The sequence below is a fragment of the Pipistrellus hanaki genome (assembly GCF_964339955.1).
Source record: "Pipistrellus hanaki genome assembly, chromosome: 10".
Taxonomy (NCBI): Eukaryota; Metazoa; Chordata; class Mammalia; order Chiroptera; family Vespertilionidae; genus Pipistrellus; species Pipistrellus hanaki.
The window spans coordinates 45,613,459-45,674,406 of NC_140512.1; the positions used below are offsets into that span (position 1 = coordinate 45,613,459).

At 44.6% G+C, this 60,948-nt stretch overlaps 3 protein-coding genes across 10 annotated transcripts; 2 read left to right on the forward strand and 1 right to left on the reverse strand.

The window, feature by feature from the left end:
• Positions 1–1,503: 1,503 nt before the first annotated feature.
• Positions 1,504–21,439, forward strand: KEL (Kell metallo-endopeptidase (Kell blood group)). 8 transcript variants are annotated; one of them, XM_084896993.1, is made up of 19 exons: positions 1,544–1,797; positions 2,055–2,160; positions 2,436–2,577; positions 2,807–2,983; positions 5,198–5,322; positions 5,620–5,766; positions 8,658–8,720; positions 8,816–9,004; positions 9,246–9,394; positions 10,481–10,610; positions 16,956–17,066; positions 18,161–18,259; positions 18,510–18,587; positions 19,016–19,116; positions 19,299–19,409; positions 19,580–19,647; positions 19,837–20,006; positions 20,361–20,456; positions 21,159–21,439. In XM_084896993.1, the coding sequence occupies exons 2-19, from the start codon at positions 2,137–2,139 to the stop codon at positions 21,318–21,320; spliced, it is 2,142 nt and encodes a 713-aa protein (XP_084753119.1). In that variant the 5' UTR covers positions 1,544–1,797; positions 2,055–2,136; the 3' UTR covers positions 21,321–21,439. The 8 variants fall into 8 exon arrangements, with proteins under 8 accessions (XP_084753121.1, XP_084753115.1, XP_084753117.1 ...); XM_084896995.1 differs by lacking the exon at positions 5,620–5,766 and having other exon boundaries at positions 1,504–1,797; XM_084896989.1 differs by lacking the exon at positions 2,055–2,160 and having other exon boundaries at positions 1,510–1,797.
• A 508-nt stretch (positions 21,440–21,947) lies between these two features.
• LLCFC1 (LLLL and CFNLAS motif containing 1) lies at positions 21,948–22,988 on the reverse strand (the record flags this gene model as incomplete). Its single annotated transcript, XM_084897319.1, has 2 exons — positions 21,948–22,132; positions 22,847–22,988. 2 exons carry the CDS (start codon positions 22,986–22,988, stop codon positions 21,948–21,950), a joined length of 327 nt encoding a protein of 108 aa, XP_084753445.1.
• A 5,683-nt stretch (positions 22,989–28,671) lies between these two features.
• On the forward strand, positions 28,672–51,300 carry TRPV5 (transient receptor potential cation channel subfamily V member 5; the record flags this gene model as incomplete). Its single annotated transcript, XM_084896564.1, has 15 exons — positions 28,672–28,799; positions 31,274–31,371; positions 31,473–31,595; positions 32,004–32,141; positions 32,411–32,509; positions 32,659–32,834; positions 33,204–33,350; positions 35,196–35,408; positions 42,929–43,015; positions 43,114–43,190; positions 43,406–43,571; positions 43,765–43,831; positions 45,944–46,212; positions 49,372–49,478; positions 50,204–51,300. The coding sequence occupies 15 exons, from the start codon at positions 28,672–28,674 to the stop codon at positions 50,490–50,492; spliced, it is 2,184 nt and encodes a 727-aa protein (XP_084752690.1). The 3' UTR covers positions 50,493–51,300.
• Positions 51,301–60,948: the final 9,648 nt, after the last annotated feature.

Below are 60,948 nucleotides of genomic sequence, written 5' to 3' on the forward strand. Positions count from 1 at the left end.
TTCTTTATTTTCAAATGTTTGCCTTACCCTGGGACTTTAAGACAGACTGTTTTGGGCTTTTCTCCCTTTCCTCTTCTAAGCGACATGTCAGCTAGAGGCATTCACATCTCAATAGGCCATTTCTTCCCTGTGATCTCACCTTCCCCAGCCCTCTATATGAGTCATCGTTCTACCATTCTTCACCTGATAGACTCAGCAAGTATAATCAGTCTATTTTACAGATAGAAATGATATGTAAAGCAGGAATTCCAGATCTAGTCGGCCTGGAGTTGATTTCGATCTGGGTTCTTCTAGTCACTAATCATGTGATCTTGGGAAAATTTCTTAATCAAGCTGTACCTCTGATTTCCTCATCTATAAAACAAAGTAACCATAACTTATTTGACAGATTAGCATAGGACTAAGGAAGTAATGTATGATTAGTATATTGCCTTACATATTGTAAACCAACAACAAATGATAGCTATCATAATTTGCATGTGTTTATTTATGTTGCTCTAGAGTTTCTAAAAGCAATACAATAGTATCAGACCATTTATGCAATAAAGGATAAGAGATAGTGAATCTGGTTTTTCCACTTTTGGTTTCTCTCACATCTCAATGGAATATAAGAAAAGACTAAGATGCCGAAACCGGTGTGACTCGATGGATAGAGCGTCGGCCTGCCAACTGAGAGGTCCCAGGTTCGATTCTGGTCAAGGGCATGTACCTTGGTTGCCGGCACATCCCCAGGAGGGGTGTGCAGGAGGCAGCTGATGGATGTTTTTCTCTCATTGATGTTCCTGGCTCTCTATCCCTCTCTCTTCCTCTCTGTAAAAAATCAATAAAATATATTTTTTAAAAAAGAAAGAAAGAAAGAAAGAAAGAAAGAAAGAAAGAAAGAAAGAAAGAAAGAAAGAAAGAAAGAAAGAAAGAAAGAAAGAAAGAAAGAAAGAAAAGGCTAAGAGCCCTAGCTGGTTTGGCTCAATAGATAGAGCATCAGCCTGAGGACTAAAGGGTCCTAGGTTTGATTCCTGCCAAGGGCACATGCCTGGGTTATGAGCTTGATCCCCCAGTAGGGGGCATGCAGGAGCAGCCAATCAATGATTCTCTCTCATCATTGATGTTTATATATCTCTCTCCCTCTTCCTTCCTCTCTAAAATCAATAAAATACATTAAAAAAAAAAAGAAAAGAAAAGGCTAAGAATTTGCTAAGATGTTGGAGAATGGAGACTCTTTAAAAAGAGTTTGGGCAAACTGTGGTTTTCTTTTTCCTCACCGTGAATCATGTTTACCACTCACTTTGAGGTGAAAGACTCTAATTTGGAGAACTGACATATCAGGAAGTAGCACATGACTTATTTCTGAACATTATAAAGACAAGAGACTCTGGCAAAGGAGCCTCCCAAGGGTAAGATTGCTTGGGGAGTGAGGAACCCCCCTCCCCCCTTTGCCTACCCTGAGAAGCTAAGATAAAGGAGGAGAGGCCAGGGTGTCTCCTGACTGATAACCAGGCTCCACCCAGAGGCCAATGGTGTGTGTATGGGGACAGGGGCATCCAGTGGCAGAAGTGCCCCTTCTCCAGGACCAAAGAACGGATGGGAGAAGGAGGGGGCCATTTCCTGAATCCTACTCCTCAGACTCAACATCCAGACCAGAACCAGGAAGGAGGTGGGGAGCCAGAGAGGACAGAGAGAAGGACAGAGAGACGGACAAGCAGACAGACGGCAAGTCTCCTGAAAAAGAAAAAGAAAAAACACACCCACATTTCATTTTGGAGTCAAAGGCCTCAGCTGAAGAGTGAAGGCAGCTGCTATGTGAGAATGCCCTGCTTGCCACTGGAGGGGAGGATGTGGGAGGCTTGGAAAGTAGAAAGGAGAAGGGATAGAAGATGATAGGGGTAGGGGACTAATAGGGGATAATAGGGGTAGGGGACTAGTGGTACATCCTTGGGACAGTTTCATTCTGAAGCCCATCTGGGAACACTGCCCTGGGATGAAAATATGCATGGAGGAGATGTGAAAATGACCTGATATAACTCTCTTTAATGTACCCCCTTCCTTAATGTACCCAGCTTCCCTCTCCTCCTGCTCACTCAGTTAAGGAGGGTGGGGACAAGTGTAAGGAGACCACGGGGACTGAACCTGTTGAGTGGAATGGGGACTCTCTGGAGCCAGGAGGTAAGTGATGTCCTTGACCTGCACTGGGCAGATTTATGACACCCTTCCAGCTTTAGCATCCCACCCCTCCTGGCCTGCTTTGCCCTTACCTAAGAGAGGCAGCATCTCTTGTCTATGCATCCTCCAGGGGTGCCCATATAAGCCCAGCTAGGGAGAATAATCTTGAAACAAGGGGACCCTAACACTAACTTATTTATTCTCTCCCCTCTCCCTGTACCTTTCCTCCACTCTCCCCTTCCTTTTGTATTTTTCATCACTTGGTTTCCTGCATGCAGAGACCTCCAGAAGAGGAGCAACCCACTGAACAGAGCAGATGGTGGCCCAGGGCCAGGCGGCTGCTACTGGCTGTCCTGCTTTTAGGTCTGCTCCTTGGTTCTTCCGTCATTTTGTTCTACATCTTCCGGAGCTGTGGACCTCGTAAGCAGGATCCTGGAACCCCTAACCCCTAACCCCATCAATCCTCACTCAGTCATCTGTCCATCACCCTGAGACTCCATGCCCACTGACTTAACTCACTACTCATCCTGACCCTTCCATTAACCCCCTTCCAGGTCTCTCCTTGGTCCTCACCAGGTCTTCCTTTGCCCAAGCCCTTGGGGGAGCCCTTATCTCTCTTTTCTCCTAGCTCTGAGCTTTTCCCTCACAGGCTCCTGTGAGATGCCCATGTGTTTGCATCTCCTGGATCATTACCTGGCCTCTGGGAACACCAGAGCGGCACCCTGCACTGACTTCTTCAGCTTTGCCTGTGGAAAGGCCGAGGAAACCAGTAGTTCTTTTCAGGCCCTTGCTGAGGAGAACAAAAGCCGACTTCGGAGAATACTGGGTAAGGAATGCAGGGCAAAGATTCTCTGTGAAAATGGGTGACTGAACCTAGAACCATCATGACTCCCAAACCTGTGTGGTTGTGGATCAGCTGGTCTGCACCATCCCTAGTGGGCTTTCAGAACACTACCCAGGTTTGCATCTCTCTCACGGTACCTTTCACCTCGTTACCACCTCTGATCCATCTCTTCCAGTCCTATACTTGGTCTTTATCTAAATCCCATCCTTTTTTTCCTTCCAATTTATCTGTGATTACTCGACTGTCTCAAAGTCCTCCCTTTTACCCAGCTCCATATCCTTTGTTATCTCCCTTACATTTTCAATTTCTGTCCCATGCATGGTATCTTCCCCACCAGCACCTCCTCAGGAGCTTTTGCACTTTAATTCTTCTCTCCATCACTCTCAGTCTCTAGCCTTCAAATCCTTCTTGTATATAATGCCCCCTTGTCATGTTATCCTCTCCGTCCCATAAACTCCCCATTTCCTAACAATCATCTGTTCTCTGCTGAAACCTGGGACCATGGAGTACAAGCTGAACTTGAAGAAGTGGGATAATGGGAATGGATGATGGGAGATGAAGGTGAGAAAGAAGTGGCATAGTGAGGTATGAAGTGGCATAGGGGACTTTTGGCTGTGTGTAAGGAATGAGTTAAGATAGGCATGAATAACTGAATGAAATTAAAAACCCAGGGGGTGCCAATTGGAATTTAGGAGAAAGAAATGCATCCCTGTGCTCTCTTTATAATGCAAAATGTAGAAGTAGGCTAGCCCTTGGTGGGGGGCATGCTTTCATTTAAGGTACAAAGATTAAAAAAAACAAAAACAATAAGTTTAGGATAAATTCCTCTTTTTTTTTTTTTTAATCTCTTTTTTTATTTATTTATTTATTAGAGGCCCAGTGCACAAAATTTGTGTACTGGGGTGGGGGGTGGGGTGGTGAGAAGAGTGTCTCTCAGCCCAGCCTGCACCCTCTCTAATCTGGGACCCCTCAAGGGATGTCCAACTGCCGGTTTAGGCCTGATGTCTATGCAATCAAGCCTAAACTAGCAGTCATACATCCCTCTCACATTCTGGGACTACTGGCTCCCAACTGCTCGCCTGCCTATCTGTCTGGTTGCTCCTAACTGCTTCTGCCTGCTAGTCTGATCACCCCCTAACCACTCCCCTGCCAGCCTGATCGACACTTGACTGCTCCCTTACTGGCCTGGTTGCCCCCAACTGCCCTCCATTGTAGGCCTGGTTGCCCCCAACTGCCCTCCCCTGCAGGCCTGGTCACCCCCAACCGCCCTCTCCTGCCAGGCATCTTGTGGTGGCCATCTTATGCCAGGGTGTGACAGTCAATTTGCATATTACAGCTTTATTATATAGGGTTTATTTATTTATTTATTTATTTATTTATTTATTTAATTGATTTCAGAGAGAAAGGGAGAAGGATAGAGAGATAGAAACATCAATGATGACAGAGTACTATTGATCAGCTGCCTCCTGCATGCCCCCCACCAGGAATCAAGCCCATAACCCAGGCAGGTGCTCTTGGCCAGAATTGAACCTTTATCCTTCCATCCACAGGCTGACTCTCTTTCCACTGAGCCATACCAGCTAGAGCAGCTTAGGATAAATTCTGTTGCCTACAATGGAATGAAAAGATATCAGAAGGACTGAGGGAGAGGTGTTCGATATTAGAGGGTGGATGATTCTAGTGGATATGTGTTTGGGTTATTGTCATGTGTTTGTTTATTTTCGGGAGATCAAAGAGTGAGTAGTCTGAACTAGGGGAGCCCACCCTGTTACTTCTCTTTGTAAACCAATCATTATGAGCTTTCCTCTCTTCAATCCCTCAAAGTTCTTTGAAGTCCTAAATTTTTCTAATTTATTTATTCCCTCCTGTCTTCGATTTCTACCCTTTCTCCTTTATTCATATTTCACTCTTCCTTTTGTTCCTGTATTTTCCTCCTAATTTTATTTCTTACCTTCCCTTTATTTTCCTCATTGTCGACTCCACACTCTTTTACCCTGCTGTTATTCTTCCATCTAAGTGATCCAGTGCAAATTGGACAGTCTTCCCATATCCCCAAATTTCTTCACTTCTCCTTTCCTCTCTTTTTCTTTCCCCATGAAGCTTTCCTTTCTTTTCTATAAGCTCCTTAACTCATACCTTTACTGCTTGTCTCTGTACTGGCCCTACTTCTTTAATTAATCCATGCTTCTTTTCCAGAGGCCCCAGGATCCTGGCATCTGGGGTCTGGGGAGGAGAAAGCCTTCCAGTTCTACAACTCCTGCATGGACACAAGTACCATTGAGACTGCAGGGGCTGGTCCCCTCAGACAAGTGATTGAGGAGGTGAGACATGGGGCATGACTCTTATGGATACATGTTATGTAGGATCAATGTATGCTCAGGGTTGCCATTTTATTTTCTTAGAGGGTGGATCCCCAGGTTCTAGGAGAAAGATGGAAATAGAAATGCCCTAAGGAAGTCTTAGGACCTTGGGTGAAGCTGGAGAAAGAAGAATAGAGGTGGAGCCCTAGAGAGTAAAGAGCTCAGAGTAAAAGTCAGGAAGTAGTAGCTATCTGAGGAATGGGATACCAGTGTCAGAGATGAGACCCCTTTGCTGAGACTTATCTCTCTTCTTCCCAGCTTGGAGGCTGGCCAATCTCCGGTAATTGGACTTCCTTAGACTTTAACCGAACTCTGAGACTTCTGATGAGTCAGTATAATCACTTCCCCTTCTTCAGAGCTTATCTGGGACCTCATCCCGCCCCTCCACACACACCAGTCATCCAGGTGAGAGATGTACTGGCAAAAACACAGTGAGACCTGGGCTTGCCTAGAGTTCTAGCCTCTTGTTTCTTAGAGGAAGATTGCAGATTTGGGGAGAAAGGATAAATGTGCAATGTAGAGAAAAGACCTATCTTTATAGCAAATTATTCTTTGTGAGAGTTAGGGACTCTAGGCAAGATTAGGGGAAAGGGTAGCAAGGTCAGCCCAAGGAAGACATAAGTAGTTGTGGTCTTCCTTATTGCTTATCTGATTACCCAGAGCCTCTTACTTAGACCCCTATCTCCATTATCATCCTTTTCTTATTTACATCAAGAGCTAATTATGCTATTATCTCTGCTTAAATGCCTTCCCTGAATCATGAGGTCATCTAGTTCTTAATCTTTAGCAAAACCTTGCAAGCCTTTTTAGTCTGATCCTTACAGACTTTGCCAGCTTTATCTCCTGCCACATTCTTTCTGCCCCTTAAATTCCAAGCCATGCTCACTCACAGCTTCTCAGTCCACTGTATATATGACTTCCTTTGCCTACAACACTACTCCCCAATTCCGCATGCTCAGCCTAGAAAATGTACATATTTGTCAAATTTTGGCTTACATTATTATCTCTTCACTGACATCCTGACTTGAAATAGAGAATCAATCCTCTCTCCCCTTTTCCATGCCCTTAGTATTTAACACTGTGTTGAAGGGTGTGAGCCTTTTAAAAACCAGGCCACACCTTATTCACCTTTGATTCTCAGGACCTACACCAGGTGTTTGGTGAGCAATAAATAAATAAAAACACGGGTGTGGGGTTTGGGGGAGAGGCATAGGTATTATGGCAGGCAATGTGATGCTATATATTTGACTCCATTCTCAAAAACTTCACAGGTTTATATTATAAAAGACAAACATACAAAAAGAACTGATAATCAGTATATGGTATTCTGACTTCAGTTCCAAAGGGTGTGCTCAGAAGTTTAATGAATTTGGGGGATTAGTTAAATTCTGAAATAATTAAGGAAAGCTCGGAGAGGGGAGAATATGAGCTGAACCCTGGAGTGTGGTTGATTCATAAAGGTAAAGGCAAAGCTAAAGAACATGAAGAGTCCTTTAGCTTCACCTAAGGGGTTTTTAGGGGAAATCCTGAACTAAGAGAAAAGCCTGGGATGATGTGACTCCTCTGTGGCTTGGGATGGGATGCCATCAGAGGTAAAAATAAGCCTTAAGACATGAGGTTGAGCTGATTATTCCATACCTAAGAAGCCAGATCAAGGTGATAACTTTTGACATAATAGGAAAAAATTGCAACTGAAGTCTTTCAAATACAATGGATGTGCACTGAACTTAAGTAGAGTCAGCAGTTTGGAAGGTCAACCTAGAAGTGCTAAGGAATTGAGATGAGCAATTTTGACGTTCCAAGCTAAGATGCTTATGGTATAAATGAAAAGGAAAGGCCAGATGTGAGGGTTTAGGTGACTTTATCCTTGTGATCATGGTCCAGAGGACTTGATGACTGATTGAATGTACATAAAGGAAACAGAGAAGTTGCAAAGCGGTCCTCCCAGTTTTGATTTTGTATAAATGGGAAGAGGGTGGTTACTAACTTGAGCCTGGCTGGACTCTGGGGAGTAGAATGAGTAGAAAGAATAGACTGCTGGGGGAGCACTGCAGTGAGGAGGTGGGGGCAGAGAGGAGCAAGAATAGGCAACGAGGTAAGAGTCAGACTAGCCACAAAGTGAGCCAAACAGGACATAGGAGGAGAGCTCATTTCTGATTCTAAGAATTCTGAGCTCAGAGAATAAGAAATGAGAAGGCAGCCTTGGAAACCTACTAGAAATAACATCAGAAAGGGTTATGACAATGTCCAAGGTCATACAGAGTTTAGGAGGAAGATAAGGAAGCTGAAACAGGGATATAGATGACTTAGTTCTTTAGCTTGGACATAAAATATGACAAGGGAGTCAGGTAAATGTTTTTTTTCAAGGTCAGGGAAATGTAAATAGCTCAAGGTAGGAGTGGAATATTGAAGTTAAAAACAAACAGACAAAAAAAAAACAAAACACACCAAAAAGCAAGGAAAGTGTAGGAGAAACAATACAGAATAGAATCAAGGACATGCCAATGCAACCAAGATGAGGCAAGGAAAGTGAGCAAGCCACTTGGCTAGTATGCAAAATTTTAAAAAAATCCCTAAAACTCAGTAATCATAATAAATTGTTGTTAATGAAATTTTTAAAAAATGAAAGTCAATGGAAAAATCCATGATAAACAAAATATCAAATTTTTGTATATTGTGGATTTTTTTGGGGGGAAAAAACAACACATTTTCCCCCCAAAAATGGATTAAAACTCTATTGTAGACTTTTTTGAAAATACCTACAATTTTTTAAAAAGTGAATAAAAAAATACATTTGAATCAACCACACTTCAGGGCTCAGCTCATATTCTTTCTTTTTTTGGGGGGGTGGGGGGAATCTATGGTGAACAAAGCTTTGCTAATTTTACTCAGCATGGATTTTTAGCATTCATTTTAATTTTTAAAAATATCAATTAGGATATTAGTTAGCTTGATTACTGAATTTTATTACCTCTTAAAGTTTGCATCTGAGATGGTATCTCACTACTATACCCTAGGCCTGGCCCGAGCACAGACATGATTTCCTTCAGAACATGATTATCATGCTTCTTTCCCTGAGCACCCCCAAAACTGATTGAAATACCCACTTTCTCTTCACATTTCCCTCATCCCCTTTGTACCCAGTCCTTTCCTTTTTTTTGTACTCTCACTTCTTCTCTATGCCCTCTTCATTCCATCCCCTGAGGCTGTCTTTCATGGCACAGTCCCCATCTCCCCACACCTGTCCTCTCCTTCCTCCACACTACCCCTTTCTCTCCAGTCTCTCTTGTGTCCAGATAGACCAACCAGAGCTTGACATCCCCCTCAAGAAAGAGCAGGAACAGAAGATCTATGCCCAGGTAAGATGGAGTGGTGGACAAAAGTTTTGACCTTTGACTCTAGAAAAAAGACAGGGGCCACTAGTGCCTGTGACTGAGTGTTACTCCTCCCCCAGATCGTGCGGGAATACCTGACTTACCTGAATCAGCTGGGAACCTTGCTGGGAGGAGACCCAGTCAAGGTGCAAGAACATGCCTCCATGTCCATCTCCTTTACCTCACGGCTGTTCCAGTTCATGAGGCCCCTGGGGCTGCAGCAGGCACAGGGGAAGCTCTTCCAGATTGTCACTATAGACAAACTGCAGGTGCCTTGAACTGGGGACTGGAGGAGGATGTGTATAGGTCCTCTCTTTCAAACTTCTTTGACCTCCTTGTCTTCTTTCTCCTCATTCCCTGTAATTCCTTTCCATCCCTAACATTTTTGGCTCCATCCTTTCCCCTAACCATCCCTCTCCCCAAACCCCCTAAAACCTTGAAGGTGGGGAAACCCTTCTTCCTTCTCTCCTCCTTTTGTGTTCTTCTCAGCCTTTGTGTCTCTCTTCTAAGGAAATGGCCCCTGCCATCGACTGGTTATCCTGCCTCCAAGCGACATTCACACCGATGTCCCTGAGCCCCTCCCAGACCGTCATGGTACATGACCTGGATTATTTGAAAAACATGTCACAACTGGTGGAAAAAGAGGTGTTGAGCCACAGGTTTGTTCCAGGTGGGATCGGGGAGGTACAGGGCAGAGGAAAGAGTCTGAAGACCCAGAGGTCTCAGGAACACAGGTGACTTGTAGAATGAAGGCTGGTATGGGCCTCCCAGGAAAATGGGAGGGATTCACAGACACATGGGACAGAAAAGGTTGGGGTTGACAACACAAGAGGGAATGGAGGAAAGATGAGAGGCTTGAGGAAGGAAAATCACACATGAAATGAGGGGTACTGGTGTCTGGCAAGACAGGATTTGCTGGAATAGAACCACGCCAGTAAAATGCCTCTGAGTTGTAGGAAATTTTGGAAGGTAAGTCATGGGACTAGCTTGGCCATGTGTGTCTCATCAGCTGTGGAAGAGTGTGGGTGAGAGGAGGAGGCATATGAGAGGAATAGATGGAGGAGATAATGGTTGGGGTGCTCTGGGGGAAAAGCTGAGGCAGAGGCCATTTCTCATATGTAGAGGCCTTGTGGGAAGGATCAGGAAGCCAAAGAAGGTGGGGGACAGGAGGGTGAAGCTCTGTGTTGGGCCTTCTTCCATCCCTGATATGTGTGTGGTCACCACCTAAAGGGGCTTCTTCCAAGGACTTGGGCCCTTTTTCATAGTAACTCAGTGGCAGCAACATCTAAAGATGCTTTCTGAGGGAAACAGACAAGCATTCATGTGCATGAGCATATTTATGTAAAGGCACAAGTCAAATGTATAAAAGAGTTGCCAGCAGGGCAGACAAAGGTCCCTGATCCCAGCTTTGTTTAGAAAATACATCTTAAGACGAGAGAGATCTAGGTTATAGAAGTAGATAAATCAGTTTTGTGAAATCTTAATCCAGTCTTCATCTAGTCCAGATCTTTCTCTCCCTGTGACTTGAGAAGTCTGCTTCTTCGTCTAGTTCTTTGTTTCATCATTCTTCAACCTCACTCCAACCCAAACCAAGAAAAGCTCTCCTTTGCTTTTTCACAAACAGTTCTCTATAAATACAGAGGGAAGGGGCTTCTCCCAGGAATCCAGGTAACTTATGAGAGGGGTGACTTTGCATGAGGGATCATCAGAGCCATGAGGTGTGTGGGTCTCTTTTCTCTCCACAGCGACATTCTGCAGAGCCAAATGATCTTTGGGCTGGTGGGGACCCTTTCTCCAGCCCTGGACAGTAAATTCCAGGAGGCACGCAGATCCCTGAACCAGAAACTGCGGGAGCTGACTGAACTGCCACCCGTGGTGAGGACAGGAGGGCATGAATTGTCCCAGATTGGGGGCTAAAGGAGCATCTGTCATTTTGAGGGGTAAATTTTGGCCTATTCCTCTCAGGTAGGGGACACGAGAGTAGATGCCTCTCAATGTCTGGGCTTTCCATGGAAGCAGACAGGTTTGGCATGCAATGTTTACCTTGAGAATTGGGGTACCAAGTTCCAGACCTTTTAGACACACATCTGGCTATGTCTAGCCTATGGCCTTTTGCTGAGTGTTAAAGTTTGAATATAGAGCTCTAAAATTATTAAGAACTGCTTTTCCTTTGTCATCTCCCTTAAACTATTTTCCTAGCTATCCTGAACTCTGTGACTTGAGGACAGGATGAGAGACAGTTGTAGCTAGCAATGGCTTTTCCTTTGTCTGGTGATTCCAGTGTTTTTTTCTCATATTCTTCACAAAGAATTCATCTCTGACATCCAGTGGTATCTGTTGAGTCACACTATAAGCTTCGTGGTGTAAATACTGATGTATCTGAAGAAGAGGCTGCATAGCAAACACACTTCACTAATCAAAGTCTACAGTGTTAGATAAGATGTGGAGACACTTCTTTACTGAGCACTTTGAAATCTGGATTGGACACATCCAAATGCAATTAGAGGTATCTAGTATGTTAGAGACACCCCAACCTCTACAAAGGCCTCGGTTTAGTCTTAAAAATCACTGCATTTTTGTGGTTTTTTTTTTCTCCTTAGTAATTTATGAACCATTTCTCTGCCTTGAAGAAACTCACTGCTTTGGCAACCAGAAATATCTGTGGAATACAAAGAGGAAAGATGTATGCACAGGGTACTGGAGTATATTTATTGCTTATTGAGAATTTATAATGTGCTAGACATTTTTGTAAGTCCTTTAGATAGATGAGCTGGTTTAATCTTCTCAAGTTTTCCCTGAGTTAGACACACCATTTCGTCTCTGTTTTATAGACAGGGAAATTTAGGCACAAAAGAAACTTGATCAAGGTAGTACACTGAGTAAGTTGATAGAGCTAAGTAAGATTTGAACTCCATCAGTCTGACTCCAGAGTTTCTGTGATTAATCATTGTGATAAAAACAAAACGAAACAAAAAAACTCTTCTTAGTACTTTCACTTAAGACCCCAAGTAGGTTCCTTCTGCTCAGGCTTCTCTTGACTCAGATGAAGAAGAACAGAGTCCTAACTCCTATTAGTTGGGGTTGCTACAAATCCCTGGCAACAGATTCCTGTAAATTCCAGAACGGTGTCCTGATGGCACGTCTTGAATGGTGAAAGAGTGCCAACATTGAAACTCACACTTGAACTCAGAAGGCTTACAAATGGCTAAAATTAGTATCTATCTATCTATCTATCTATCTATCTAAAATCTATCTATCTCCTATATGGTATATAGTTATTTGTGGATTGAAAAGCTGAATGAAGCTCTACTAACAAATGGTTGTGGTTGGGGAAGCCACTTCACCTCTTTGAAGCAACAGTACCAAATATGACACATAATAATAACAGCTGATACACAGTGTGTACCTACTGTTTTTTAGTTTCATTGCATGCAACTTTTAGCATAAATTGTTTTATTTAATCCTCCTAGAAATACTCAGAGGACCTCAGGAAAAACAAATATCTTTTACAAGACATCACAGCTCATAAATAAAGAAACAGACACCAAAACAATGTGCCTGGCTCACAGGGCCATGTTTTTAATCACATACTGTGCAAAATTGAGAAATAAGTGGGTGGTACAGAAATGGGTTCTTTCTATAAAGGTCAAGAGAGTAAAATGTTTGGCCTTATGGTCTATATGGTCTGTGTTGCAACCACCTAACTCTGTTCTTGTACAACAAATAAATGAAAGGGCATAGTTGCATTCCAAGGAAACTCTGGTTAGACAACAGATACTCTTGGAGTTCCCAACAGGGAGAGACTTGGGTTTGTTTGACAGAACAGCGGGATCTCCACAAAAGAGGAAGGATAGAAATAGGTTCTAGAGAATTGAAGTTTTCTGACAAGAAAAGGCTATTATTTCATTGAGACAGGGCATGGGATAGGCTGGCGAAAATGTAGTGTAATATGACAGATCCTCTTGGTAGCTCTGGTTGAGAAGAGCAGGATGGATTATGCCTGCTGCTTGGGGAGTATGCCCAAAAACTTGAGGATCAGCAAGGAGCCAGTGCAACTGGAACAGAGAATGGAAATGAGATAACAATAGGGACAAGTTCAGAGAGCATAAAGGGCCTGAAAGGTCACTGTTGAGACTTTGGCTTTTCTCTGCATGAAAAGGGGTATATAGGATTTTTTTGTTTTATGTTTTAAAACAGGTGAGGAACCATTTTTTTCTTTTTTCTTTTTTATTAAATTATTATCTGTGTACATATCTTACCATTGCCCCTCCCTCCCATACATACCCTCCCTCCCCAGAGTTTTGTGTCGATTGGTTGTACTTATATGCATGAATACAAGTCCTTTGGTTGATCTCTTATCTCCCCCAGATCTCCCTACCCTCCCCGCTGTAATTTGACAATCTGCTTGTTGCTTTACTGTCTCTATATCTATATTTTGGTTCATCAGTTTATAATGTTCTTTATTATCCATAAATGAGTGAGGTCATGTGGTGTTTCTCTTTCATTGACTGGCTTATTTCACTCAGCAAGATGTTCTCCAATTCCATCCAGATTGCTGCAAATGATAAGAATTCCTTCTTTTTTATGGCAGCATAGTATTCCATTGTATAGATGTACCATAGTTTTTTGATCCAATCATCTGCTGATGGGCACCATTTTTGTCTGCCCAGGGCCATTTGGATGCTTATAACATCATTCATGGGCCATAAAAATTATCAACTTAAAAATTAGCCTTATTTTTTTTAAATTAAAAAGGAAGGGGGAAAAAGTAGCCTTCTATATTTGGTCAAACATTTAATTAACTTGTCCCTAATGCCTTGCCAGGGCCAGACCAAATGATTTCACTTGCCAGATGTTTCTCACCCCTCATTTTTTTAAAAAGTAAGTTCAAAGTAAGCAACAGGGTTTCCTGACAGATGCATGGTATAAGTCAGACACTACCAAGGTTTAAGCCTTAATTTGATCTGATTTATGATTTTTAAAAAAATGTGTTTTATTGATTTTTACAGAGAGAAAAGGAGAGGGATAGATAGTTAGAAACATCAATGAAAGAGGAACATCAATCAGCTGCCTCCTGCACACCTCCTACTGGAGATGTGTCCACAACTAAGGTATATGCCCTTGACCAGAATTAAACCTGGGACTTTTTAGTTTGCAGTCTGATGCTCTATCCACTGAGCCAAACCGGTTAGGAAAGATTTATGATTCTGTTCTATGGTTATTAAGTACATATTTCTGGCCATATTCTTATGAATGCATTCTATTTTATTGTGTCCTTAATATATAGTCAATAAAATGGCTATTAATCCAGGTTTTATTATATTTGAGAAGCTGAATTTGAGGAAGTAAAAGTAGGACTTTACATTTGTACCTGTTAAATGTGAACCATTTATGTTCAGCCCAGCTTCCCAATGTATTCAGGTAATTTCATCCTTCTCCCTCCCCACCCCCCCAATCACCCATTACATTGCCTTTTTTTCACCCACCTTGGGTCATTTGCATTCTATAGTATATCTTCATCTAGACTACTGTTAAGATCTTGAAAAAGGAAGAGCATCGGGTCAGGCTTTTGAAGACCTGGCTATAGGTCCATCCATTCATTTATGTAGCAAATATTTATTGAGCACCTGTTGGATACAAGACCCTTCTCTAGGAACTTTAGACTGCAGTGAACAAAAGAGACAAGAATCTCTGTCCTCAGACACTTATAATGGATAAAGAAAGATTTTTCAGTAGTCCTGGTCAGGGAAGTTCATACAAACTTGGAGTCATTAATTTTTAATGTTTTGTTATAGTTCAGCCAGTTGAGAATCCACTAAAATTATACTATCATCCAACATAGATTTCTCCAATCTAATTCTCAAGAATTTAATTTGTGGTTTTACCAAATGCCTCCTTGAAATAAAATTAATGCCAGTGGGGTAACAGCTTAGAATTCAGTGTTTTCAATGGATTCTTTTACTTCATCTTTTAAACAACTCTATAATGAAGTTGGAACAGATATCTGTCTCACTTTTGTAGCTGTGTATCTGAAGTACCAATGTTTAAGTTAAACATCAATATTTAGTAAATGCTGAATTCTCTGTTTGGAGGAGGTATTGAGGTGATCCTAGAGGATGCATCTAACCTATTGATGTGTTTTGTTGGTCTTTAAAGTTTTTATAGATGTTTAATTCATCACCAGCATTCAAAAATTAGGAGATGGCATGCCAGTAATCTGATTTTCAGCCCTTTATTGTAAATGTGAAGCTTGTGTATTGCTGGGCTCGCCTTCTCTAGGGCAACGGCTGACTACAATTCAGCCCAGACTGGACATGTTCTCTCCCATTTGCCAATACCCCTCCATGTCCTGTGGTTCTGATGTTGGATAGCTTCTCTCAGTATGTCACCTCATGACTCCTATTTGAGTTTGTGACTCCTGGCTTGAATTATGTCCTCAGGTGATGAACCTGTTAACGACAGAAATCCCTATTATTTTGACCTTGTTTGTGCTCAGTGATCCTACGTTAGACCTTAGTCATTGCACATAATTTTCCAAGTGTTAAAAAATAGTCAGTTTAATGATTTCCAGAGTTGCACAGGGGTGAGCAAAGGGTAGTCTGAGATGGCATCTATACTCTCCAGGAATCAGGTCAAGACCTGCCATGGTCCAGACTATGGAGACAGGCATGGAGCAGGCAAAGGCTGTTGGGGAAAGGGGCAGAAGCCAGAGAAAGAGATCAGGGAACAAGTCAAGAACCAGGAGGTATGAAAAGGGGAGGCACCATCAAGCACAAGTCCAATGCTGTTGGCTGCTGTGCCAGCAGCCACCCAAGCTTGACAGAGGGAGGCCTGTGGAAGATGGACCTTGAAGATGGTCAGAAGAGCCTGCACTTCACCCAGTCATTTCACTATCAGACCCGGGTTTCCTTTCTACTTGTGTTTGCTTTTCAAATTTGTGTTTCAGCACTCCAACTAATATACTAGAGAAAGTGTCTTTGTGCCTTCTCCTCACAAAGTCCTTAGCTGGCCTCATAGTGAGGGGACAAGAACACACAATGTGGGCAACCAAAAAAATGATAGATGTTCTAATAGACAGACTCTTTCTTCACGGAAGACAATGCTGGCCTTCTCTTTCTGGTCCCTCTTTTGTGGGAGCCCCATAAACTCTCTCTCTTCAGTCTTAAGGCCAGAGAGCTTAGTGGCAGCCTAAGAGGAGATCTAAGTGGAGTACATAAGTTATAGGAATGAATTCTTGTGACTTCACCCCACAATTTATTAGCATATTATCTGGTTTTTCAAAGTCTCAGCCCAGCTTTCCCGTAGGCCAGCTCTCATATTCCTACTGTGGTCCATTGGCCATGTTTCGCAGTCTGCTGTGTGTCATCTCTGGGCCTTCCTCTTAGTCAACTTTTCAAAACCATCCAAGTCCATAATCAAAACATCCCCAGCATCCTTTTTTTTCTTTTTCTTTTTTTTCTTATTCTTTCTGTCCTACTGTTAAAAATTACTCCAGCTGCCAAGGGCCTCTTGAGTTTTCATCTAACCATCTCTCTGGATTTAAGGTTGAAGATGTCTCTCTATTCATCCTATTTTCTCTTCATTTCATCTGGCTTTGGCTGCAAGTTTCTTAGCTTTCTGAATTCACATTTTTAGTTTTATCTTTAGTATTATTTTTCTATCAAGGTTCTCTTATCTGAACCTCAATAATTTTACTCTGATAATTTTCTTCTTTATAAGACAAGATCTTGCCATATGATCCATAATAACCATTTTGAAAGTGGGGAGGGTGGTAGAAGGGAGAAATGACATTCTCTAATTTGCATTTTAAGCAAAAAAAAAAAATGTGGGAAGGGAAGTCATTGTTGGGTTACCAAAGCAGTGCCTGTGATAGGTGGGGACAGGGTGGCCAAGGACCTGAGAGGTTTCCAGGAGCCTTTCTATCCTTCATAAGGATACTTCCCAGAGACCTTGCTTTCAAATTCAGTAGGCAATAAACAAGTATGATTTGCCCAACCCATGCTTCTGAGATTAATCTTGGAGAACTAAGCCTGAGTTACCTAAGTAGCAATGAATCCGTGTATACCACCGAAAGGGATAAGAGAATAAAGTGAGACAAACCCAGAATGTCCAGAAAAGAGTACAGTCTCTGTTGGGAGGAGAACTAGTTAGGATTGGCCTGGGAAAACAGATGAGGAAGACCCTTGATGGGAACATCTTATTCCAACTTTGTCCCTGTAGCCCGACCACCCTCGATGGATGAAGTGCGTGGAGGATACTGGAGACTTCTTCGAGCCTACCCTGGCAGCCTTGTTTGTTCATGAGGCCTTCAGCCCAAGCACCCAAAGTGCTGTATGTGAGGGCTCTTCCCCAGCCCATGCCCCTCTACCCCTCCCTACCCCAAATACCCTCTCCTAATTCTATTGACTGTGTCCTTCTCAATTGTTTGTGTATTTAAGGAGTCAGGCAGTCACAGAGAGAGAGCCCAAAGAAGGACATGTTGTGTCCCCAGGGTTTATACAGTTTAGCTATGAGACATAAAGGGTACATAACATGCACTAACTTGAACAAGTTACCCAATTTTCCTGCTCTTGTGTTTCCTCAACCAGAAAATGAGAACACTGAACTCCATGACCTCTAAGGCTACTCTCTGTTTATGATTTTTTAACAGCACATGAAACATTAGGATGGATTGATATAATCTTAAGAAGTGAAAATAAATAACTACTGAATACTTTTGAGTACCTATCATGTGCCTGGTACTCTTGTAAGAACTTCCTTTGAACTACCTGAAGTACAAGCATCATCCTAATACTTTAAGAACTGAAGCACAGAGAGGCTTGCCCAAAGCTACCAAATAGCAGTCAGGACTTGAACTCAGGTTCTGATATTGTCACCCATCTTCCTCCATTAAGAAAAGATATACAGGAGATGGTAAATAGCAATAACTCTATGGTCAGGTTGTAAAGCTAGTGGGACTTCAACTTGTTGGGATACTGAAAACCCTAGGAAGAAGGAAAAAGGAAAAACATGCCTTAAGAAAAAAGGTGTGAGGGAAAAAAGGAGAAAGAAAGGGGGTGTGAGGACAAGAGTTCCTGAGAGCAGAGATAGTCCTCATCCTCCCTCCACTTTCTGAGTGGATTGCCTAGCCCAGAGTAAAGATGGGGTCTCCCTCCCTTGGCAGGCTGAGATCTTCCCAAGAAAGACATTGTTTTACCTGTTGACCCACAGGAGTGGCCAGCTCCCACTTTCCCTTTCTGTCTCCACAGATCTTTCTGAGTTTTTGGCCACCTAGGGATTACCACTTTCCACTCTCTTCCTGAGCTCTTCCCCCTTCTCTGGCAGCTCCTCAGGACCAAGGCCTCTAGAGGCCTGGGATGGGCAGGACCCAAAACCAAGACTGGTCCTCATCCTGTTTCTTTATCCCTGCCCCCTCAAATCCACAGGCCATGGATTTATTCACTGCCATAAAGGATGCTCTCATTACCCGCCTCAGAAGGATTCCCTGGATGGATGAGGAGACCCAGAAAAAGGCCCAGGATAGGGTGAGGCTGGGGTAAAAGATAGGTTGATTATGTGTGGAGGTGGGTGGGGTTGGGATGGGGGAGGGATTGAGTATTGGATCAAGTGATCACAGTGGCTGGAGGAGCGTACCCAAGGCATAAGGGTACCACCACCATGTGGCACACATACCCTAGTGACATTAGGAAAGGTGGGGACAGGGTAGTGAGCAGGAGAACTTCCCTTTGATAGATTCAGGGTAGCTAGATTCCTTCTACCTGTGTCTCTCCCCAGGTCACCCAGCTACAGGTGAAGATGGGGGACCCAGAATGGGCCATGGATCCAGCGCTGGCCAGACAGGAATACAGTGATGTGGGTCCCTGCCTTTGACAGCTCCACCTTAGTCTTCAACTTCTTCACCCCCCTGACCCACCCAAATAGATTGTGGCAGACAATCTATTATTTTCCTTTGGTGATCTGAACCAACCCCTTCTTGCCCTCCTGCTGGCTGGACTTTATGGGCAAGATACTGTAGGTCTTGCCAGCAGAGGAATGAAACCTTTTCAGGTCATAATGTGTGTGTGCACACATGCACATGTGCATTCTTGAGACTTGCCTGAGGGTGTTTATCTGTGTGGCGACACATGTGAAGCCTATCTAGCCCATGTGTGGTATGGTGGTGTGCTGGTTTCCACTGTACTGGGGATGTCTGTGTGTAGGGCTAATCTGTCTGGGTTCAAATGTAGCCATCAGGGTATGTCAGGGTACATGTATATTAGTCACCTCTTGGCTCCTTCCAGGTACACCTTGGACCCAATTTTCTGCAGTCCTTCCTGAGTGGTATTCGATCCCGCCAAGCTAGAATTGTCCAGAGCTCATTGCGGCCTTTTCCCCACCATAGGTATGAGACCAAAGGAGATACAGACACTGCATCCCAGAGATGTACATCCATGATTAGCAAGAGAGCAAGCTAGGGGCTCAGAGAAACACGAACAGTGACAGTAATTGGGGGCAACTACATATATCTTGTGGGGGGAAGCAAATAAATGATGGCATTGGTATTCATTTGTACTCATCCCACAGGTGGCAGGTGGCCCCCTGGGGGGTCAATGCTTACTATTCAATAGCTGACCACATGCTGGTCTTTCCAGCTGGACTCCTCCAACCACCATTCTTCCATCCTGATTACCCCAGGTATGGGCCATTCCATGAAGGAGGGCAGGATGTTTCCTGAGAGTGATGAGCAGCTGTGGCTGGGGAAGTGGCGGGGGTTGGGGGGTGACAATGGATGGGACTTGTGGTTGGAGGATTAGGGTTAAAAATGTTGACGGGTTCTGGCAGTAAGATAAGCCCTGTCTCTTTAGGGCCGTGAACTTTGGCGCTGCTGGCAGCATCATGGCCCGGGAGCTGTTGCACACCTTTGACCAGCTCTGTGAGTATCAGTGGACCATTGGGGGGTGGGGTCATTGAGAACACAGATGAAGGCCCCCAAAAGGGCTCTGGGTGGGACAGTCCTGAGCCTTTACAATGCTCTGGGGAGCCAGCCCGGCCTGTGATACCCCCATGTCCTCACCCTTGCACCATGCCTCAACATTCCATTCCCTTGCCCTTTTTTCAACAGTACTCCCTGGGGGCTGCCCAGCCTGTGATACCCATGCCCTAAAGGAGGCGCTGCTGTGTCTGGAGCACCACTATGCTGCCTTTCCATTATATGGTGTAACTTCCTTTAATAGCTCCCACACGGTATTGGAGAATGCTGCAGACATCGGGGGGCTGGCGATAGCACTGCAGGTAACACATCCCAAAGGTCAGAATCTTTTTTCACTAACAAAATTGACACCCTATCCCTGACTTTCCCTTCTGCTATCTCTCATGCATACATAGTTGCAAAGCTTTCTGCCCATCACATCCCAACTGAACGATGTCCACTTGGGGATCCCCCTCCAACCTAATAGATCCCTCTTTTCTAGGATAACCATAGATTTTGTCACAATTACATTTCTCCTGGCTCAGACCTGTCTGTCAGTGCAAAACTTGAGAAAGGGGACTATGAACTGGTTTGGGGTTTTGTGTATAGGGCATCAGACCCCCAAATGGCACATGTTGGAGCCTAAGGTCTACTTTTCATCCCACCCCCATATCTAGGCATACAACAAGATGCTATTATGGCACCGTGGGGAGACCACCCTGCCCAAACTAGGCCTCACACCCCAGCGACTCTTCTTCCGAAGCTATGCCCAGGTAGGTGGCCGCCATCTCCCATTATGACATACTCCATGTCAGATAAATATCCTATTGGTAATGCTTAAAGAATCTCCACCTCCTGATACACATTTCCCCAAGTGCTTCCACCATTGGCACAGATGTCCTTTCATACATGCCCCCTTGGGCCCATCCTTTCATATTATCACAGATATTTTTCTGCCAAATTTAGCATCTCCTTCAAAAAACAATACAAAAAAAATCTCTACTTCTAAATCCCTCCCTGGAATGAGCTCAACTCCCCCCCTCCCCTTATTTCTTTTCCTGAAAATACAAACCCATGAAAAACAAGTCTTGATAGATTATCTATAGGCTACATTTCTCTTCAAAGATGTCACCCCCAAGTGTGAGCCCCTAAGTACCACGTGTTCCCTCAATACACTCTGCCCTCAATTCCTCAATATACTTAAAAACCTTGTCACAGAGTTCTTCCAATAGACCTCTCAGTCACTGACAAGTGGTCTGATTCCACACATGGGGCCCTTCCCTGAATGCCTAGTGCCAGGTTAAATGACCTACAATTGGAAAATGCTCTTCCTCTCTTCTCATGGAACTTGGTCATTACCATCTTTGCTTGTCTTTGTCTGCTGTTCCTAGTACCATCTCGTCACCAGGTCTTGCCTACTGACCCTTATCTATTCTGGTTTACTCCTTACTCTCTGTGAACCTGTTTCTTCCTAGGTGATGTGTAGAGAGCTCAGCACACAGGATTCTCAGGACACTCACAGCCCTCCTGCCCTTCGAGTCCATGGGCCCCTCAGCAACATTCCAGCCTTCGCTAGACATTTCTACTGTCCACGTGGTGCCCTCCTGAACCCCTCAAAACGCTGCCAACTCTGGTAACCTGGCTACCAAAGAGACCTCAATACACATGTATCAATATCTCCCTACCCCATCCATGAAATCAGGGTAATGTCTCCTCTCCCCTTTTCCAAAAATAAAATCTGGCACTTGGCTTCTGCCTATCTCTTAATGACTCTTTCCTGATTTGTGCTACCTAAAAAGTCAGAAAAGATAAAGGAGAAACTTTGAAGCAGAGTTCCACAGACATAAGAAAAGGAAAGAACCAATGATTGGTGAACCAATAGGTCTAAAGGTCAGAGGTTGGGTGATTAAACAGACTAGTTCAAGATAGGAGGGCTCTGGTTAAGTCTCAGGAATATGGCCCCCAATTGTTTCAGGATTTTATTGCTATTACTTTTATTGTAGCTATCTCCTCCCCCTAATCTGCTGTGCTGAACAAAGCCAGAAGGGGCATGGAAAAGAGAAGAGCATGGGTCTGGTGTATCTGGCCCTGAAGGATGGAGCTCAGAGCAGGGGCAGTCAAGGGGCAGGACACTGTGTGTATGTCTCCTTGGGAGTAGTGACCTGAAGCCCAGGGGAGAAAGGGTCAGTAAGCTATCATGAAACCGAGGTAGATATCCAGGTCCTCATCCAGGAAAAAGGCCACCACCTCATCTTCAATGTCTCTTATAAAAAAACCAAGACACTGGCCACATTAAAGCACAAGGCTAGGTCGAATAGGTGGTCACGAACAGCCGTGTTCTCCATCTCTGATGTCTTGTCATCCTCTTGCTCGACCATGTTCGCCTCCTGCCACATCTCACCCACTGAGGAGGCCACAAAGTACTCTTCGAATTGCTCTTGATTTTGGTCTGGAACAGGGGAGGGGAAGATACTGAAACACTGATCCTAACCTGCCCCTGTACAGTAAAGGGGAATAAGTTGGAGAATATGGGGAAAGTTAGGTCCTGGGGCTTTTTACTCAATTATTCATATCCTTGTCCTTGACCAGAGAGGAGTCCCTTCTGGGACTCCTTCTTATCTGTGTGAAAGCACAGCTCCAACCCCACAGCACAAACACCCCATTTCCAACCCAACTGTGTTCTCCAAAGTATTACATCATTTGGGAGTGAGGGACTACCTTAAAAAAGAGTGAAAATGAAAGATCTGGGAGATCCCATCTGGGAGTACCTTATCTGTGTGAAACCACAGCTCCAACCCAACAGCACAAACACCCCATTTCCAACCCAACTGTGTTCTCCAAAGTGTTACATCATCTGGGAGAGAGGGACTACCTCAAAGAAGAGTGAAAATGAAAGATCATCTTCCCAGACAAATGCATGTATGCTGATACTCATGAAAGCTCCATGCAATTTTCACGGGCCTAGAGTATTTCCCTGAATAGGGCTCTCCCCTCCTCTCTACCCTTTCACATGAGACCTTCATACTACTATAGTAGGGAACCTGGGTATTCTCCCACAACCCAAACCTATCTCAGATTTCCCTCTGGCCTGATAAATCATCTGGAAGTGACTGCAAACAGATCTGTCCCTAGCCTCCCGGGGTTGCCCTCCTTTTCTACTTACCTGTAGAGGGTATTTGTTCTTTCTTACTCCTCTCATTGGGGCCTGGGCTCCATCCCTGAGGCTTTACCCCCTTTACCCACAGCATCAGTAAGATGGCTGCCAGTAATGCTGCTCTGAGGAGCTGGGAGCCCAGGGAAGTCATGGATCTGCCCATCCACTGTTGTGGCCTTCCCCACACCCCAGTGCCCAGCAGGCTCCCTGCCACCTCCCTCCCCTGTCCCTGTTCTACCCCTTACCCCTTCCCAGCACCGTTTTCTTCCCTTCCCTTCTATAGGACCTCTGACATCACGAGTTCTGTGATATCACAGCCATGGGCTGACTCATTCCAGTTCACTAGAGAGTTCCATCACTGGGCAAGAGAGTGGAGGGTAATCAGCAGGGGATGACCAAGCCTTTGAGCATGACTATGGAGATCAACACAGATGACTTAAGAGTTTGCGAACTGTTTTCATATCCATTACGTTCTTACAGCAGCAAGGTTTCAAAGGAATAATATCATAATCCCATTTTATAGATGAGGCTACTGAAGTTCACAAAATAAATGACTCACCCACTCACGATCACACAGAAAATAAGGGGCAGAGCAGGATTGTTGAATGTCACAGCTTCCCACTCTTCCATGCAGCCTGTCTCAAAGGGAAGTGGCTTGCATAGGATAAGCTGAGACCAGATGCCTGAAATAAAGATCCTCAAGTTCTGGGCTGTGCTTAAAACTCCGGTCCATTGAAAATGAGGGAGGGAAAAGAGAGAGATAGAGGATGGAAAAAGAGTCCATCTGGGCCGTGTGTGTGTATGTGTGTGTGTGTGTGTGTGTGTGTGTGTGTGTGTGTGTGTGTAAGAAAGAGAGACAGGGAGAAAGAGGAAGACAGACACAAAGGGAAATAGGACTTACAGAATGCAGGGTATCCTGGGCCTTAGTTGAACCTATTCTCTCCTTCCTCCTCCTGCCATAACTGTCCTCATTCCTAGACTTTGCCCTCTTGTACTGATAGACTGGAATAGTCTTTTCTCTCATTGTACATCCTCTTGTACTTTTATTTTTTATTTTTTTAAAATACATTTTATTGGTTTTTCACAGAGAGGAAGCAAGAGGGATAGAGAGTTAGAAACATCAATGAGAGAGAAACATTGATCAGCTGCCTCCTGCACACCCCGCACCGGGGATGTGCCCGCAACCAAATCACATGCCCTTGACCGGAATCGAACCTGGACCCCTCAGTCCACAGGCCGACGCTCTATCCACTGAGCCAAACTGGTTTCAGCCCTCTTGTAATTTTAGTCACAGAGAAAACTTTGTTAGAGGCTCATTCACTAAACTTCTGTTTGGTAGGAGGTAGAGTTCTCAGAGAAGAAGCAATGTGGCAGAGAGACAAGGAGCCCACCTAACAGATCTCAAGAAACCTGCCTCAGTGGCTCACTGCCCACTCTGCTCATGAACCTGGTGAGCACATACCTGTTGGCAGTAACTGGCTGTGGCTAATTTTCCTCTGCTTCTTGGGACAGAGACTATGGTTAAGGGTGAGTTGGGGTGGGATGGGGCGGGGTGTGATGAGGTGCAGGAGACAGTATGGAGAGCTGTTCTGAAAACCAGAACAGATATATGTCATGAGATACAGGAGAGGTAGGTGGATGGGAATAATTGGGAGAAGATTCTAGACACATTTGATCTATCCCAATGAACTCACATCACTCCTGGTGCCTATGCATTCAACACCTGAATGAACCACCAAATAGTGCAGGGGTAATGATGTGTGCAGAAGCACATATCTTTCTGGGAGAGGGGATTGCGTGTAGAAATTTATTTCCACAGATGTTACTCATGTTGTCTACTTCATATACTTCCTGGTGATCCAGTCACCCAGGTAACTGGGTGACTGAGGAATGGCCCAGGAGGTCACTTGATGGAAGATTAAAGTAAGCAGGTGACTCTGCTCATTCCTACTTTGAACTCATTGACCTACAGGTTCAGGGAGCGATACCTGAGTAGAAAAAAAAAAATCACTAATGTCCTCCTGGCTATTTGGAGGATGGAGCCTATTGGTTCCTAGCCAAAAAAAAAAAAAAAAAAAAAAAAGCTATCCCCAGCTTGTAACCATAAATGGGGAAGGCAGCTGTGATGGGGAGCGTCTTGCAGAAAAAGCAGGAGTGGAAAGAACCGGATTGTAATGAACACCCTCCTTCCCAGCTTCCCACGCCGAGAAGAATATATCCTTGGAGGAACCAAGAATCCTTTAAATTTTGTTTTCTTAATAAGAACTATTTAAGAAATACAAAAAACAAAGAGGGCAAATAGTTCCACCTGCCAGTGAACATCACTATTAATGTTGTCAAGTACAGTATTCAAATCCTTTCCCTCTGTGGCTGTAGGCATGTGGGTAGAAGTATATTTCCTATCCATTAAAATCCAAGTGTGCATTCCTCCTCATTGCATCAGAATAAAGCTGCTTTGGTACCAACCGGCTCTGGGCCCTGACATTGCTCTGACCTGCTCTTCCTGGGCACCTGGAAGGCATTACAGAGTCACGATGGATGTCGAGGCATCATCACAGGGTTGAAGCTGCTGACTGAGAGAGAGAGTCTGTGGGTGTCTTTGGCCCCAGAAAGCTGAGAAAGCATGCAGAAGAATGAGAGGAGAAAAGCGACAGAAGTGTAGTGATACGGTAGATGACAGAGGAGAAAGAGTAGTGGGGAAGAAAGCTGGAAAAGTGAAGCGAGAACTCCGTACAGATTAGAAAACAGTTTCCAAATCTCTAGTCTACCCCTGGGACAGGTGGGACTGTTATTGGAAAGGGGACCTTGCCTGGAGCAGATCTGCCTAGGGCCGGCTGGTAGTGTGTGGGCTCTTGACTTGGGTAGGAAAGATTTCATAACGAGTCCAGGTGATTTTTGAAAGTATGTTATTAAAGCTCAGGACAGTGAAACACGGGAAGGGCTTAGCATAGAAAAAATGACAGGAGAGGGCCTTGGTGGGAAAAATTAGCCTAGGTGGGGCTGCTTTCACTCACTGGGAAGTCAAAGAAAGGGGGCCTTGAGGACAGGGTCAGAGGGTTAACCTAGGAGGAGCTGCTACTGCCCACCTCATGGGGTCTGGTAGAGTTTGGTCAATGAACACCTGTGGGGAAAGAAGAGGGGGAAGGGAAGGAAAAGGTGTGGGTGTGCTTCTGGGAGGGAGAGCAAAAGCTGGGACCTTCGTTTTGAGGAGTTTTAAAGGCTGGGAATTTAGGGAAGGTCTTAGTGGAGAATCTCAATAGAATATTCATCAGTTCTATGCTGATGTGCCAAAATGAGATTTATTCCCTTAAATTCATTTGTCCTTGGGTATGGTTGACACATGGCTCTAATTGGATTTCAGTTATCTATCTCCCTGAGTAGGGTGATTTAAGCTACTTAACCTCTGGTTGGAGAGAAGTGCAAACCATTTACTCTTTTTAAAAAATTTCTTTATTGATTAAGGTGTTACATATGTGTCCTTATTCTCCTATTACCCCTATCCCCCTTTCATGCCCCCCTTCCCCACTGTTGTCTGTGTCCATTGATTAGGCTTATATGCATGCATACAAGTCCTTTGGTTGATCTCTCTCCCTTACCCCCACCATTCCCTACCTTCCCTGAGGTTTGACATTCTGATTGATGTTTCTTTGTCTCTGGATCTGTTTTTGTTCATCAGTTTATAGTGTTCATTATATTCCACAATTTTTTTAAGATTTTTAAAATTGATTTTTAGAGAAAGAGGAAGGGATAGGGGAAAGAGAGCAAAACATTGATTGGATACCCTGATCAGAAATCACACCAGAAACCTTTTGTTGTGTGGGATGATGTCCAACCAACTGAGCCACAGTGGCCAGGACCAAACCATTTACTCTTAAGTATCCTTGGTTTAGGGAAGATAGGATTTACTAGATGGCTGCAAACTGCTGTTCAATTATCTATCTCAGTTTCCCTATCCCACTTGCCAAGGAATTTTCTTAGCTTCTTATATCCTGTCTCAGGACAATCTAGTCCCCCTCAGGCTGCTGGTACCTGCCCCTTCAACTGGAGAGCACAGGGCAGGCACAGAAGGGCAAGTGAGAGGGTGAAGAGCCTGCCCCCCTTTCTCCTTCCTGACCCAAGAACACTGCCCTTGGTGAGAGACCCTGTGCACCTGCTCTGTGCAGCTCTGACCGGGCCTGCCCTCTCCCACCCCCTCCAAGATTAGCTTTATAGGCTGGGTGCTGCTTTCCTGCGCCTGCCCCTGCTTATCAGCTCATCTACAACCCCCACCTCAACCTTATCGCTGTCTCCATCTCCTTAGACTAATCCCAAGGCTTCAGAGGCTATTACCACCTCACCCAGCCTAACCCCCAGCACAGCAGAAAAATGTCCCACAAGGTGACTCCCTCCCCTTAGTCAGCCCGCACCTCCCCCTCCCTAGGGTAAGAGCATGCTTTCTCCTTGATGCCGGCATCTACTCTTCCTTGCCTTTTTGATTTTCCTTTCAACTCCTGTCCTTCTCTAAAGGTTGTTTTGTCCACCTTGCAACTGCTAGAAAAAAAACACCTTCATTCTTAACAGCAAAAGAAGGAAGCATTCCCCTGCTCCTGGTGACCTCCAAGGGGGAGGGTCTCTGACCTATCTCCACTCAAATCTCTCACATCTTTATAGGCAGAAGATTTCCCAAGAAGCAACAAGGTCTGGCATGTGATCTGGAGCTAAGATTTCAACTTTAAAGCCAGTTCTAGTTTTGCTACTTGCTGTGGGTACTCACACTCCCTGCTGGAGCTCCATCTTTGTCTTCTCACTTATAAAATAAAGAGAACCCTCCCTATTCCCGCCTACCTCTTAGGGCTATTGAATACCTATAGTTCAGTTGTAGGAATGTACAATACTGCTTTGAAAACTATCAGAAGGAGAAATAGAAACTGTTATATTAGACAGTTTGGCTTACTCTTTCCTCCTGCTCTCTCATTCCCGGAGAGGGACCCAAAGGTGGGTGGGTCTACCTCTTTCACCTGCCCTTGCTTCCTGCTGTGAAAACACAGGGCCCTCTGAAGGTCTCCTCTGATGGGGTCTTCAAGTAGCTGGAAGAGAAGAGGAGTCACCGTGAGTTTCTCACAGAGGAGGGGTGGCCTGGACCCCCTTTTGTGAGTCAGGGCTGCAGGGTTGAGGACAGAGGTGACCACTACTCAGAGAAGCAGCCCCAGGGGCTTCTAAGCTCATCTCTGGAAGGAAAATAAACATCATTGAGTTCTTAGGATCATGCTTTACAGCCACTTCCATGAGAAAGCAGAGGTGCTCCCCATTTTACAGATTAGCAGACTGAGGCACAGAAAGCTCACCTAGCTGATTTGCAAGGGCTGAGAGAGCCAGGATTCAAACCAAGCTGATGGCCCAGCTGGAGGACATGATTTCCTGATCACCTGCATCCCACTGACTGCTCACCTTGCTGTGGGAGCCAGCTTTCAGGTCTCTCACCTTACTCCCCATTCAGAGTGCTCTGCCCTGCCCCTCACCTGTCCAGGTCTCAGCCTCCACCCACTGCCAAAGTTCCCTCCCCTCTTCCCTCCTGACTGTGGGGCAGGCTCTCTGTCCCAGAGGTTAACTCTAGAAACAGCTCCTCCCCTTCTAAGTAAAGCTGCTCTCTTGTGACAGGGCAGCCAGTCACCCGTGCACAAGCGCGCACACACACACACACACACCCCAGAACCACAGGCTGCACAAATAGCCCGGGAGTTACACTCACTCTCACTCCCAACGCTAAGCAAACCTGGTCACTTCCTCAGCTGCTGAGTCCTGGATCTGCCTCTTCACCGCGTCCCATCACCTGGCAGTGCTTGCAAAAAGAAGATATGGGGACTCCTCCACCCAAGGTGAAAGGGCCCTGCACCCACCTCCAGAAACTTCTGACCTCATGGATGTTCAGAGAGAAAGATTGGGATCAGCGTCTGGATGAGGCCCACATGCTGCAACAGAAGAGGTAAGCTGTCCAGTCACGCAGCATCCCACCTCTCGCTGATCCACAGACCTTCCTGCCCACTCCAGTCTATCCCCAGAGTTCAGCGCCAAGCACTTGGACGTGCCCTTTCTCCCAACCTACCGTTATGGTCACAAAACCCAGGTTGCCCCTTTAGTGGTGAGGGGTGGGGGATGGAGCTGAGCCCCACAGGGAGACCTTGATGTGGATTCCATAGATTTAGAGGCAGAGATCTCATCTGCCTACCTGGTGGGAGAAGAGGGTGGGGACAAGAGGGATCAAAGAAAAGAAGCCAGTGTGTTAGGGGGGTTGCAGGTAGGTGCAGGTTGGTGGAGAACAGGTTGCTGGGGAAGGAATGAGACCCTGTGGATTGAAGAAAGAGGGAGGAATCAGTGTTAGTAGAAATGGAAATGGATTGGTGGGAAAGAGGAGGAAAGCTTTGTTCACCTGGAGCTGCCAGCCAAGGAGGGAAACCTGGGTGACACTGGTGAGTCCTCAGTTCACTCAGCGGTCGCCAACTTTTTGGATCTCATGGATCACCAGTGGCTCTCAGACCACCAGTTGGTGACCAGTTTATCTGTGCCGTGGTATGCTGGGGACTGGAAATACAGCCATTGATAAAGCCTGTGTCTGCTTCTGGGACACTCAGTGTAGGTGGGGCTGATACACCTGAGGGCAGGTAATTTCTTAGCTAGTTAGCCCCGAGGTCCAGATCCCAGAAGCACAGGCAGGGCAGGGACCCATCTGTGGGCAGGCCTCTGCATGGGAGTGTTTGGGGAACTTTTCTCCCATGGGAGAGCATGGGAGCTCAGACAATGAGCTGAGCACACATATCAGCAGATCAGGGGTCCAGCCAGGGCTGGTTTCACAGGCAGGTGACCTCTACAGTTGCACAAGGCTCTGGATTTCAGAAAAGCCCCGCACTCCATTTAATGCACTGCTATCATCTGGAAATTCATAATTCTGTTTTAAACAAGGGGTCCTGCACTTTCTTTTTGCACCAGGCCTTGTAAATTGTGTAGCAGGGCCTGTGTGCAATCTAAACCCTCATTCCAGGAAAGGCTCTCTGCTTGCTCGGCAGCACCCACCCCAGGCCCTGCGATGGAACCTTTGGCCTCCCACCTCTGTCCCTGCTTTGGACTGGGATTAAGGCAGACCATCCCTCTGCAGGGGGCAGTGGGCTAGAGGCTTGGGGTGACAGCCTGTGTGATGTGCCCTCAGCACAGAGCTGAATTCTAGAAGCCTAGCCCTGGCCACCCTGAGCTGGGGCTGGGAGTGAGGGTCCAGGTGAGATGGGGCAGGGACTGTGCCTCTCTCTCTGCTGATCCCTCCCGAAAGTGCGTCCTTAAATTAGAGAAGATAGACCTAAACTCTGCCTTGAGAAAAAAGAAAAAAGAAAAAAAAGCTGATTTGTTAAGTAAAACACTCTTTCCAATGGCTCATGGGGCCACTGGAAGAGGAATCTGAGGCTGGGAGACATCATGGTCACAAGTCAGTTTGTTTGCCTTTTATCTCTCCCTCATGACCCTCAACCTGCCAGACCCTGTGGTCATCTTCACAGGCAGCTAATACTGACTCGTCCAGCAGGGTGGGCTTCAGCTTTGTCTCTTGTTTGTCTCATCCAGGCAGGGGAAACAAAGGCTGGCCTCTCCACAGGGTGCCCCCACTCACTCCAAGCTGCTCTGTCTGAGAAGCTCCAGATTGTGCTCCCCCTTAGTTACAACAGGGGTATTCAAACCTTTCAATTTAAGGGCAACACCCAGAAGGAATAGATTCTCCATAAAGCACTCCAAACTCCCCCTGCCTCCCACATGGATGTGAATCTAAACAGTCCAGAGGGGTAAACACATGTGGCTCTCACACCTGGCCTGCCTCATCCTCTCTTGCCCGGTTCTGATCTCGCAAACTCCTCAGGCCAGAGTGTCAACCGGAAACCAAAGTTCCATCTCCCTGACCTGCTTCAGCTCCCCAAGCTCCTAAAACATTTACACAGCTTGATGGATTTTTTTTTTTTAGTGCTTTATTTTTTTTAATTTTATTTTTTAAATATATTTTATTGATTTTGTACAGAGAGGAAGGGAGAGAGATAGTTAGAAACATCGATGAGAGAGAGTCATCGATCAGCTGCCTCCTGCACACCCCCCACTGGGGATGTGCCCGCAACCAAGGTACATGCCCTTGACCGGAATCGAACCCGGGACCTTTCAGTCTGCAGGCCGACGCTTTATCCACTGAGCCAAACCGGTTTCGGCCAGCTTGATGGATTTATCCTGGCTTGATGGCCTCCTCTCCTGGCCACCAGGGCTACTCACTCCACGGCACAGGCCTTCCTCCCCTGGTCACTACAAGCCTCTGCTGAGTCTCCCAATCAATGATTCCAGGCCCCCAGTATGGGGAGGTCTAGTGTGATATCACAGCTCTGCTCTCAGATACTGCAATTCTGTATCTGCATCACTCATATTTATTTTTTCCCCCAGGATTCAAGAATCTCCACTACTTCAGGCTGCCAAGGCCAATGACCTGTGTGTCTTAAAGAAACTTCTGTTGGACAGAAGCTGCGACTTTCAGCAAAGAGGTAGACTCGGAGTTTAATGTGATAGAACTATCAGAGTTTCTGCAAAGCGGTCTGTTCCCGGGGGGGGGAGTGTTTGATGCAACTGTCTTACTGTTCTCCAGGAGCCCTGGGAGAGACAGCACTTCATATAGCGGCCCTCTATGACAACTTGGAGGCTGCTATGGTGCTGATGGAGGCTGCCCCGGAGCTGGTCAATGAGTCCACCCTGTGTGAGCCATTTGTAGGTTAGGAGCCTTTAGTTTTTTGAGGTGGAAACATGTAAGGGAGGACCTGTTCACATGGGCCTGACTTGGGAGGAATACACAGGTTCTGGTTTTGGCTTCCATGACTTCCTCAAACCATTTGTTATTTCCCTTCAACTCCTTTCATGTTCCCTGAAGGGCAGGACTCTATTTATTTCACAGCAACACTAGAGTGATTGCAATTATGCCCTGTCTCCAAAAGCCAAGACATAGGGACAATGCAGTAAACAGCCTGAGGGATGAATTGCCCTCAGCCACAGCCCAGTTTGCAGAGCTAAGGGCATAAATCTATTCAAGGATGTGGCAGGGATCTCCAGCAAGCCAGGCAGATGGTGCACCTTTGGAAGAAATGGGGACAGACCCTTTGACTGAGGGCTCTTTCTGAACCAGGTCAAACTGCACTGCACGTGGCCATCATGAACCAGAATGTGAACTTGGTACGAGCCCTGCTTGCCCACGGGGCCAGCGTCTCTGCCAGAGCTACAGGCACAGCTTTCCACCTCAGCCCTCACAACCAAATCTACTTTGGTGAGAACCACAGCCAGGGCTGGGCAAGAGCCAGGGGAGGATGGGATGAGGAGAGCTCTGTGCTTGAGGGGGTTGGGTTGGACTGGGGTTAATTCTTATAGGGCTTAAGGCCAGAGCCCATTCCCTCAGGGCCTCTGCACCATCTCTGCCTCTGGTTCTGCTGACAAGTGTCCCAAGTCCAGAGCTGAGCTGTGTGGAGGAACAGGCAGTCACTGGGAAGTTGCCCATCCCAGCCTGCACTCATGCCATGGAGCCCTCTATCTCCCCAGGGGAGCACCCTTTGTCCTTTGCTGCCTGCGTGGGCAGTGAGGAGATCGTGCGTCTGCTGATTGAACATGGAGCTAACATCCGGGCCCAGGACTCTCTGGGTAAGCACTGGAGTGTGGAAAGGACCTGGGGAACAGGAAGGGAATGGGAGAGTAGGGTCTGGGACAATGGTCAGGCCCACTGTGGGGTGGGCATGGGAACCACTGGGGACTAGGGTCCAGTAGCCACATGACACTGGTGTCCTCCCCAGGAAACACAGTGTTGCACATCCTCATCCTCCAGCCCAACAAGACCTTTGCCTGCCAGATGTACAACCTGCTGCTGTCCTATGATGGACGTGGGGGCCACCTGCAGTCCCTGGACCTTGTGCCCAATCATCAGGGTCTTACCCCCTTCAAGCTGGCTGGAGTAGAGGGCAACACTGTGGTGAGGGACACCCTCCAACCCTACATGTTCTCATGATCCTTCTCACCAAACTCTCCAGAAGGATGGTAGTCCCTTCCAATCTGTCACTAAAAGCCTCAGCCTCAGGAATCCCTGAGGCTCATTCTTTAGAATATCTACTGGAAACCCAAAGCTCTGCTCCCTTTGCCTGTTCTTTTCTTTTAGGTCTTTGTAAGGTCTGTGGAAAGGAAAGATAATTAAAAAAAAAATAATGTTTATGTAATCAAAGGCTTGCTACCTTCCGACTGTCGGTCAGTCCTGAGGAATGGGTGCCAAGCTCTTCAGTGGTGGTGTTCTCCTGGACCAGCTTCTCACACACTGACACTCCAACTCACTGCTGTGTTCTCACAGATGTTCCAACATCTGATGCAGAAGCGGAAGCACATCCAGTGGACCTACGGCCCATTGACCTCCACTCTCTATGACCTCACGGAGATCGATTCCTGGGGAGAGAAAGTATCCTTTCTGGAGCTCGTGGTCTCCTCTAAGAAGCGGGAGGTAAGGATGATATGGAGGATCAGGGGCTGTCATGTGTTTGTGCAGAGCCTATCCATTTGCTAAGATCCTGAGTTCCAGACACTTCCTCACCTAGTAATATATGGAGATAAGACTCCTGGAACCTTTGGGAGAAAAGTCCAAGCAACACGCCTTTCCTGACTGCTCGTTCCCTCTGCTTAGCTCTAGTCCCTTTCCCTAACTTTTTTCATACTGACATTTCAGATAAGGAATTCTCCAAATGGAGGTTGCTTACTACCATTCATTCATTAATTTATTCATTCAGTATATTGAACATCTTCTGTGTCCCAGATGCTGTACAAGGAACTGACAATACAGCAATACTAAACAAAACACAGTTCCTATCTGTCAGCTCCCCCAATTACAGTCCCCTTCCTCAATAATTGCAGTAAAGTACAATGTATACCATTCCAGGAGTTTGTACTGTGCATAATGGCAGCAAAATTGAGGTTGGGTGGACCAGAGACAATGGTCCCAGAAGTGCCTGAGGTAGGTCTTTAAGAAGGAATTAGGGATTTTCAGAAAGATGAGGAAGAAAAAAGAGAGCTTTCTAGAGAGGCAAAAACATGGTCAGCCCAAGTTGAGTGATATGAGGGAAAGGCAAATATGTTAAAGACAGGTAGAGAGGAGAAAATATTTAAACTACTGGGAATCTCTAAGATAGTGGCCAGATATAGCTTCTGTTATTTGCCAGCTGTTAATTTCTTAGGAATCTTTCTAGAGCCATAAAATCAGATGACTAACTGGTAATGAATAGAAGAAAAGGTGAGTGGCTAGTTTGTATGAACTTCCTCAGAGGATATTAGTAGAAACAGGTGTACCTCATTAGAGCCTACTCCCTCTGATAGATTGTGCCACCACAAGTCCTTGGTCTCTGATTTCAGCTGACTCAATATTCTCCTATAGGTTTTATTCTTGTCTTTGTCAGCTAGTTTTCTATTCCTTCAAAGTTCTTTTCCAGCTTCTTTTCTATCACTGCCTTCCCCCTTAGTTCCACCAAAAGACCCAGACTCCTACCTTCTTTTTCTTCCTGCTCTGTCCTGCCACATATATCTGGAAACTGCACTCTCTCTCTGTTCTCTAGGTTTAGTGGAAAATATATTTGTTCTGTTGATGGTTAATCTCTCCAGATGTACTTAGAATTTTCCTTTTTTTTTTTTAAATATTTGCATTTTTATACTTTCTGAGATGTCCATTACCCTCTCACATTTGTATCATTAATCTTTCACTATCTAGTTACATCAGAGGTCATTGCCACATTCACTACCTGGGTCCTCTATCACTTTTTTTCAGACCATAAGACTTCTAGAACAAATCTTGACTACTTCCTTGCTTGAAATCCCAATTGCTTCCTATTATGTTAAAAAAAAAAAAAAAAAAAGTTCCAACTCCCCACCTTAACATTCATGATGTAGGATAATCTGTCCATTATAGAATTCATTCATTTTAACTCCTGCCCATCACTGCCAGCAGGTTATCTCTTATCCCCAACCATATCTCATCTGCAAATGGCTTCTCATACCTTCCTGCCTTGGCAATTGCTACTACTTCATAGAATGATCTTATGAACTTTCCCTTCACTCAACTATGTGCTGCTGCTCATTCTTCAATGCCTCAATGATGTTATAGTGTCTTGTGTTCACTTCTATAACACTTTACCCATAGCCCTTGCATATAGAAGATGTTTACTAGTTGTCTGTAAAAGAAAAAAAAAAAAAAAAGATGATGTCATTGCTGGTGATTGCCCTGCCCATAGGGGACCCAGTGGGAAGCCCCACACTGCTCACTATGTTGGTCACCCCAAACTACATTCTCCTTCCATGGCAGGCTCGCCAGATCCTGGAACAGACCCCCGTGAAGCAGCTGGTGAGCTTCAAGTGGAGGAAATATGGGAGGCCTTACTTCTGCATTCTGGGTGCCTTGTATGTGCTCTACATGAGCTGCTTCACCATGTGCTGCGTCTACCGCCCCCTCAAGTTTCGTAGCGACAATCACACAGATTCCCGAGATATCACCCTTCTGGAACAGAAGCTGCTACAGGTGACTCTTCGCCGAAGGAGATGAAAGGGAATGTAAACATGGGGCAATGGTTCTGGAGACCAAAGTGATAATATCTAGGGAAGACACCCTTCACTGCGCTCTAACAGCTGTAGGCTTCTAAGCACCCAGACAGAAGTTGGACATGAGATAAGGGTACTAGAGATGAGGCTTACTAAGTAAAAATATACTTGTCCAGTGAGTTGTGGCTTCTCTGATTGTGAAAGAATGCTTGGTGTTAGTAATAATGTGCAATGGTAAAATTCCTTTCAATGTAGGGAGAGGACCAGTCTTTTGTAATGTGAACCTGAAGGGAAACCCCGTTGTCCTAACGGGAGGGAAATCATGCTCCATGTCCATGTCTGGGCCCATTTCTGCTCTGTGAGGTCACCATAGCTCTCTGGCTTCCATTCTCTTCTGTGCTCTGTCAATATGAGCACAATGGCAAGAATGTATCAGCTGTCTGACCACCTGTCAGATACACTGCAGGAGGATACCTGTATAGTGTAGCAGGCCGAAGCAAATAATCTAGGAAGCAAATTTACTCTGGTGGGTTTGCATCCTGTGGTGTCCTTCAGAGACCTGGGTGATGAGGACACTGAGTAGAGGTGTGGCAGAAATGTAAGAGTCTGCTGTTCGAGGGAGCAAGGCCTAAATTGGGCTGGTTGAATTTTCATAGGACAGCTTTTTTGTCCTGGTGATCTGAAAAGAGCTGAAAGGGGCTGCAGGAATGTGGGCAGGAAGTGAGACAGAGGAAGAAGAATTTAGCCATGCAAGTAGGAGGCAGGTGACTGGAGATGTATGCTCTATGCAGAATGGACCAGCCATGAGTATAACTCAGCCCGGACTAGTGTCTGAATGAGAACATAAAATGCATAGGCCAAGGAGTAAAGTTAGACCAAAGACAGTGGTATGCACAGAGAAGGAACAGGGTCAAACCCTAAAGTAGATCAAGACACTCCATCTCTTCTGCTTCTATAATCAACTCTAAATACATAGACAATTGCTCATGTATCCAGAGCTTCTGTCTCATAAAGAAGGAGGGCATGGGTGCTTAGGGGAGTTTGTGTCCCATGCATCTTGAAATGGGCATGAGGGTGAACCCCAGTATGGAGATCAAACTGGGGAACTAAGGACATTTAGAATATGGCTAAGTGAATGGGTGGGTGGCTAGAAGTAGAAAACAATATAAACGTGAAGGAGTTGGGGGTGGCTGGGCTTTTTCAACATCCCCAGCCCTATTTCTGCAGGTGTACTAATTCCCAGCCTTCCTTCGTCTCAAGCTTGCTTAGGGATTTTCTGGATCTGGAATGGAGATAGCTGTCTGGCCCAACAGTTGGGTGATGTCAGGTGATTAATTAGCACCAAGTCTCCTCCCTGTGTGACTCTTTCTCTTTGGGGCAGGACTAATTGTGTACAAACATGTTCCTTTGACCCAGATAGTCTAAATTATATTGTAAAACCCCTCCCTTTGCCTCAGGACTAGGTGAAGCATAATTTTATCTGACTGTGTCTACTCATCCTTTATTTTTTTCTCTCCTATTCTTTTCTTTTTCTATTTTATCCTTTTTCTCTTTCCCTGGTAAGATGAGGGTCACTGGAGTGCAGGGGCAGGGAGTCACATATAGAAGTGCCTCCCACCCTCTACTATTTAAGTAATTATTGGCCCAAACAGAAGACTCTTGACTTTCAAATATCTTTCCCTGTTTGGGGAAGGGAGAGGAAGAGAGTTAAGAATGCTATTGTAAGGGGTTCGGATAGCAAAGTTCACCAATGAAAGGTTCCTGTTCTTTGGCATTGCTCCTTGAGAAGCGGTCCTGAGTTTATGGACTTTTTGTGTTCCTTGCATTCAGTAGTTAAGTCAATTTGGATCAGATCAGGGGCTCCCACACCTATTACCATAATCTGAAAGTTTCTGCTTTCATGATTCACCAGATTAGTTGCTAATAGAAATTTTTCTTTTTTTTCCTGGCTTTTTGTTACTTGAAAGTCTTGGGAAAATGAAAATGTACCAATACAGGTGTTGACTTGATTAATGCAATGGTTGACAGATTTTGTTAGCCCATAGAGATTTTTGTTAGATAAATGAATACTTTAACATCCAATTAAATTAATCAATCTGGACACATGAGATTTCAGTCTCATTCTTTGGTGAATCTCATGGGTTCTGGAGCAATCACAGGGCTCCATGAGAACAGCCTAGAGCACCATCTCAGGACAGTTGAAGTGAAATAAAATAACTACAAATTACACAAAAGCAGAGGATGGAGTTCATCTAAATCTAGTCTTAAAAGTATCTTAATGGATATCTTAAAGCCTAAAATGCCTCATTGTTCATTCATAAAAGTTATGCTCTTTCAGAGTTTCCCAAGAACTCTGTTAATTAAGTGGAGTTAATTTCCTATCTCCATTCAATGTCTATTTGGCTTGGGCAGTACTATACCCACTATAGCACTGACTCTCTTAGGTTTGCAGGTGGGTAGACAGTTCAAAGTCTGGGAGTCAGGCAGCTTGGTTGTTAGTCCTAACAGATCCTACCTCTGTCTATATCAATGTTTTTTATTAACCAAGATTGCACATTAGAAGCATGGGAAGCTAGTAAAGATATCAGTTCTAAGCTTTGTCACACCTAATAAGTAAGAATGTCTGAGTGAGGCCTTGCATTGGTATTTATAAGAAACTCTCAGTGATCCTGATATTTAGCCAAGGCTGAGAATTATCAATTTCCATCTTTGAAATTGATTTAGCTCCAGCTGTCTAGTCTTAAGTCAATCACTCCAATAATTAGATTCCTGACATGCTGGTCAGCAAGAGGGCATTAGTCACTCACCATCAGATCTCCTCTCTGTCTCTTGAAGAAGATTTTCCACCATCAAATTTCCTTTTTGTCTCTTGAAATTCTGCATTTCTGACTCACTGCTAGGTGATGCTTTAATTTTTTAGACCCTATTTTGGATGATAAAACACTTTCATATCATTTGATCCTCATACATGTCCTAATAAATAAATAATATTATTATCACCATTTTTAAGATAGTGAATCTGAAGTCAATCAAGAAAGGTTAAATACTTTGACAAAGACACTTATCTAGTGAGGGCAGAGCTGGGTCTGAGGTTCTAATCTGCTTCACTCTGAACTTCCCCTTTCATATGAAGCCAGACCATTTCTCCCTCCAGACAATGTGCTAGATTTCAGTTTTTCTTCTTAGGGGATCCATTGCACGAGAAAAGTATGTCTCTAGGCTTTGCCCTGAGCCTGGGCCTGCATACTCACTCATCTTTATCTGGCCACATCTAATCTTTCCCAGGAAAAATGAGGGACACTGGAGTGCAAGAGCAGGGAGTTACTTACAGAAGTGCCTCCCACTTTTAGCTACCAAAACTACTGTCTATTTTTTAGATTTGATCACAGGAACTATTTTTCTATAGGATATAGTGTAGATCTTACTTCTGTGGTAAGGACTCCTCTGAGAAAATGCAGAGGCCAAGACATGAAATAAATCTTTGGAAAGCAGTCTTAGATGGGAACTAGAAGATTTTCCTCATTTTTGGCCTAGTGGTTCTCAACTTAAAATATAGAAGAAACACCTACATTTTAAAAAAATGTTAGGTCTCTGATCCAAACTAATTGACTTAGTGACCCCAGTGTTTGCCTGGCTATGGATGTCATGACAAAAACTTCTCAATTGTTTCTGATGGACAGCCTAATAAGAAACCCCTTTATATTTGAGAGGATCAGAGTAACTCTTCATTAGGAGCCAGTAGGACTCTTTCTTTGAGCTTATTTCTTTGTAAGACTTGGGTCTTGGGAAGGAAAAGTGGGTTTAGGACTTTTTCTGGTGCCCTCCCAGTTTCCTCCCAAGTGACTCATGCTTGCTCCCCACCCTTCCCCCTGGTGGTACATGTTTGTGCTATGCACATCCCTTCTGGGCATTTCCTTCAGGGCAATGAGCTCAGCCAGCTGGCAAGTGTGAGCAATCTCACTGGGCCAATTTCTCATTGAAGTCAGCCTCTGCAGGGGAGTGAGCTGCTGACAACACCTGAAATTTCAAGCCATGTGATGATGTAAAGACTTCTGGTCATTTCTGGAAGGCACTTGTTTTTAAAGAGGTGGGGTGGAATATTTTCTGTGTAATATTAGTCATGCCTACTTAAGTGACCTTGAGCTAGGAATCTGAAAATCTAAGAAAAGCCCAATTAGTTATCACTCTTTTCCCCATTCCCACATCCTGAGTCCCCCTTGACCATTCTCCTGCAACTCTCAGATCATGCTCAGCTGCTATCTACCTGCTCACCCTCTCCTTTCCCTCCTTCTTTCTTTTTTTAAAAAAAATATATATATATTATTGATTTTTTACAGAGAGGAAGAGAGAGGGATAGAGAGTTAGAAACATTGATGAGAGAGAAACATCGATCAGCTGCCTCTTGCACACCCTCTACTGGGGATGTTCCCGCAACCAAGGTACATGCCCTTGATCAGAATCGAACCTGGGACCTTTCAGTCTGCAGGCCGATGCTCTATCCACTGAGCAAACTGGTTCTGGCTTTCTTTGCTTTCTTATTATGGGAACACCTACTATGTTGTGAGTGAAAAGTCAGTTAGATGTCCCTACTCTCGGGGAACTCTAAGTTTACTGGTGAGACCTAGAGTGCTCCGATGATTTTAGTGTGAGGGCTATGAACAGAGTGGCACCATGAACCTATAGTAGAGTCACCTACCGCAGAAGGAGAGCTGTGACTTAACTCTTGAGGATTAAGTAAGGGTGAGCCAGGGAAACATGATGGAGGAAGAAGACCGTGGTACCATACTGCCTAGTTTAAGGAAAAGGACATTTGGCAACAAAGTGGTGAAGGAAACCACTTTTTAGGGTTATCAGATCCCAGGTGGAACAGATACAAACATTTGGGGTTTCTGGACACCTCTGTTATTCAGGGATCGCATACCTATAATGGAATCTACTAAACAAGCTAATGGTACTGGTGAGGGGAAATCCCAGAAGGAGGTGGTGGTGATAGAAATTGTCCCCAACATTTCCCATTAGTGGGGGTTTCACCTTTTCATTTCTGGGGAAGAGCTGGTGCCACTCTCTTCTAGGACTCACCTGACCAATTTGTGCACATTTACTTCTTTTCTTTTTAATTGAGCCAAGGAAAGGTTGGTGGCAGTTTTGTAGACATACTCAACCAACATACAAAGTTTTAAAGATAATTTTTTTAAAATATGAATTTTAATTCATTTTTAGAGAAAGAGAGGAAGGGAGAGGGAGAGAGAGAAACATCAACTGGCTGCCTCCTGCACACCTCCTGCAACCCTGGTATGTTCCCTGACTGGGAATTGAATGGTGACCTTTTGAGTGCATGAGACAACACTCAACCAACTCAGCCACACTAGCAAGAGTCAAGATACAAAGTTTTAAAAGGAATTCAAAAATTTTCTGTGGACATATATATGACATTGATAGAGTTATTTTTATATTTAGTCCTATTTTGTTTCTATAGTTAATGTACTTATTTTGTGATCGCAATTATTGTGATCGCAAAAGGAGTTGGCATGTTTTACAATTGGAGACAGGTGTCATGGGAACATTAAGATAAAGTACAAGGCCTGTTAACTGAATTTCAGGACAGAAGAGAGGGTATTCAAAGTAGCTTCTAGGGATGAGGATGAAAAGAGAACTCTGAGCTTCCTTGAAAACAAAGGAAAATGAAATTTCCCATTATATGATAAAATAAAGTTAACTAGTTTCTCAAGACAGACAAATGTCAGAGAAGTTTATAGATCATTGGTTCTTTAAACAAAATGTAACTAAAGTCTAGTCACAGGTTGTTAGATCACACTGTTCATCAGGCATAGATATCAACTCTTTTCCAGTCTTTCTTGGCCTCATATGATGTATTTGAAACATTTCTACCATCTGCTAGTCAGTCTGGCCCTACTCTTAAAGGTTAGTTTCTTGGCTTCTTCTGAGTTCATCTATACATTATGAGCTATGGGGCACTTGGTGGGTACTTTCTTTATACCATAGATCACCTCCATATGACATCTCTTCCTATTTCAAAAGCTATGCCTCTCACTGGACCAGTGATTGCACCACTGAAGTAGCCTTCAGAGGGATGCTAAGAGGTTCCAGTTTATTAGCAGAGTAAAGTTACTTAGCTTTCCTTATGTCTCATGAGCAATCATATCCTCCCCAGCTGAAATCATCAACTTTCACACTGACTCCAGGGTCCCTCAACTCCTAACTTGGGTACACTATTCAGATATGTGACTGTGGAGAACAGAGTTCTCCAAAGTGTAAAGGGTACTTGAATGTGTTGAATTATTTGTCTAAATTTATGTGTGGACTGCATATGTATGAACCATTTTCTAGAAGGAGGGTCTGTAGTCTTTTTTATATTCTCAGATGTGCTCAGAACTTCAAAAAAGTTAAAGATCATTATTGTAGAATTCCATCACTATGTCTGTATAATGTTGCAAAGAGTCACTGCCATAATATGCATCCAAAAAGGATGGTCTTCTTTTTCTCTTGAACATGGAACTATACCTTCTACACCTACTGCTCAGGACAAGATGGGGCCCTTCCTCAGAACTAAAGTCCATATAGTGTCTTTAGCACCTTGCCTGCTCTTTTCTACATTGACAAGTCCTTAGAAAACCACGATAAATATTTCTATAGTACTTTATGGTTTTTGAAGTACAACCAAGTACATCATCTAATTCCTTCTTCACTAAACCCTGGAGAGGCAAGCATCAGAGTTTCCATTTTTCAGATGAGAAATCTCAAGCTCAGGAAGGTCTAGTGACTGATTTGAGGTTGTGCTAGAGTTAGTGGGTTCTGGCTCCACATGGGAAACTGAATTCTGTGGTATGTTTATAGTCCCTTCTACCTGCCAGGAACCACAATGGTATTGGAAAAGCTGGAATTTCTGCATAGCTGAAACCATTCCAAGCCACTAATACCTCTTCCTGTTACAATAACTTTCTAAACCTGATGCTCTGAAATGTAATCGCAGCCTCTTGGTACATATATCATAAATTACCACTCATAACATAAAAGCTGACATGCCTAGGGTATTACTTAAGTTATCAGTATAAGCAACATATAGATATACAGACTAATGGCCTGGTCACAGAGTTAGCCACAATGACAAAACCATCCAGGGCGTGGTGGTGTAGAAAGGTGATCTTTTCTTCATTTTGGATAGACTTTAGTTACTTTAGACCAGGGGTGTGGAACCTTTTTTTGCAAGGACCATTTGAATATTTATAACATCAATTGCAGGGCATACAAAATTATCAACTTAAAAATTAGCGTGGTATAAAAAAAATTAGTCTGCTATATTTGGTCAAACATTTCATTAACTCACCCATAATACTTGGTAAGTCCAGACCAAATGATTTTGTGGGCCTTATATAACCTGTGGGCCTGATATTCCCCACCATTGCTTTAGACCACTTTCCCAAAAGAATTTGAGTCTCCATCCATCAGAAAGCATTTCTCATCCTGAATTTCCCTTCATAGGAGGCCTATGTAACTGAACAGGATAAAATCCGGCTGGTGGGGGAGCTGGTGACCATCGTCGGGGCTCTGATCATGCTGATCTTAGAGGTGAGGTACACATGGGGTCCAGGCCAAGGCCATCTACCTGAGGCTCCAGACTGAACTGCAAACTTCATGGTATTTTTGTTTTACTGGCCTCTTTCCAGATCCCAGACATCTTCAGGGTTGGTGCCTCTCGCTATTTTGGACAGACTGTCCTTGGTGGGCCATTCCATGTCATCATGTGAGTGTCCCTTCCTTCCAGCCCCATGCCTTCCCTCACCAGAATTGCTGTAGGTCTCTCTGGGACCTAGACCTCAGCTGACTTTTCCTATATGTGTGTTTCATATATAAAGACTAAGTCTAAATGTGTAGGTACCACCCAAGTTATGACTATGCTGAAGAGCACCTAGAATATCCAGCCTTCCCCTTACTTCCTGCTCTCTGCTCTCCTCCCAGCATCACCTCTGCCTCCCTAGTTCTGGTGACCATGGTGATGAGGCTCTCCAACACCAGAGGGGAAGTGGTGCCCATGTCCCTTGGTCTGGTACTGGGCTGGTGCAGCGTTATATACTTTGCCCGAGGATTTCAGATGCTGGGTCCCTTCAGCATCATGATTCAGAAGGTCAGTGTTTTCCCCTAAGTCTCCTCTGGCTTCATCCATGGGACCTTCCCAGACAGAGGGAGAGGGAGGGAGCCAAAAGAAAAATGCTTCTCAGAGTGGATCTGGTGGAACTCCAGGGACCTCCTAATCAATTAGCAATAACTGATGGGAAAAGGATTACTCCACCTCCTCTCCCCTTCTCTGTTTCCTGTAGATGATTTTTGGAGACTTACTGCGTTTCTGCTGGCTTATGGCTGTGGTTATTCTGGGATTTGCCTCAGGTAAGAGTACTACCTCCTCCTCAAGAAGATCCTTGGATCCAATTCTTAAGAATATTCTCTCTCACTCTTGCTCTCAGTTCTTGTTTGCACTCCTATTTACTCCCCCATCCCAGAGGAAAGTGAGTCAAAACACAAACTGACACCCCTAGAACCAGATTCGCTCAAGTTGGACTAGAAGGTAAACCCATGTGCTCTGAGTTTCTGAGCCAATAACATTCATGTTGACTACCCTCCCTGCAAGAACCTTAAAGAATATGTAGAAAAAGGGCTTTGTAGTGAGAGGGACATTAAACATGAAAGACTGGCCACATGTGGCTTTCAGAAAATGGTGTATGCACACAGTGCAGTATGTAAGCTTTCTATATGTATACTACTATAGAAGAAGAAACATAAAGCATTAAATAACACATAATGTGCTTTCTAAAAAAAATTGTATTGCGTTTTTTACAGAGTGAAAGAGAGAGGGATAGAAAGTTAGAAACATCAATGAGAGAGAAACATTGATCAGCTGCCTCTTGCACAACCTCTACTGGGGATGTGCCCGTAACCAAGGTACATACCCTTAACCGGAATTGAACCTGGGACCCTTCAGTCCACAGGTCGATGCCCTATTCACTGAGCCAAACCGGTTAGGGCCATAATGTATTTTTTTTTTTTTAATGTGTGGTCAAAGTTGAAAAAAGAGAAAGAATTCTCAAAAGGAGGTACAAAAAAAATGTTTTGAGAGATCGAAGAATGAGAGAGGAAAACAGACAGTTGTGAAGAATGATTGTGTAGAGAGAGGCAAGTAGGGGCTCACCGAAGGCCCTAGGGGCAGTGGGAGAATGCCAGGGAGGAGAGAAAGGATCATAGCATGAAATTGGCAGACAGGGGTAGAGACAGGGAAAGCAAATGAGTAGAAGAAAGTTTTTAGGCAGAAAGAGAAAGGAAGAGCCAAAGGCAGCAACTCTAATCCAGTCTTCAATGTCTTCAACTGAACATCCATAAGACAATGGGATGTATTAGATGATATTTGAGGAACCCCTCAACTCCCAAAGACCAGGGCTCAGTACAAAGGGCACTATTCCTGTCTTAGGAATTCCCTATTGAATAAGGATCCCATAAAATAGAAGACAAAAAACTGCACCAGCAGTTGAACTATAAAAGGGTAAAACTAATATATATATATATATATATATACATATATATATATATATATATACACTAATGTTTATATATAACTAATATATATAACTAATATATATATAACTAATATATATAACTAATATATATAACTAATATATATATAACTTATATATATTATATATATATATATATATATATATATATATATCCCAGTGCATGAAATTTGTGCATGGAGGGAGGGGTTCCCTCAGCCCAGCCTGCACCCTCTCTAATCTGGGACCCCTCGGGGGATGTCTAACTGTTAGTTTAGATCCAATCCCAGGGATCGGGCCTAAACCGGCAGTCGGACATCCCTCTCACAATCCAGGACTGCTGGCTCCTAACTGCTCACCTGCCTGCCAGCCTGATCACCCCTAACCACCTTTGCCTGCCAACCTGGTCACCCCTAACTCCCCCCGTCATGTCCTGGTCACCCCTAACTGCCCCCTTGTGCCAGTCTGGTTACCCTTAACTGATCCCCCTGCCTGCCTGGTCACCCCAACTGACCCCCCCTCCCCCCCAAAACTGACCTGGTTGCTCCTCACTGTCCTCTCTGCTGGCCTGATCACCCACGAAGCCTGCTGTTCAGTCTTTTGGTCATTCCTCACTAATGCCCCCTGCCAGCCTGGTTGTCCCACACAGCCTTCTGTTCAGTCATTACTGTGATTGCGTACTGGCCAATTTGCACACTATTCTTTTATTAGTATAGATAGGCTAAATATTAACATTATCCAGAGTGATGAACTTGGCATAAAACCTCTCAGAATTAGCCAGGTCCATAGGTAAAATGTAATTTACATGTATACATTCACACATCTATATTTATGGGTGTGTAAGTTGGTATGCGTGCCTATCAGTGTATAGAGATATATTTTGGAGGTAGAATGAATGCTTATTGAGATAATTCTCTTTTTTTCCATCTCCATGCCTTTTTCTTGGACGGAGCAGCATTCTTTATCATTTTCCAGACAGAGGACCCAAGCAAGCTAGGGGAATTCTATGACTACCCCACATCACTGTTCACGACCTTTGAGCTTTTCCTCACCCTCATTGATGGCCCTGCCAACTATGACGTGGATTTGCCTTTCATGTACCACATAGCCTATGCAGCCTTTGCCATTATCGCCACACTGCTTATGCTCAACCTGTTCATAGCCATGATGGGTGACACTCACTGGCGAGTGGCTCAAGAACGGGATGAACTCTGGAGGGCTCAGGTAAGTTTTTCTAGTGTTTTTCTTACTAAGGAGCAGGGGATAGAGGGAAAAATCAGAGTGCTATGTTATAGTGGATGACTCTTAGGAGAGTCACAGGAAACCCAGAGATACATTTGGATAGATCGAGGGGACAAAGGAGGGTAAAATGGTAGCAATGAGTAGGATCAACACCCAAGATCTGAGGATATTGATCACAAGGGAAAAATAGATCTAGCCATCATCTAAAAATCCAGGAAGAACTAGAAACAGTCTTGTTCTTACATATCCTAGTTTTTAATTTAGACCTTATCTTCTATAACTCCCTGCTTCTCTATGATCTGTTTTTAAAATATATTTTTATTGATTTCAGAGAGGAAGGGAGAGAAAGAGAGAAACAGAAACATTGATGAGAGAGAGACATGATCAGCTGCCTTAGCAAGTCCCCACTGGGGATTGTGCCCAGACTGGAAATCAGACCATGAATTCATGGTTCATAAATCAATGCTCAACCACTGAGCCACACTGGCAGGGCTGTTCTGTTTTTTTTATAACATGATAGACTAATAAAATTTTAGAGTTGAAAATGCCTTTAGTGGTTCTCTAGTTGAGTGTCTATCCATTGTATAATCATTTATTACTCAGAGTCATTCAATATCTTTGAAAATGCTGATTGGGATCTTATTACCATGTGGATTTGGGCAGTGATTGGGAGGAGGCAAGCTTACTTCACATTTTAAGTGTTTTTTGTTATTATAAAAGGCCATGTTAATTGAGCTGAAACATATTTTTCTATAATTCCATTCTTTGGCCCAAGTCTTCTTGTATAATGTGGAACACACCCTTCCCTATGAGGACTATTCAAATATTTGAATAGAGCTATTAGTTAATCTCTCAAACTTTTCATTCATTTCACAATAATTATTTAGATAATAACTAAGTTGAGTTGGGAAGTATCCAGGAGCTGGGGGATACAAGCACAAACACACCAATGCAAGCTGTATCCTCCTGGAGGTTGGGAAGACAGACATCAAACAAATGACTTGCAGGAAGCTGTACAATTGTAATAAAAGTGTTACAGAGAAGCAGAAGATGTTGAGAACAGGGTGCAACAGGGAAATCTGATAGGAAAGTTAGGAAAGGCTTCTGATGGAGAACATTCAAGAGGAACCCTAAACATGGGTAAGAATTAGCCAGTTAAGAAGAATAAGGAAGAAGGATGGAGATTAGGATTTGTATTTCTCAGGACTCTTGGCTATAGGACAGAAAATCAAACTTAAATAGACTTAAGAAAAGCAGTGGGAGGAGTTTGTGTTGGTCTTCTTAAGTGGAAAGTTTAAAGAGTTAAACTAACTTTAGGCATGTCTGATTGGAGTCCAGATCGTTTCAGGCACTATACCAGCTCTTCTGTTCTGTTCACTTTTGTCCAGCTTTTCTAAGGGAAGCTCTAAACTCCCAAAGGAATGAGAAGGTGTACTTCATAGCACAACACCAAGGGACCCATTCATGCTGTATCCTGATGCTGTGAAATGTGCCTTTAAAAGAGCATCTTCCCTTCAGCAATCCCAGCCTCAGTTTTATCTCATTGCAATACGTCTGAGTTACAGGACTGGATAGTAGCAGTGATGGTAGTGGAAGAGGAGTCTGGGGAGAAAAGACTAATTAACCAGAACTGTATGCAGACAAGTCTACTCCAATTGATAGAGAAGGAGAGATTATCAAAAGTTACCAGAAATGGTGAACAACATAGACTGGTGAACAAGAACAGACCCAGAGATAAGGAGCCATGGGTCAGACTGTTGGACCTCAAAGGGAGGGTGGGGATAAAAGGGAGAGATCAACCAAAGGACTTATGTGCACACATATGAGCTTAACCAGTGGTCAAGGACAATAGAGGGTTGGGGGCATGAGTGGGGGAGGTGGAGGATTGGAATGGGGGTTTGAGGACAAATATGTGATACCTTAATCAATAAAGAAATTAATTTTTAAAAATTACCAGAGAAGGTGGCGGGGGGCAGGGAGGTGGAGGTAAAAGATAGCACAAGGAAAACAAAAAGTGTCCTTTCAAGATAAAGAAAAACTATCTAGCGAAAGGGAATGGAATTATTGAAAGTCCTGAGGTTGAAAGGAACTTGGTACAACTAGGAAACTGAGAGAAGGTCGAGAGAAATGTAGAGTACTAGAAAGACACAGAGTGCAAGAATGGAAAGTGGAGAACTGGGCTTTAAAAGGATTGGCAGTCATTTCAATTAATGAAGCTTCCTGGCCCCAATCCATCCTGACTGCATGCTCCTGTTCATGCCCCAATAGATCATGGACCTTTCAAAACTGGGATGGTCCTGATATGATCAGAGGAATACAGTATGAAGAGTGGGCATGTCCTTCCTTGCTTTGGACACAATACCATGAATAGCATCTAAAATTGAGCTTATGATCAACTAGAACCTTACATCTCTGTTATCCAACTTACTCAGCTAAGCTCCTTTACTGTTTTCCTGTACTTACACATGAAGAACCTTATATTTGGTTTCCTTACATTTTATGTTATTGGTTCCTGCCCAGCTTTCCTGTCTGGTGAGATCATTTTTATATGATTTCGTCGCCTTGCAAATTACATACCTCTCCTTATTTTTGTGTCATGGGCATATTTGATAAGTTTTTCTTCTGTTTCATTTAAGTAATTAATGAGGGCAGGGCAAAGTACAGAACATGGTGACATGCCACTAGAATTTTCCCTGTCAAGTGTGCTGTCATTAATCTACTCTTCTCCTTGTTAGGATATTTAATTTGCTACAAGTTCCCTGAGCACTAGCAGCCTTACTTCATCCTCTAGATCATAGAGAGTCTATTTATATTTTACTTAAATCAAGATCATTGGCATATGGCTATCCTATGAAAGCAAATGATATTACTTTGTAGTGATTCACTTTTGATGAATCTAAATATTAATGTAGGGGTCACTGTTTTATTCAAAACACTCATAAAATATTCTCTGTCCTTTTCTGATGAATTAGGAGTAAAGCAGATAACATGGTGCCTGGCACAGGTGAGGGAATGGATTGACTGTCATCTCCACTGATATCTGCTGTCTCTATTCCACAGTTGCCCTTGGGTTCTCTGTCTGTGTTCTCTGAACCACATAGCTCCTTCTGAGTTCTTCCTTTACCTCTCTCCCCTGTCCAGATTGTGGCCACCACCGTGATGCTGGAGAGAAAAATGCCTCGCTTTCTGTGGCCTCGCTCTGGGATCTGTGGGTACAAGTACGGGCTAGGGGACCGCTGGTTCCTGCGGTGAGTGACAATGTGTATGCATGAACTGAAAATGTGTGTGATGCCATGGGAACAAGGGTGACCACTTCTACATTTATCACCCTCTTCTCCATTCTCAAGATCCCCAATTGGACCGTAGGGAGGTCTATATAGTGACCTTGCATTGGCCAGTTTGAGGGAGGAGGTTGGAGCCCAAGAGGGTAGAAGAAATGATGATAGCTGATGCCAGGCTGGCTATATGTCCATCAGGGCAGTAACATGTGAAAAACTATATCTATACTTCTATGCTTGGATGTGGACATGGGCTACTCAACTTGTTATAATCTTATTTCCAGATAACCCCCATTCTATTCTTACCTTGAAGCTAACCTCCTTCATACTTTAGTCTTAGCTCCTAACCTGGCTCTTCTCTCCTCTTATTTATGTTCTGAATTTTACCTCATTTTTATGATATAATTTTTTATTAATTGGCTTTTTTTTCTCTTTCCTATTCCCCCATAGTCCCCCACCATCATACCCACACTCAAATCCTGAGTTCAAGAGCTCTTTGGTCTCTATCCCAGTTAGTCCTTCATTCTATTATACTTTCCTTCACTTGACCCTGGGTGCTCTTATGTCACCTCTGCTCCTTACCTTCCTATTTCCTCTTGATCCACTTTCTTACATATGTTCCATTCACCTCTCTTCGTCCCTACAGCCCATCTCTCCCCACCTCAACTGAGTGCTTTCCCTTTTCCCCTCCTCAGAATCGAGAGCCTCCATGATCAAAATCCTTTGCGAGTGCTTCGCTATGTGGAAGCTTTCAAGTCTTCAGACAGGGAGGATGAACATCTTTCTGAGAAACAACCCTCTATGGTTGAAAATGGGACTCGAGCCAGAGGCTCTCTGACCCTCCCAACACCTTCCCTGTCTAGGACCACATCCCGCAGCAGCAGTCACCGGGGTTGGGAAATCCTTCGTCGCAACACTCTGGGACACTTGAATCTTGGACTGGAACTTGGTGAGGGGGGTGGAGAGGAAAATATGTATCTATGATTAGAATTCCTGTTGCTGTTGACATAACTCCAGGTGGCCTGGGGTGGGAGGCAGGGAGAGAGGCACTTTCCTATACAAGTATCTAACTTCCATGTTGTTACTAATGGGAGGGGATGGACAGAATAATATTTGAAGGCCATATCTCAAACTTCATCTAAGCATTTCTGGAGATGGGCAATAGGTCAATAGGTATGTGTTGTCTGATATATATCTTCTGAAAGCCCTACATCTTGGGAAAAGGAGGTATCTTTTCTCTTTTTTTCTTTTTCTTTTTTTTTTTTTTTTTTTTTTTTTTTAGCAAAGTTGGGCTTGGCCATCGAAGACAAAGACATGAGATAGGGATGTTAGACTAACAATATCTGGATCATCTCTCTTCTCCATAAAGGTACTGGAAAGTAGTAAGGTGTGTAGCCTGCCTGGATTCATATGGCTCTGAGGTTGTGGTTCTTCCCTTTTTCTTATAGCCCTGAATGGCTCTCTCTCCACTTAGCAACCAAACCCCAACTAGAAGACTATAAGAAAAAAGGTTTTTTATGCTTGCTTTATTTTTTTTAATTTATTGTGGTAATATATACATAAAATGATCACTTTAATCCTTTTTAGGTATACAATTGGCATGGCATTAATTATAGTCACATTGTTGTTCAACTACCACCAGTATTTATCTACAGAACTTTCTTATCATCTCAAGGTGAAACTCTGATACCCATTGAACATTAACTCCTCATTATCTGCTCTCTAGAGCCCCTAATAATCAATGCTCTACTTTCTTTTATAAATTTGATTACTCTAAGCACCTCATAAAAGTGAAATCAGACAATATTAGTTTTATTGTATCTGGTGTATTTCACTTAGCATAATGCTTTCAAGGCTCATCCATGTATCATGTATAAGAATTTCATTCTTTTTAAAGACTAAATAATTCAATTATATGCATATATGTTTATCCATTCACCCATGGTTGGACATTTAGGTTGTTTCCACCTTTTGGCTATTATGAGTAATACTGTTACAAATATTAGTGTACAATTGTCTAAGACCCTGGTTTTAATTCCTTTGGGTACATACCTAATTGCTTTAATTGCTGGCTCTTACTGTTATCTTTGCCTAATGTTTTGAGAAATTGCCATATTCTTTTCCTCAGTGGTTATGCTATTTTACATTTCATCAAGCAATATACAGTGTTCTAATTTCTTCACATCCTCATCAATGCTTGTTACTTTCTGTGTTGTTATTGTTGTTGTTGTTCAGAGTAGGCATCCTAATAGATGTGAAGTGGTAGCTTATTGTAATTTTGGTTTATATTTCCTTAATGCCTAATGACATTGAACACCTTTTTGTGTTCTTAATGACTATCTGTAAATCTTTTTTTTTTTTTTAGAAATGTGTATTGAAGTCCTTTGCCCATATTTGAATTGTGTTGACTTTTTTGTGTGTGCCTTTTTCTGAGTTCCTTGATTTTTGAGGCTCAGGAAGTGTTTGAATCTTGTTTGCATAATGGTGTGTTTTTAAGTGTGTGTTGCAAATATTGCCTTTCAATGCTTGAATGTTCCAAACATTTCTTTTATGGGACTGTCCCTAGTCTATCCCTCTGGTGACTCATTAGCAGTTGACCATCCTTGTGACTAGAGGTAGCTCTCAACTATGTCTCCGCCACCCCCATTTCCCTTTGCCCCTTTGCTGAGTTGCTGGGTGGACAACAATAATAGAAGAGAGGCCATCCCTCTTCAGGAAGGACATTGGTAAATGGGCATCTAGGGTGCTCATTATAGGAACTCAGGTACAGCCTCCTTTTTGTGTCCAGCCCTTTACTTCTCATCCTAGCCCTATGATCTCCCTCACCATAATAACTTTTAAGAGGACTATAATCTATAACAGCAAAGAGATATGTGGGATTTGTAAAACCATAGACAGGTTCACCCAGATACTCATGCAAAGCACAGAAGACTATGGGACAGTGAGGGGTCACATGATCATGCATGCACACACTCACACACATGGAGGGTACATAGGTAGCAAGGGTTCTTAAAGTGTTCAGTGAGTCACCATGACCCCTTGTATTTTCTTTTACTTTGGAAGAGTGTCCTCTCCTGTTGACAGCTATATTCCCACCTGTGTTCCAAATCTAGTTTTCTTTCTGTCTTTTCTGTCATCTGTGCCTATCACTTTCTTCTCTAATGTTCACACATGTATATCTTCAACCTCTCCCTCTCCACTAGTTCTAGTCAGCAAATAACCATGCTCTATTCTTTTCCATCTCTAAACAAGTTGCAAACACCCTCCACCTCACCACCACCTTTTAGCTATTACTGCCCCATCTTTTTTTTTTCTCTTTCTCTTCAGGGCCAAATTTCATAAGAGAAGACTTCATTTTCCACTGACCTTAAACAGATTCCTCAATCCACTGTGATGTGACCTTACCTCTCCATGCTACTGATATCATTCTCATCAAGGTTATCTATCTACCTGTAGTTAAATCCACTGAAATACTCAGTCTTGTGTGAACTTTCTCTAGCATATGTCAGATTATAGTCACCTTTCAGCATATCCACAGCCACATACTACACCAATCTGTCTGCATCTCTTCACCAATCCCTTCAATATTTTTGGTCCATAGGCTCTGGTTTTCCTACCACCTGGGCAGTCTCATCCACTTCGTAGATTGCATTAACATGCACACATTTGTGATTCCCAACCCCTTACCTTCAATTTAGATATATCTCCCAAGCTCCAGGCATGAACAACTTGGATTCCTATCTATTGCACATCTTACCTAGATATTTTACAGACACCTCAAATTCAGCATGTCCCAAACTGAACAACTTTTCTTCCTCACCAAACCTGCTCCGCCACCAATGTTTCCAACCAAATCAAAATTGCCCAAGTCAGAATCCTTTGCGCCATCTACATCTGTCTCAACTCTCATCTCTAGTACTTCTCAAGTCTTACCAATTCTTTGCTTAAAACATCTCCTTTGAAAAGTAACTAGTAGTGATTAATAATATATCACATGATACAAAATTGAAAGAGCACACAAGATATACAGGGATGGGGGAAAGCTTTTCTACCTCTGTCCCAGCTCTTCTGGTGTTCTTTCCAGGGGCATTCACTTATAAAAGTTTATTATTTATCCTTTTAAAATTACTCTCTGCATATCCAAGCATATGTATGTATGTTTCTCTTAAAAATACATATAATAACCCAGGCAGTGTATCTCAGTGGTTGAGCATCAATCTATGAACCAGGAAGTCACAGTTTGGTTCCCGGTCAGAACACATGCCCAGGATTTTGGGTCTGATCCCTAATAGGAGGTGTGCAGGAGGCAGCTGATATTATCCTATCTAATAAAGAGGGAATATACTAATTGACCCTCATGCTCACAAAGATGGCGGTACCTACAGCTAATAAGCAGGGAATATGCTAATTGACTGCCACACCCTAAAAATGGCAGCACCCACAGCTGCAAGATAGCGGCACCCAGTCCCTTCAGCCCCCCCAGGGTGGCAGGCAGTGAATTTTCATGCACCGAGCCTCAAGTATGAACATAAATACATATAGTAGTACAGTATATTAGGAAAACAGTTCCTGCTTTTCTCATTGAATATATTTTGAAGATTGTTCCATGACATGATGACATAAAATCAAACCCTTTAATTTGTCTCTCCCTCTCTGAATCCCACTGGCATTCTAAAATGGGCCACTGTTATCTCTTACCTGCAACATAGGATTAGGTTCCTAACTGTTCTCTCTGCTTATAGTTTCAGTCTTCTCTGATCCACAGTGCACACTACAGCCAAAATGACCTTCGTAAAATGCAACTTCTGCCTCAAAGCCCTTCCATGAGAACCTCTTCAGCCTCCTCGCATATCTCTCCTCTTGCACTCTGTCACCCAAGCTAAATTATTATATTATTAGTTACTTGATGGTGCTATATTCTCCTTCTCCTTGACCTTCCCAATTTGTGGATCTTTCTAACTTTCTGCACCTATTCCTCCTTCTGTCTTTGTAACTCATGTTCATCCTACTGGTCTCAATGATCATACATTGATTATGTGTTTATGTGTGGGGGTGGTGTTCCTAACCCATAGGCCGGGCTAGAGTACACCTGTTCTATGTTCTCAGGCCATCTATTTTATTTTTATTTTATTACACATCCTGAACTTTATTGAACTTACTTGTTTAAATGTCCATCTTCTTTAGTGGATTCTAAGGCAAAGATGACGTCCTTCTCATTCATCATTGTGTGTCAGTGTGTGGCGTAATTCCTGGTACAGCGAAGTGGAAAATAAATATCTATTAACTGAATCTATGAATGATTGACCTGGTTTTATTCTAAGTTTTCCCAGTGAGGTAACAAATGCCTGCCTTTGAATTGAGTTGCAATCATTAAAAATGATCAGATGATATGGGTAGAAACACTTTGGAATGGCAAAGCACCATCACAAATGTGATTATTGAGAAATATTTGTGTGTGTAAGAGAGAAAGAGACAGAGAAAGAGAAAATGAGAAGGATAAGAAAGAAGTGGATATTATGAGGAAGAAGAAAAGAAGGGAAGAACAATCACAGCATCAGAGCTCCAAGACTGGATCTTACTGAACCATCTGGTGTATGGTATCTTCTGAAAGTAGCAGTCAAGGCTTCAAGAGCCTGATGAGAAAGGCAAAGATGCAGGCACAGCCACTGCTGCACAACAGACAGACAAGGTGAGCGAATCAGGAGCTGTGAAGGGTTCAAGTGGCTGGCAGATGCTCTTGCTCCAATGGGCAACAATTTGGGACTCCAGAGAGAGGGGCAGGGGACAGAGAAAAACTACTGTTTCTGCCTCAGGAATTCTTTGGGTATCCCCAAATGGTTATCATTCTCCCCTTCTATCTCCCTCCTCCCTGGTGTCATCGGGATACAGAAGGCAGAAAATTCTCGTTCCTGAGCACCTCACATGCCAGAGGAGAGATGTTTTATTCTCCTAGGGGGCCCTGGACTTTATAAATATGTCCCCTCCAGCTGTTTGCAAAGCATTTTATTGACAAGGTTCTGGTCAGAAAGGTTGTGGAGTTCCAGGAAAGGCTCTGCCAGTGGCCTTGAGGGGGAAGGGCAGAGGCCAATGTCCTTCCCTTGTGCCATACTGAAGGAATGCTAGCTAGATAAGGTCTGAGTCCTGCAGGTGAGGGAGGCAGAAGCCAGAGAGGCTGGCGAAGAAGGGCAGACTTTGTGGGTCCCGAGGGCACGGTGCACATGGCAAAACTGGGTGGAAAAATGGAGGTGGAGCGAGGGCCAGCTGTGGCCTCCACAAAGTGCCTTTGCACACCTGAGTTCACACGACGATAGCTGTAAAAATAACTTGACGCAGGGTCAAGGATCATTTACTTCTCCAGGTCAGGTTCTTAAAAGTCAATGGGGGCGGGTGTGTGTGTGTGTGTGAGAAATGTGCAAGGAAAGAAATGCTTTGATGGTAACACAGAGTGGGTTGGGTAATGTGGCCCCTGTCTCTGTGCTGGGACGGCAGCCAGGCAGGAGCCACCTGGGGTGGACTGGACACACCTGCTTCCTTTGCTTGTACCACTTCTTTGTTATCCTGGCTTGGAGGAGGAGGTGATTATAGCCCTGGGGCCCCAGGCAGCGGTGGCTTATGCAAGGCCAGGCTGCAGCTGGAGGGACTGGGTGTGCCTGACCCCGTTCACCTCTGCATGCCGGGCATCTGTGACAGGGGTCTGCTCGTGTGTGCGCACGCATGCAAGTAGTCTTTAAAGGGTCGCTCTCTTTTTAACATGCTTTCACTCCTCTCCTTTCTTCTGCTGGGGTTTGTGCTTGCCTAATTCCTTCCTGATGGAGCTGTGAAGTCAACTGTGGGGGACTGTCATGAAGTTCCTGCCAGAGATGCCAGCCCTCCCACCCCCATACCCCCACTGACTACATTGGCCCGTGGCTAGCTTGGGTTCTGGGCTCAGCTGAGGGCCACTCTGTTCATCTCCACCAGCCTTCTCATTGCCATGAGTATCCCCACTAGGCAGCTGGGAATTTTAGGGATAAGGAGTACAGGTAAAATGTCCAGTTTCACTTCACTGCTTTGCCATGGGATTGGCTGATGGTTTCTGACGTGTTTCCCTGACATGATTGTGAAAGGACAGTAGCAGCATACTCATGAAAGCACATGGGCCACTAACATTTTACTCATGGAGGGAGCTGTTATGGGGATATACTTGCCATCCTCTGGTTCATGCTTATGCCCTCTCTGCTTTTCCTCATTCCTCTCCTTCATGAGTAGGGGAATACGAGGGGGTAGGAGGGAAGTGGGGGAATGAGGACACATATGTAACACCTTAATCAATAAATAAATTTTTAAAAAAGGTAAGGGAGGGAGACAGATCAAAGCCTGTGGCTACATGAAGGTGACCTTTGGTCCAGTCCTTTGAGATGTTCTTCTGTCCCGGGTCAGAGAGCATAACCCCTAAATGGATGACTAGTATCTCTTTCCAAGACTCAGACCTGGCCCCTCCTCTCCCTAGGTCTGGAGAGTACACCTGCCAATTGTTCTTTCTTATCCTTGGCAGAAGTTTCTGCCTCTTCATCTTCTCTCTTCCTTCATGGTTGAACTTGGTGGGCAAGGCAGAGACAGCTCCAAGCCCCCCCACCCCCAGCCTCTGTCCCAGACCCTCTGGGCCTTCAGTTAGTGATCACTCCCTGTCCCTGGGTCCCAGGCCAGGGAGGAGAGGGATAGGAGGGTGGTGGGGTGGAATGGCTGCAACCAGCCACAGGTGCCTTTCTGAAGACCAATTAATTTTTTAAAGGCAGAAGTCATTGTCTCTGTGTGGGCTGGGGATTGACAAACACCCTCCCCCCTCCCAGGTTACACACACACTCCCCTGCTACCTTTCCTTGTTCCCATGTCACCCTCTGGGTCTCTCTCTTGTACACTGACCCTCCTTTGCCTTTGGGCCTAGGCAAGGAAATACATCTACTAAATAGCTTGTAATTTCCTTGGCACAGATCATTCTCCATAGAACACAATTCAATATACACTGCATGCTAGGTACTCTGATAGGGAACAAGGATACAATGTGGCTTCCACTCTGCCTCTGAGGATCTGCCAGTGGGGGAGATGGGCAGGCAAAGGGGCGATGCTAAAGCAGTGCTATTCTGTACACAGAGCAGGGAGCACAGAGGAGGCCGGCATTAGTCCTGGTTGGGTGAGGATGGACGGGTTCGGAAGAGAGAAAAGAGAGAACATGGCATTTGAGCTGTGCTTCGAGGGATGAGCTGGAGTTTATACATCAGAAACTCCCTGGGAGGCATCTTTCTAAACCAGGCCGGGACTGTGTGGTTGCAGAACCCTGTGCGGGGAAATACCATCGGCCCTACTTCCCTCTACTCACTCCAACAGTAAACCAGGAGCTAGAGTTCACAGTCTCTTTGGGAGCCAGTGGAGAGTGCGGGCTGTGAGATGATTGATACAGAAACCCACCCTATGTAGGTGGTAACAGACTGAGGTGGGATCTGCTCTGGTCCTCAGGGGGGATTTGCCCAAGGGCGGGGATGCTGGGCATGGGAAGGGCTCAAAGACCCCAAAACAGTAGCAGAAGAGAGGACTGAGGGAGCAAGAACAGAGGCTATTACTGTGCACCTGCCGTGGAACCAGGTGCCTCCCACACCTGTCTCATCGAATTCTCACCACCAGCTGTTGCTCTTCTACTTTTCCAGAGAGGCACCTAGGGCCCAAAGCAGGCGAGGGCCCAGCATAAGGTCAAGTGGCCATGACTGTGCTCATTTTGTAGACAGAAAACTGAGGCTCAGACAAGTAGCTAATTTGCCCCAGATCTCTCAACTAGCAATTAATAGTTTGACTTTGAACCCAAATTGATATGTCCTCAAGGCCTTGGCTCCTTTCATGATAAGATTCTGAGCCCCTGAAACAAGACAGCCCTAAAGTCTTTACCAGAAAGTTATTTCAAATACTCCCTCCCAAGCAAAGTTAAAAAGGCAAATGACTTACATTCATATGACACTCTACGGCATATAAAGTCTTCTCGCATCCCTTATCTTTTTTGTTGCTGTTTAAGTCTCACCTGAAGATATTTTTCCATTGATTTTTAGAGAGAGTGAAAGGGAGGGAGGAGAGAGAGAGAGGTCCATCAATTGGTTGCCTCCCACACATGCCCCAACTGAGGATCAAATCTGCAACCCAGGGACTTGCCCTTGACTGGGAATTGAATGAGCTACACTTTGGTGCATGGGCCAAATGCTCTAACCACTGAACAACAGTGGCCAGAGCTCATGTCCCTCATCTTTAATGCCAACATCAACCCTGTAGAGTCAATAGTGAAGAGTGACTGTTCTCAGTTCACAAATGAGGAAGCCACTTCTCAGACTGTGTGACTGAAATAGAGGATCTCATCCATGCTGGGCAGGATAACAAGCTCTGCTTCTGGGCTCCTGGAGAGACCTTTCCCACACAATCACTCTCTCCCCTGCCTGTATGGACAGATGGGCAAAACCAGACCTCCAGACCCGGAAAGTGGGGGACTACCCACTGCACCACATCTTTAGCAAAGAACAACACAGAGGGTGGCTCTCAGAGACACCTCAGTGCCATGCTGGCTCGCGGGCGCTTGCATAGCCCTAACAGTTTGAATATATGTCTGACACCCTGGATGATGGCACGCATCCTCAGCCACAGAACCCACACTGCACCTTTCATGTGGATGGCAGTGGGCAGCCCTGTGCTCCGGAGTCTCTCAGCACCGATCTGCTCCCGAGGGTATTGGGCTGAGCCCTGATGCTGCTGCCTGATGCTGGACTTCCTTGTAGCTTGGGGACACATCTCAGTCAGCTGCTGCTGTTGGGAACTTCAGGCAGGTTGGGAGAAGGGGAACGAGTTCAGGAGGGGGCCGGGCCTGAGGATTGGCCCCAGGACCCAGCACTGCATGCGCTAAGGTGCTGCTTCCTCAAGGCCAGCAAGCAGATCTCTATCAGGAGATCACAGGGTGCGCTATCAAACGAATGCCTGACATTTACACTCCCACCTTCCTGCACGGGGCTCCACGCACCCAGTGCACCCGTGTCTGGAAAGCCTACGCCATAGGGCCTGGGCAGAACAGTACCTAGTACTTTCTATCTCTCCTAGTACTGGTCCCTGGTAGTGGCTGACCAGGGACCTGCAGCTCCTGTTGTCTAGGGAAATTCCGAACTGCCCATAGCTACCTGGAGAAAGTCCTGCTTGGCTTCAGTCCCTGCCTTGTACCCAGCTAGGACACCGCCTCCTGGTCCCCTGGCTTCTGGCCTCTCCACCCTCCTCAGCTCCTACCACACCCTGCTTAAGTATCTGCCACAGAATCTGCCCAACCCCTTGTACCCCAGCCTTGTGTTGCCTCGCAGTCCTGAGGGGTGGGAGGGGGATGGAAGGGGTGGAGGTGTGTGTGTGTGTGTGTGAGGGGGCAGGGGCTCCCTCCCTGAGGCTGCTCTGTGCAGGGGCAAAGCCACAAGCTTGGCTGTGGGGAAAGGAGGCCCGGAACTGCCTCCCAGGTTTGCCTCTCAGGAGTCAGTCTCCTTCTCTGTCCTGCTCCTGCATGCCTTCCCCTGCCTTGCACACCCTGACGGCTCCCCCTGCAGTGTGCCCTGCCTGCAACTGGCAATTGCCCTGTTTTTAGACTGCTTGTGTTAAATAAGTAGAATCTGAGAGGGTTTTTATCACCACCCTGTTGCATTTTCCTCGGCTTTGGAGTGAGGAGAGGAAAAGACTAGATGGGGGAAGACTGCTGATAAAATGCTGCCGAGCAGGGCTGCGGGCATAGCTGTGGTGTCCAGGGGGAACACATGCTTTTGGAACAGGGTCTTGCTTTCGGCTTGGCTTGGGGTTTTCACAGTGATGATCTGATTTAGGATAATGACTAGATCCTGTCTCCTGGGCCATAAACCAATCTGTTTACTCTAGGCCTCCTGGCCTGAGCCCAGTGTCCCACTGCCCGGAGTGGAGTGGAGGAAAGTGGCCCCAAACCCCATCTCCAGGGATACCCACCGTGGAGGGCTTTCCCCTTTCCTCACTCAGAACCACTCAGGTCCCAGGATCCTGCTATTGATAAGGCTAGAGGGTGAACAGAAGCCATGAGTCCCCATGTCCTGCCTGCCTCCATTCCATCTCTCCTCTCTGCTTGGCTGTGGTTCAGAGACAAAGACAGGCAGGTTTCATGGAGAGAGAAGAGCCCTTCTGATAGGAGGTGCATCTGAGCTCCAGTGTGCCTGCAGGAGAAGGTGGGGGGGAGCGGAGGAGGGGCTGCCTGTTTAAAGGCTCAGGGAAACTTAACTTATTTTTTTGCAGATCCAGACACGAAAAGGTAAGTGACTGGGCCAAGGCCACACAGTGATTTCTGATGGAGCTGGGGTTGGAATGCAACCATCCTGTTCACAAGTTGTTGCCTCTCTGTTTTGTGTCCTCCAGAAGCCAGCCTCAGGGTTCACTCTCC

Coding starts and splice junctions, on each gene's coding strand:
- KEL (XM_084896989.1), top strand. CDS start 1,579: ATGGGAGAAGGAGGGGGCCATTTCCTGAATCCTACTCCTCAGACTCAA. Junction 9,395..10,480: donor AAAGAGGTGTTGAGCCACAG/GTTTGTTCCAGG, acceptor TTCTCTCCACAG/CGACATTCTGCAGAGCCAAA. Junction 19,410..19,579: donor TTCCATCCTGATTACCCCAG/GTATGGGCCATT, acceptor CTGTCTCTTTAG/GGCCGTGAACTTTGGCGCTG.